Genomic DNA, 72,089 nt, shown 5'->3' with positions numbered 1-72,089 from the left:
TAGTGTATCAGGTTTTATGTTGAGACATTTGATCCACTTGAACTCGAGTTTTGTGTAGGGTGATAAATATGTATCTATTTGCCTTCTTCTAAATGTAGACATACAGTTAAGTCAGCACCCCTTGTGAAAAATTCTTTCTTTTTCTAATTGTATAGTTCTCGCAGTTTTATAAATAATCAAGTGTTATAATATGTCCACTACACTTCTGTAAATCTTCTTACCATGAACAAGAGTAAATGAAGTTAAAGCTAGGTCAAGAGGAGGAAAATCCACCAGGTTACAGGAAATGGATATAGAAAAATTCCCGAGAGAATGTCACAAAGAGCACACAAGAGAGCACACAATGTAGAGAGGCACACAAGAAGTTTTAGGAGAGACATTAAATTTGATTGAGTTTTGATACATCTTGGAGAGGGAGAACATCTTTCTGGGAAGTCATGTGAGGAGTAGGAAATTTATTCTAAAACAAATCTAGATCCCACTGGGAGAAAGATGGTCTTCCAGAAGTGTTGATACTCCTGAGAGCACAGGTGAGACCTTCATTTCTACTCACATTCCTGGTCCAAGGGGAACCCACCTGGAGGCCTCAGGACACAGGAACTGAGGAGCATTCTTGAACAGTTCCCTTCCAGTTTCTGCCTGTGCCCAGTGCTGACCTGGTCCCACAGTTTTTTGTACCCAGCTCCCGATGGGAGAAAGCCAGTCTTCAGGAGTGCTGACACACAGGTTTAAAGGAGGGGGAGCCACTTTCAGAGACAGCAAGACAAGTTAACTCCAGAGACAAGTAAACCAGATGGTGAGACTCAAGTGCAGGAACCTAAGCAACAGAAATCAAGGACACTTGACACCATCAGAACCTAGTCCCTCCACGACAACAAGCCGTGGATACCTCAACATACGAGAAAAGCAAGGTTTTCATTTGAGGTCACAACTCATGATGATGTTAGAGGCCTTTAAGACAGACATAAATAACTCCCTTAAAGAAATATAGGACAACTACTAAAGCTGATAAACAACTTCAGCAAAGTGGCTGGGTATAAAATTAACTCAAATAAATCAGTAGCCTTCCTCTACACAAAGAGAAACAAGCTGAGAAAGAAATTAGGGAAATGACACCCTTCATAATAGTCCCAAATAATATAAAGTACCTCGGTGTGACTTTAACCAAGCAAGTAAAAAGATCTGTAGAATAAGAACTTCAAGCCTCTGAAGACAGAAACTGAAGAAGACCTCAGAAGATGGAAAGATCTCCCATGCTCATGAATTGGCAGGATTAATATAGTAAAAATGGCCATTTTACCAAAAGCGATCTACAGATTCAATGCAATCCCTATCAAAATACCAATCCAATTCTTCAAAGAGTTAGACAGAACAATTTGCAAATTCATCTGGAATAACAAAAAACCCAGGATAGCTAAAACTATTGAAATGTAAATAAGAAATACTCAAGTTATTAAAAAAAAGAAATATAGGACAACACAGGGAAACGGGTAGAAACCCTTAAGGAAGAAACACAAAAATCAATCAAACAGGTGAAGGAATTGAATAAAACCATCCATGATCTAAAAATGGAACTAGAAACAATAAAGAAATCACAAAGGGAGACAAACCTGGAGACTGAAAACCAAGGAAAGAGATCAGGAGTTATAGATGCAAGCAAGCATTACCAACAAAATATAAGTGATAGAAGAGAGAATCTCCGGGGCAGAAGATGTCATAGAAACCAGTGACACAACCATCAGAGTAAATGTAAAATGAAAAAACTTCTATCCCAAAACATCCAGAAAATCTAGGACACAATGAGAAGATAAAATGTAAGGATAATGGTATAGAAGAGAGCTATATGAACAACAATGCCAACCAACCAGAGCTTCCAGGGACAAAGCCACTACCCAAAGACTATACATGGACTGACCCTTGACTCCAATTGCATAGATAGCAATGAATGGCCTTGTAAGGGCACCAGTGGAAGGGGAAACCCTTGGTCCTGCCAAGACTGAACCCCTACTGAACATGATTGTTGTGGGGAGGGCGATAGGGGGGAGGATGGGGAGGGGAACACCCATATAGAAGGGGAGGGGGAGGGGGAAGGGAAGGGGGATGTTGGCCTGGAAACTGGGAAGGGGAATCACATTTGAAATGTAAATAAGAAATACCCAATTTAATAAAGATGGAAAAAAATAAAAAATGTACATAGATACAAGTGGCAAACATAATTGCCATTTACCTGTGGATTGTGACATATTTAGTTTAATGTAGGGCACAAAGGGTTGCATGATTAGCTTTCATTTTGTAAAGTGTTAAAAGTATTGTTAATTATAATTGTAAAGTAATAAAAAGGATAAATGACTTTCTACTCTTAGAGAGGCTAAAATGTGAATGAAAAAGGAAGGTAACCACAACAGATGAGATAGGGGGATTATCAAGTTCAGGATATGGTTAATGAAGAGAGTTCGTTTCTTTAAAAAAGTCCAATAAAAAAGTACATGTTCCCCCATTAAAAAAAAAAGAGGAGAGAAAAGATTCCAAGTTCAAAGGCAAATAAATATCTTCAACAAAATTATGGAAGAAAATGTCCTTAATCTAAAGAAAGAGATGCCCGCAAAAATACAAGAAGCCTACAGAACTCCAAATAGATTGGATCAGAAAAGAAATACCTCCTGTCACATAAGAGTCAAAACACCAAATGAACAAAACAAAGAGTATTACAAACAGTAAGGTTAAAAGGGCAAGTAACTTTTAAAGGCAGACCTATCAGAATTACACTAGACTTTTCAACAGAGACTATGAAAGCCAGAAGATCCTGGACAGATATCATGGAAACCCTAAAAGAACACAAATGCCAGCCCAGGCTAGTGTATCCACCAAAACTCTCAATTAACAAACATAGAGAAATGAAGATAGACAAAACCAAATTTACACAATATCTTTCCACAAATCCAGCTCAACAAATGATAACAGGTGGAAAATCCCAATACAAGGAGGGAAACTGCACACCAGTAAAAGCGTGAACGTTATCTTTTTTTCATTAACCCAAAAGAAGATATCCAAAAACATCAAAAATAATAGGAAATAGCGCTCATTGGTCCCTAATATCTATAAACATCAATGGACTCAGTTCCCCAATAAAAGACATAGAATATCAGACTGGATACACAAAGAGGACACAGCATTTTGCTGCATACAGGAAACACACCTTGGTGACAGACACTACCTCAGATGAAAAGGAAAGAAAACAAATTTCCAAGCAAGTTGTCCCAAGAAAAAAGGTGGAGTAGCCATTCTAACAAGGAATAAAATCAACCTTCAACCAAAAGTTATCAAAAAATATAAAGAAGAACACTTCATCAAAGGAAAAATGCACCAAGATGAACTCTCAATTCTGAATATATATGCCCCAAATGCAATGACACCTCCATTCATAAAAGAAACCTTACAAAAGCTCAAAGCATACATTGCACCTTACACAATTAGAGTGGGAGACTTCAACAGCCCACTTTCATCAATGAACAATTCATGGAAACAGAAACTAAACAGATATACAGAAAAACTAAGAAGTCCTGAAACAAATGGATATAACATCTGTATAGAACTTTTCATCCTAAAACAAAAGAATATTCCTTTTTCTCAGCACTCCATGGTATTTTCTCCAGAATTGACCATAAAATCGGTAAATAAACAGACCTCAACAGAAACAAGAAGGTTGAAATACTACCATGCTTTTTATCAGATCACCATGGACTAAGATAAGTCTCCAATAACAACAAAACAACAGAAAGCCCACATACACATGAAAGATGAACAATGCACTCACTACTCAATGATAACTTGGTCAAGAAAGAAATAAAGAAAGAAATTAATGTTTTACAATTTAATGAAAATGAAGGCACAACATACCCAAACTATAATAATTTCTTCTATAATGTTGATGAAGATATTTAAGTTGGGAGTTTTCACTCTCTTCCATACTTATTATCCTTAGGTTTGATCTTATTATGGATTTCTTGGATGTTTTGTGTTAGGAGCTTTTTGCCTTTTACAATATCTTTGATGGTTGTGTTGATGTTTTCTATGGTATATTCTGCCCCCGAGATTCTCTCCTCTATCTCTTGTATTCTGTTGGTGATGCTTGCATCTATGATTCCTGATCTCTTCCCTAGGTTTTCTATCTGCAGAGTTGTCTCCCTTTGTGCTTTTTTTATTGTTTCTATTTCCATTTTTGAATCCTGGATGGTTTTGTCCATATCCTTCATCTGTTTGGTTGTGTTTTCCTGTAATTCTTTAAGGGATTTTTAAAGGGATTTTTGTGTTTCGTCTTTAAGGGCTTCTACTTGTTTACTTGTGTTGTCCTGTATTTCTTTAAGGGAGTTATTTATGTCCTTATTAAAGTCCTCCATTATCATCATAAAACATAATTTTAAATCTGAATATTGCTTTTCTGATGTGTTTGGATATCCAGTTTTTGCTTTGGTGGGAGAACTGGGCTATGATTATGTGAGGTAGCCTTGGTTTCCGTTGCTTATGTTCCTGTGCTTCCCTCTTGCCATGTGGTTGTCTCTGGTGTTGATTTGTCTTGCTGATTCTGAAAGTGTCTTGGCCCTCCTGTTGGCCTGTGTCCCAGCACTTTTGTAGATCTGTTTTCTTTAAGCCAGATCTGGGAACAGAGAGCTCTTCTCTCAAGTGTGTAGGCACTCCTGGTGACTGGCTTTCAGCTCTCAGGACAGGTAGAAACAGGAAGTGTCCTGACCCTTACTGCTCCTCAGTCCCTGTGACCATTGGTCACAGATGGAACTAGGCTATTTCCTCTTGGGTCAGGAATGTGGGCATAAAGTATTTGTCAACTCTGGGTTCTCAGGAGTGTCTGCGCTTCTGAGTGTCCAGCTTTCTCCTCCACGGGATTTGGGTGCAGGGAGTTGTGGTACTGGTTCAGTTCATTTCCAGATGCAGCCAGAAACCAGTCGTTTCCTGCTGCTGGATGCTCCTATCTTCCTGTATCCGGAGGCACTATGAAGTTCCCTCTTGGGCTGGGAATGTGTGAAGAATTGGGCAGAAGTGGGCAGAAGTGTCAGACTCTCCTGAGGTCTCAGGATTGTCTGCACTCTGGGAGTTCATCTCCCTCTCCCTCATGGGACTTGGGTACAGGGGGCGGTAGGATCACTTCAATTCAGTTCTTGGCACAGGCAGAAACCAGAAGGGTCCTGTCCCTGACTGCTCCTAGATCCCTGTGACCACAGGGCACAGATGGCACCAGGCAATTTCCTCTTGGGTCAGGAATGTGGGCAGAAACGTTTTATTGACTCTTGGTTCTCAGGAGTGTCCACACTTCTGAGTGTCCAGCTCTCTCCTCCACAGGATTTGGGTGCAGGGAGCTGTGGTACCACTTAAGTTCAGTTCCTTGCGCAGCCAGAAACCAGCTGGTTCCCGCTGCTGATTGCTTCTATCTTCCTGAATCCAGAGGCACTATGCAGTTTCCTCTTGGGCCGGGAATGTGGGAAGAAGTGGGCAGAAGTGGGCAGAAGTGGGCAGATGTGGACAGAAGTGGTGGTCTCTCCCGAGGTGTCAGGATTGTTTGCACTTCTGGGAATTCAGTTCTCTCCCCCATGGGATTTGGGAACTGGGAGCTGTGGGATGGTTCAGTTCCCTCTCTGTCTCTTAGAAGTGATAACAGTGAGTACTTTCCATGATATAGCCTGAACTCTACCTGATCTAAATATTTATACATTAAATAACATAGCCATTACCATTGAATTCAGCCTAATTGAAGTTCTATGTACAATACAGAAAGCACTGCCTCATTGACAGAAGATAAATGAATGACCAAACACCTCTTTCCCGATACACTCATTACTGCCCTCTGAAAACCAATGGGTGTGACCCCCACTATTTCTTTGCCTTGGCATTCTCATATGCCAAACTCTAATCAAACGGCCAGTTAATCTCTCCTGATAACATTTCAGGGCTTCTGTATCTTGAAACTCCAAACTCTTCAATAGTCTTCTCAGAGCACAGTTGCAAAGGTATAGCAGACTCTAGTGCAAGCTATGCCTACTAAGTCCTCATAACTCGAAGCCACTCTTTTGATGATTTTCTGAAATGTGCACTGTGAGTAAATACATGACAAAAGGTATTCCAGGAAAACTTTTGCTATTTAATAACTAATTGATGTGCATTTCACTCAAGACTATATCTTCCTCCATAGGATTTTTCCAGTTGCTCGTGGTTACTTGTGTATGTGGGAGGCATCCTGAACATCACCACATGGCATATCTATAGCTGTGCTTCTTCAGCTCTAGTTTAAGCTGTTGTGTTGGTGAGAATTTGATTGTGTAGCTCTGACTTTACTAAGAGACCTGACCTTACAACAAAATTTCCAATCCTCTGGCTCTCCTGAATTTCCCTCACCATTTTCAGAATGTTTCCTGAACTTTAGGTGGAAAAATAGCTTTGTAGGTATATCTGCTGGAACTGGGCTTGAAAACTCTCCATTTTCACTGGTTCTGCTTTTTTGTAATGATATCATACATTCAAGTAACCTTATGTAGACTGACCATGTAACAGGAATATATATATAAATGTTGGTGTGCTACAACAAATAATGGGAATAGAGGCCATGTGCTATAAATATGACAAACTTTAAAATATAAAACAATTATAGGGGGTAGAGAGATGGCTCAGTGGTTAAGAGCACTGACTGCTCTTTCAGAGGCCCTGAGTTCCCAGCAACCACATGGTAGCTCACAACCATCTGTAATGGGATCCGATGATCTCTTCTGTTATGTCTGAAGTCAGCAACAGTGTACCCACATACATGAAATAAATAAATAAATAAATAAATCGTAAAAACAATTATAATATACCATTTAACATTAAATACATAATTTTATTAGTAGGGCTATTCCAAATCACAATATAGGGAGCAGTATGTCACAGCTGAAAATTCATGTCTGCAAGAGTCTGAAGAAGATGGCTAAGTTGCATCTAATTTAGAAAAGAGATTCCTGAATATTGATGCTTAGGTTACTTTCCCTTTACAGTCACCACTGAAATCTTGTCCATGGGATGTAGTTCCAAGCATTGAGATAGATCCTTCTTATTAGGTTAGTATTCTCTGTCAATACTATCATACATATACCAGAAATGTGATTTTATTGTGATGTTATGTTCTAGTAAATTTAACAATGTGATGTAGTCATGACTTCTGATGTTGTAATTCATATGGCTGGAATTAAAAATGTATTTAGCATTGCAAATAATCAATATATCAAAGTCACAAATAATCAAACATACAAAGAAAATTTTACCTCAAATGTTGTAAGGAAAACTTTATACTAGCAACAAATACCAGTGACCATAGCCTGAGAATATAGATTACCCCAAATACTGTGTTGATGGTGCCTTTATGCTGTTCTTTCACAGTAACAGAATGAATTAACATACAAATCAATACTGTTTAAAATTATATTACAGGAATAATTATGTGGTCAAGTTACAATAAGCCTAGTAAATATATTTATGGTAAATTGTAAGACGATATCCTATATTATCTTGACCTTTGGTTTGGTAGATGTTGCAAACACATTTGGACATTGTGCAAGTATTCATCTGGCAGTCATGACTGCATCACATTGTTAATTTTACTAGGACTGAATATAAAGAGATGAGTTATAGTTGCCTGATTAAATGGCTAAAACAGCTCAAGATAATTTAGTACTTAACATAAAACACTCTACTATTACAAAACATACACTGTGTAACCACTCTCTCAGGCTTCCAGCGTGTATCACAGATGCACAAGATTTAAAACTGATAAACTTTGTTTACAGTACTCAAAATTCTAAAAGAAATATGAGGTATTCAAAAAACCTCTTATTTCCACTGAACTCTATTTCATCTGCATTTCAATGAGTTCATGTCAGGTTTGCAAGAATAATATAACATTTGGGGATAAAGATACAACCTAGAAGACCTGTGCTCGAGGCCAAGATGGAGAAGACTTCCACAGCCACCATGATCTTTCCTTTAGTACTGTGGTAGACAGGGAGAAATGTGACCCAAACACTGAGGAATACCAGCATGCTGATTTTTTAATAGGGTTATTTGTCTCCCTGCGGTCTAACTTCTTGAGTTCTTTGTATATTTTGGATATAAGGCCTCTATCTGTTGTAGGATTGGTAAAGATCTTTTCCCAATCTGTTGGTTGCCGTTTTGTCCTAACCACAGTGTCCTTTGCCTTACAGAAGCTTTGCAGTTTTATGAGATCTCATTTGTCGATTCTTGATCTTAGAGCATAAGCCATTGGTGTTTTCCAGTGCCCATGTGTTCCAGATGCTTCCCTAGTTTTTCTTCTATTAGTTTGAGTGTATCTAGTTTGATGTGGGGGTCCTTGATCCACTTGGACTTAAGCTTTGTACAGGGTGATAAGCATGGATCTATCTGCATTCTTCTACATGTTGACCTCCAGTTGAACCAGCACCATTTGCTGAAAATGCTATCTTTTTTCCATTTGATGGTTTTGGCTCCTTTGTTAAAAATCAGGTGCCCATAGGTGTGTGGGTTCATTTCTGGGTCTTCAATTCTGTTCCATTGGTCTATCTGTCTGTCTCTGTACCAGTACCATGCAGTTTTTATCACTATTGCTCTGTAATACTGCTTGAGTTCAGGGATAGTGATTCCCCCTGAAGTCCTTTTATTGTTGAGGATAGTTTTAGCTCTCCTGGGTTTTTTGTTATTCCAGATGAATTTGCAAATTGTTCTGTTTAACTCTTTGAAGAATTGGATTGGTATTTTGATGGGGATTGCATTGAATCTGTAGATCACTTTTGGTAAAATGGCCATTTTTACTATATTAATCCTGCCAATTCATGAGCATGGGAGATCTTTCCATCTTCTGAGGTCTTCTTCAATTTCTTCAGAGTCTTGAAGTTCTTATTGTACAAATCTTTTACTTGCTTGGTTAAAGTCACAGTGAGGTACTTTATATTATTTTGGTCTATTATGAAGGGTGTCGTTTCCCTAATTTCTTTCTCGGCTTGTTTCTCTTTTGTGTAGAGGAAGGCTACTGATTTATTTGAGTTAATTTTATACCCAGCCACTTTGCTGAAGTTGTTTGTCAGGTTTAGTAGTTCTCTGGTGGAACTTTTGGGATCACTTAAATATACTATCATATCATCTGCAAATAGTGATATTTTGACTTCTTCTTTTCTGATTTGTATCCCCTTGACCTCCTTTTGTTGTTTAATTGCTCTGGCTAGAACTTCAAGAACTATATTAAGTAAGTAGGGAGAGAGTGGGCAGTCTTGTCTAGTCCCTGATTTTAGTGGGATTGCTTCAATTTTCTCTCCATTTAGTTTAATGTTAGCAACTGGTTTGCTGTATATGGCTTTTACTATGTTTAGGTATGGGCCTTGAATTCCTATTCTTTCCAGGACTTTTATCATGAAGGGGTGTTGAATTTTGTCAAATGCTTTCTCAGCATCTAATGAAATGATCATGTGGTTTTGTTCTTTCAGTTTGTTTATATAATGGATCACGTTGATGGTTTTCTGTATATTAAACCATCCCTGCATGCCTGGGATGAAGCCTACTTGATCATGGTGGATGATTGTTTTGATGTGCTCTTGGATTCGGTTTGCCAGAATTTTATTGAGTATTTTTGCGTCGATATTCGTATGGGAAATTGGTCTGAAGTTCTCTTTCTTTGTTGGGTCTTTGTGTCGTTTAGGTATAAGAGTAATTATAGCTTCACAGAAAGAATTCGGTAGTGCTCCATCTGTTTCAATTTTGTGGAAAAGTTTGGATAATATTGGTATGAGGTCTTCTATGAAGGTCTGATAGAATTCTGCACTAAACCCATCTGGACCTGGGCTCTTTTTGGTTGGGAGACCTTTAATGACTGCTTCTATTTCCTTAGGAGTTATGGGGTTGTTTAACTGGTTTATCTGTTCCTGATTTAACTTCGGTACCTGGTATCTGTCTAGGAAATTGTACATTTCCTGCAGATGTTCAAGTTTTGTTGAGTATTGGCCTTTATAATAAGATTGATGATTTTTTGAATTTCCTCTGAATCTGTAGTTATGTCTCCCTTTCATTTCTGATTTTGTTAATTTGGACACACTCTCCGTTTCCTCTTGTTAGTCTGGCTAAGGGTTTATCTATCTTGTTGATTTTCTTAAAGAACCAACTTTTGGTTCTGTTGATTCTTTCTATGGTCCTTTTTATTTCTACATGGTTGATTTCAGCTCTGAGTTTGATTATTTCCTGCCTTCTACTCCTCCTGGGTGTATTTGCTTCTTTTTGTTCTAGAGCTTTTAGGTGTGCTCTCAAGCTGCTGACATATGCTCTTTCCTGTTTCTTTCTGCAGGCACTCAGCGTTATGAGTTTTCCTCTTAGCACAGCTTTCATTGTTTCCCATAAGTTTGGGTATGTTGTACCTTCATTTTCATTAAATTCTAGAAAGTCTTTAATTTCTTTATTTCTTCCTTGACCAGGTTATCATTGAGTAGAGCATTGTTCAATTTCCACGTATATGTGGGCATTCTTCCCTTATTGTTATTGGAGACCAGTTTTAGGCCGTGGTGGTCCGATAGCACGAATGGGATTATTTCTATCTTTCTGTACCTGTTGAGGCCCGTTTTTTGACCAATTATATGGTCCATTTTGGAGAAAGTACCATGAGGAGCTCAGAAGAAGGTGTATCCTTTTGCTTTAGGATAGAATGTTCTATAAATATCTGTTAAGTCCATTTGGCTCATGACTTCTCTTAGTCTGTCTACGTCTCTGTTTTATTTTTGTTTCCATGATCTGTCCATTGATGAGAGTGGGGTGTTGAAATCTACTATTATTGTGTGAGGTGCAATGTGTGTTTTGAGCTTTAGTAAGGTTTCTTTTACGTATGTAGGTGCCCTTGTATTTGGGGCATAGATATTGAGGATTGAGAGTTCATCTCGGTGGATTTTTCCTTTGATGAATATGAAGTGTCCATCTTTTTTGATGACTTTTAGTTGAAAATTGATTTTATTTGATATTAGAATGGCTACTCCAGCTTTCTTCTTCCAACCATTTGCTTGGAAAGTTGTTTTCCAGCCTTTCACTCTGAAGTAGTGTCTTTTTTTGTCTCTGAGGTGTGTTTCCTGTAGGCAGCAGAATGCAGGGTTCTCGTTGTGTATCCAGTTTGTTAATCTATGTCTTTTTATTGGGGAGTTGAGGCCATTGATGTTGAGAGATATTAAGGAATAGTGATTATTGCTTCCTGTTATATTCATATTTGGATATGAAGTTATGTTTGTGTGCTTTTCTTCTCTTTGTTTTGTTGCCAAGATGCTTAGTTTCTTGCTTCTTCTAGGGTATAGCTTGCCTCCTTATGTTGGGCTTTACCATTTATTATCCTTTGTAGTGCTGGATTTGTAGAAAGATATTGTGTAAATTTGGTTTTGTCATGGAATATCTTGGTTTCTCCATCTATGTTAATTGAGAGTTTTGCAGGATACAGTAACCTGGGCTGGCATTTGTGTTCTCTTAGGGTCTGTATGACATCAGTCCAGGATCTTGTGGCCTTCATAGTTTCTGGCGAAAAGTCTGGTGTGATTCTGATAGGTCTGCCTTTATATGTTACTTGACCTTTTTCCCTTACTGCTTTTAATATTCTTTCTTTATTTTGTGTGTTTAGTGTTTTGACTATTATGTGACAGGAGGTGTTTCTTTTCTGGTCCAATCTATTTGGAGTTCTGTAGGCTTCTTGTATGTTCATGGGAGTCTCTTAATTTAGGTTAGGGAAGTTTTCTTCTCTGATTTTGTTGAAGATATTTACTGGTCCTTTGAGCTGGGAGTCTTCACTCTCTTCTATACCTATTATCCTTAGGTTTCATCTCATTGAGTCCTGGATTTCCTGTATGTTTTGGGTCAGTAGCTTTTTCCGCTTTACATTATCTTTGACAGTTGAGCCAATGATTTCTATGGAATCTTCTGCTCCTGAGATTCTCTTCCATCTCTTGTATTCTGTTGGTGAAGCTCGTATCTACAGTTCCTTGTCTCTTCTTTTGGTTTTCTATATCCAGGGTTGTTTCCATGTGTTCTTTCTTGATTGCTTCTATTTCCATTTTTAATTCCTTCAACAGTTTGATTGTGTTTTCCTGGAATTCTTTCAGGGATTTTTGTGACTCCTCTCTATGGGCTTCTACTTGTTTATTTATGTTTTCCTGGTATTCTTTCAGGCATTTTTGTGATTCCTCTCTGTAGGCTTCTACCTGTTCTCTAAGGGAGTTCTTCACGTCTTTCTTGAAGTCCTCCAGCATCATGATCAAATATGATTTTGAAACTAGATCTTGCTTTTCTGGTGTGTTTGGATATTCCGTGTTTGCTTTGGTGGGAGAATTGGGCTTCGATGATGCCATGTAGTCTTGGTTTCTGTTGCTTGGGTTCCTGCGCTTGCCTCTCGCCATCAGATTATCTCTAGTGTTACTTTGTTCTGCTATTTCTGACAGTGGCTAGACTGTCCTATAAGCCTGTGTGTCAGGAGTGCTGTAAACCTGTTTTCCTGTTTTCTTTCAGCCAGTTATGGGGACAGAGTGTTCTGCTTTCGGGCGTGTAGTTTTCCTATCTACAGGTCTTCAGCTGTTCCTGTGGGCCTGTGTCTTGAGTTCACCAGGCAGGTCACTTGCAGCAGAAAAGTTGGTCTTACCTGTGGTTCTTAGGCTCAAGTTTGCTCATGGGGTGTTGTTTATGAGCTCTCCATGGCGGCAGCAACCAGGAAGATCTGTGCCGCCCTTTCCAGGAGCTTCAGTGCACCAGGGTTCCAGATGGCATTTGGTGTTTTCCTCTGTCATCAGAGATGTGTGCAGAGTGCAGTCTCTTCTGGTTTCCCAGGCCTGTCTGCCTCTCTGAAGGTGTAGCTCTCTCTCCCACGGGATTTGGGTGCAGAGAACTGTTTATCCGGTAGGTCCCTTCAGGTTCTGGTGGTGTCTCAGATGCAGCGGACCTGCTGCTCCTGGGCCCTCCCCCATGGGAACCCAGAGGCCATATACAGTTTCCTCTTGGGCCAGGGATGTGAGCAGGGGTGGGCAGTGTTGGTGGTCTCTTCTGCTCTGCAGCCTTACGAGTGCCCACCTAACCAGGCGGTGAGGTCTCTCTCCCATGGGGTTTGGGAGCAGAGAGTTGCTGCGGGCAGGGATCCTCGGGTTTGGGACTCCCCCCCTTGAATACCCATCCTTAATTGAAGCAGGTTCATTTCATAATCTGTGCCTGAACTGAATATACTGAAGGGAGCCAGCTGTGCAATACCATACTCATAGCTTATTGCTCTTCATTATGGAAATGTATGTGGCAAGCTTCATTAAAATACTGTCAAATTGAGCCCATCCTGATGCTGGTCTATAATATTTTAATTGAAGTAAAAGAAATAATTTCTAATATATGGCCTTTGTTCCCATATTTTATGAGAACAAATGAAATGAATTTAAGAAATAATCTATAGTTGATTAGTTGATACAGTTTCATGAGATATTTTAAGAATATTTCACTTGGTGGTACTGTACAATTTTTAGGACCTTAAATATGATGCCACTCCTTTTCAAGAACAAGGTGGGAAAAGATTCAGATTTTACTGTTGAGAACCTTAGTAGGGTATGAGACTGACAGCACCTTTAACAGAAACATTTTTTTATCTTGGTTTTTATTTCTATATGATTGGGGTGTTGACTGTCAATTTCACCCAGGTATAGATTTTTTTCTTCCAGTCAGTTAAATAGTCTAGAAAACTTGTCTTCTAAAAAGATTCCCATGGTATTTGTTTAGGGTATGTGTGGGCCAATTTTAAAAAGTTACATCAGGGGACTGGAGAGATGACTCAGCACTTAAGAGCATGGCTCCTCTTCTAGAGGTCTAGAGTTCAATTCCCAGCAACCACATGGTGGCTCACAACCATCTGTAAATGAGATCTGATCCCTCTTCTGACATGTCTGATGACAGCTACAGTGTACTCATACACATAAAATTAACAAATGAATCTTAAAAAAGGTAACATTGGTGACAGTCTACAGAATCAAAAGAAAAACCATTACCTTCAAGGGAGGAAAATCCATGCTTCCTCCATTTTTCATTCCTCGTATGTCTACTTCTTGAATAAGCATCTTGTGTATGGTGTGGGCCACAGCATATACAGCATTGTATACATGGTAACTACTAGTACTTATAGCTATGTCAAAGTGGTACCAAGGTAACAATCCCAAGTTACCTCTAGATGAACAATTTTTTAATGATTTACAGGTAGCATAAGATATTGCACAATCAAAGTAAATCTCCCACAGTCTGGCAAGAAAAATGTCATCTGGGTATTTGGAAGGTCTCACTGTCTTTACAAACTCTTTAAAAGTAGAAATATCACCCTGGCGTTGTGAAAAGATGAGAGTCCCATGGAATGAGTCAAGAATTAAATGTCTCATAGAAGTGATGACTTCCCACTGTGAAGTGGTCACCCAGATTCTCCATGGAAGTATATATTCCCATCTTCTAAACAGCACACCTAAGGAAGAGTCAGTGTTAGCATAAATGATAACAACTTTGGCTGGGTTTCTCATAATCCGAATAGGATATTCATAAGCGTTATGTGAGTCCATCATGTGAGTAACAGGATAAATTCCATGAAGGCTACACAGATTGTGTTTCTTTCCATTTGTGGAATCAAGTCTGTGACAAAGTTAACACCATTCTCATCCTCTGAGATGACCAGGCCCACCCAATTCCATCTGAAATGAACAAACAATGAGACCATGCCTAAGGCCAAAGAAGATTCTTTGGCAGCCATCTGATACAAAAAAGGAAACTTCTCAGAGTTATTCATACTTGGTTCAAAAGGTCCAATGCTCAGCTGTAAAAATGAAAGCATGGATAGCCATTAATGAGGAGATTCAGGAAATAATCGCATATGAAACAGTGACTTAAAGTTTAGAAATCCAAATTTTTATTTAAAGTCAACTCTAGTACTCGGATATGAAACTGGAAAATGAGTTGAAACACTCCCTTTTGTTGTAGACAATGTGTATATCTTATGGCCTGTATGTACATTTCAAGCAGAAGGAATGCGAATATTATAATATCTCAAAGTATGTAGCTGTGAAGCTATGTATTTTAAAGGAATGTTTGGACAGTTGATTCATTGACACTGTGTATGTGTGTGTGTGTGTGTGTGTGTGTGTGTGTGTGTGTGTGTGTGTGTGTGTTTGTGTTTGTTTGTGTGCATAAAAGTGTTTGTGCCCAGCTTTCTACAGTGCATACAGTATTTGTATGCATGTGAAGGCTAAAAGAGGGCAGTAGGTGTTCTCTACTTTTCTTCACATATTCTTCTGAGGTAGAGTCTCTCTTCATCCCTGGGCTTCATGTCTTTTGCCGTGTGGAGAAGATAAGATGGACACAAGGATTTTCTTGTATCCGGTTTGCTGTCGTGAAGGTAAGTGTGAAGCTGACCTCCGAACTTTTACCCTCCTGATTGCACTGAAACCATTCTTGACTTTTGTGCTGTATTCCAGCCCAATAGTATTATTTTGAATCATGCAAAAACGAATCATTCCCTAATGATTTTTCATAGTACACAAATTATCAAATTATGGAATCAAACGATAATATTTTGCTTTTTTTCTCATGCATCTAATCTCACCTGTGGATATTATAAAGACCCAAAAATAGGAAGAAATTAGGGAAGAAATTTCCCATGTTTTTCCTGTGATTGCAGCCACAGATTTTTCCTTGGTTTTGCATGTATAGTTCAGGATGAATATGTCTTGCCCTGTGAGCCATTTGAGGAAACTTAATACTGTCTCACTTTCAATAGACCCAGCATTGTGAATATTATATCCAAGTGTCACGTTAGGTAAAATAATGGGGTTTCTGTTTATCTCCTCTATGGGAAAAATCAAGGCCATCACATATTGGTAGTTGTATGGCATGATCCTGTGTAGAAGACATAGGGATCATTAGAGCATAATCTCACATCACTATTGGGGTGTTCAACTGAGCATATTCACTATTATGCATTGAATGAACACACCCCCTCAGAGCTTCAATGTTTGAACTGCATCTTCTTTCCCAAGATTGCTCATGTGTCATCAGCACCGGCTGTTGTCATGTTTAGCAGCTCCTATGGGGACTAATGCCTTTGTAAATATTTGAGCATAGATGAAGAAGCCTATATTTCATTCAGGAACAACCAGCAACTACATGTTTATCTTTAACATGGGATGTCTACTTGTTATAAAACTGAAAAATATATTTTATGTGGTTTGAGGGATTGGGAGTGTATACGTTGTGAAAGGCCAGACCTAAGCAACACATGCTAAGAGTTCCTGATGAAAGCTGAAATGAAAAAAAAATTCTATGCCCTTGTCCAAGGTTACACTTGTCAAGGCCTGTCGAGGGTTGGAGACAGTATTATGAATTAGTGAAATTTGAGGTGTTTGGTGATATTTTCTACCCCTTATACTTCTTGTCTACATCAAAGTTTCTGTATTCAGATCATATATTTGTATAACCTTTAAGATCTAAATGGTTAGTTTTGTGCTTTGTTTTTTAGTAAGTTGGTCATTTGGTTCATAATTATGAAATTTTGTATATTCCAAACTCTACATATTCTTTCATCTATACGCATTTCTCTGCTATCTACAATGTATTCTCATTTATCTTTTTCTCTATCTATGTATACCTACATGCATACATTTAATCTACACAGTTGTACAGTGTTAGTTGTATGCAAGATTCCGAACAGGACAAGAAACAGACATGCTATCATCTACAGGTAAAAAACCATGACACCTTTGGAAGATAAAATATTGGAAGGTGAGAGAGAAATTCTGAGTCCAGGAGGCATAGTCTACCCCAGGAAGTGAAATATTGGTTGGGCTTCCAATATCAAATGGTTGGATCTGAAAATGTTAATATGTAAGAGCCTATACGTTTTTAAATCTTTTTCTATCTCAACAGTCCTGATACAGTTCTGTGACTCCATGAGAAAATGTTCTGTTTGCTAATTCATTATCTTGTGCATTGTTAATATTTTGTATATGAAGCTAAGCACTCCAGCTCATTAGTATTTAAAATTTACTTTTAATACATGGTTAAATTTTATGTATACTAAAAATTTCTTTACAACATATTTATGATTTGTTATTAGTACCTGTTTAATTACATCATTAATATTTTGTATGAGCAAACATTCAAAGTTATATAAAAATTTCTCACCAAAAATGAGGAGCCATGAAAAGAAAATATTGAATTCCTGGTTTATTATATATCACCTGATATATAATTGGATGCAGGAATAAAAGGAAACAGTGTCTTTCATGATAAGGTAATTTTTTAAGCATAAGTAACATAATAACTGTGATTCTCTGTGCTATGTATTATCCATTGATTCGGAATGGAATGATGTCCTCATTGTATTTGAAGAATGAATTCCTCTCTGGACTAAATTCCACAATTAGGAAAGAAAGAGCTGGTTTATCATTTTCTCAACAGACTAACTGCAGTGCCTTGTGAATCCCTTTCCAATTTGATGATGCCAGGTTCAATAATTTCATAGCTTTCTTTCTCAGTACATATATGAACCCACAAGTATTTGAAATGTTTGATAATCAAGTTACAAATCACTGGTTGTTAGAACACTGTTGGACCTTTATACTGATTTATGTCCTGGTTTTTACTTGAATTTATTCACTTGTTTATCTCTTGCAGAATTTTCTTTATTAAATTTATAAAATAATTTAAAATAATAAAATACAATCTTTCTAAGGATTTATGAACACTTACTTTTAACAATTGAGAGATATATGGCATATGGGTTAATTGAATCCTTTGAAATTGAAGTTCATCAAGTATACTGTGTGTATATATCAGGATTAAACACATTTCTCTGGACAATTAATTACCACTGCCAATAAAGTGCATGAGAAAAGAAATTATTCTTTTCTTTTAATGATTAACTTTTTTAACTTCTTTAATTTGACAAATAGGTAGGTACCAGTGATGTTACAACACAGGTTCTACTGATATAGAAATTCTGAGTGCAGGATTCCCAATGATCCTGCCCTTTCCCAACATGTCTGTGTCTATAGCACACTTCCCAGTTTTGGAGGTCCACATATTGGAGCAGTGAAATAAATATGAATATTGTAAACCTCTAGCAATAGAATGCATACTCTTTTCCTCTATCATATCTTACAGGGAAAGCAAACATTTGAAATGCTAGAAAGTAAAAATTCATATTGTAGTCGGACAAATGGTGTGGCAGCAAACCACATGAAACTCAAGAAGAAGGATGACCAAAGTGTGGATGCTTCAGTCATTTTTAAAAGGGGGAACAAAATATTCACAGGAAAGAATATGGAGACAAAGTTTGAAGCAGAGACTGGAGGAATGGCCATTCAAAGTCTGCCCCACCTGAGGATCCAGCCCATATATATACACCCAACAAAACTAAACAATATTGATGAAGCCAAAAGTGCATGCTGACAGGAGCCTAAAGTAGCTATCTCATGAGAGGCACAGCCAGAACATGACAAATACAGAGGCCAATGCCAGCAACCAACAATTGTGCTGATAACTGGGTCCCCCCTTGGAGAAGCTAAAAAAGTACTGAAGGAACTGAAGGGGTTTGCAACCCCATAAGAACAACAATACCAACCAACCAGAGCTCCTAAGGAGTAATCTTCTGCTCCAAGACTAAAATGGACATACCCATAGCTCCAACTGCATATGTAGCAGAGGATGGCCTTCTTGGGCACCAATGGGAGGAGAAGCCCTTGGTCATGCCAAGAGTTGATCACCCAGTGTAGGGGAATGCCATAGAGGTGGGAAGGGGGACTGGTTTGGGAGGGAGAACACCCTCATAGTAGCAGGGGAGGTGGATGGGATAGGGGGATTATGGATGGGAATCCTGGAAAGGGAAAAACATTTGAAATGTAAATAAACAATATCCCCCCAAAAAAAAGGAAGAAGGGAAGGAAGGATGAAAGAAAGAAAGAAAGAAGGAAGGAAAAAAGAAAGGTATGGTGTGTCAATTCAGAGAACAGGTTCCTTTTTCAGATGACCTGGATCAAAATTGCTGTATAGTAATCCCAACGTCATAAATACAAAAAATTTCCTGAACTCTACATACAGCCTGATATTACACCACCCACAGATAGGCAAACACACACACACACACACACACACACACACACACACACTGTCACACTTTTTTACATTCTTAAGCATACACGGGTTAACAACTAACACTCATGAAATTCTCATATTCAGATTCACACCCACCCCATACACCTTCACATACAATAACATGCCACAAACACAGGCAATCACACTATACATTCACACATATACACACATTCTCCTAAATACATTCCCAAACACAATTATTTGCATACAAACATTCATATATGCACTCAGACACCAATAAAGATTTTTAAAGAAGCGACAATAAATTACTGAAAATGATGAAATACTTTAAAAAAAGAATAGTAATGAATTAAGTTCTTTAAAAAACATTAAAATTCAATTCCTAAGAAAAGAATGAAGAAATTTATTTTATGAAACCAGCATTTAAAGATAGTATGTACAAAAAACAGACACATTTAATGTTTTGTCAAGATAATTGATATTTTCTCCCTTGATATTATTGGTAAATTTCTTTTACAATAAAAATACAATTATCTAATGCAAATGAAGTGGAAAATTAGAAAAATATTGCAATGGATTTTTCACAGAGTTCTTAAGGGAAAAAACTCAAATTTCAAACAGAACTGAAGGAATTTTACAATAGCTGACTTATGAAGATTAAGAAAATTTATTCAGGTTAGTCAAACTGTAATGAGCATATTCAGGGAAGCATTTGAGAAGATGAAAAAGGTGGGAATAATATAAGGAATGAAAGGGGATGAACCTGGCTGAACAAGGGTGTGGCAGTGTGATGAGAGGGGAACGATATTGGAAGATGCAGTGGTGGGGCTGGTAGATGAGAGTATACAGGGGATGAATGTGATCATAGTGGATTGTAAAAATTGTAGTGTTCCACAAATTAAATATAAAGAAGTATTATATATGTTTTGTGGAGCTAAAATATACTTGTGAGCAATATGATAAAGACATTTTGGACTGGAAAATGGCTCCGTTTGTATAGTGCTAGCCTCAGAACAAAACACAAACCTCCTGTCTGCCTAAACATTACCTAAGGTATGATGAAACTGATAGACATGCTAATGTGATAGGGGAAAGTTCATGAGCTCTGAACACAAGACTAATAACTACAGTCAAATAAAAATGTTGAGGGTGAGAGAAATATTCTCAGGAGACAGCATACCAATTGATTATGTAATAAATACCACAAGGTCAGCATTGGAAATATAAATATAATCACATAAAGAATTAATGGGTTGAAATTATATACTTACAAATATATAGAATATATTTCAATGTATATGTAGTATGGGTAAATGGGAAAGTATAGATATGAATTAAAATTAATACAGGGTTCAATCAGCTTGACACAGCTCAATAGGTAAATGGTTGCAGCGAAAGTTAAAGGATAGGAATTTTAATTTTGTGGTCATTTAAACGTGCTTTTGTATCCTAGCATTTCTACAGGCAGATGGAATGGGGATGCAGGCATATTTCATTTCTCAACTATCTAGGAAACACTGAATAGACAAATAAACAATGTTTCAGAGATTGTGGCAATCAGGGAATCATATGTTTATCCTTATGTGAGATGTGTCATACATGTGTCCTCACTAACACACACAGATACACAGACTCTTTAACTCTTTCTCTTTTTCTTACTCTCTCCATGTCTCTGTCTGTCTCTCATACACACACACAACACCCACAACACACACAAAGAAAGAGAAAGGGAGGGAGGGAAGGAGAGAGAGAGAGAGAGAGAGAGAGAGAGAGAGAGAGAGAGAGAATATTTAAACAAGCTCACATAAGGCTAAAATGAATGATTAATCACTTTCTTAGTCAGAGAAGCATAACAGCACAATGACAATAGCAAGCATATACCACTGGTAGAAACACACATGAGAGAAAGTAAAGAGAATGCAAATACATCAGCAAAAAGTTAGGAGTTGTGGGGGAATATCAGAGATCCTAAGCATGTAAGTTGTATTTTGTTTTAGATATCTAGAATGGCAACACCTGACACTTCTGTGTCTGACAGGAGGAACAATTACTGCTCTCTGTGGCACCTTCTCTATTCACAGCACCAGAAGTCACCTGTTCAAATTCAGTGCAAGTCTGTTTCACTCTTTAGTAAACAGTTCTCTGATTGCTGTGGTGACATTCCTTAGAGTCAAATGAATGTTCCTGTACAGGTATACTTCAGACACTAAAGATCACTGCTTTCTGCTCATAGTGCCTAGACTATCTGTCCTGTAATACCAAAGTGTGGGAAGACAGCTGTAAGGAAATAATTGTCTTCAAAGAGTTTGAAATAACCAAATAGAATAGGTAGTCTCCTGAGAAATATGGCACAGTCAGCAAGTCCCACCCAACTGTACCAACATTAGGAAGTGCACCAAAGGAATATTCAGTGGAAAGTCTTTGTAGAATGGACATTGTTCTGTCACCCTAAGCACTGAACTGTACCTATCGCACAAGACAGGATTCTAAGTTGCATCACTTGTCCTCCTGTGTGACAGAAGTGTTGAACCTGGCTCGAGATTGATTTTCTTCTCAGACTACACCCATAAAAATAGAAGATAATGGATGGAAAGAAAAAGTTATTGCAGTGGAAGAAGTGCTGTTGGGAATAAAAAATGAGATGGGTTAAGGCAGCACACTGGAGAATGTGGTTAGGTAGATCAGGCAGGAGACACTTACCGTGAACTGACATCTCTGCTCTCTGCTCCTTCAGTGTGTTGGGAGGTTTGATAGGTACGAAGGGGTAAGAACGCACCGATCACCAAATCCCCATCCTGGTATACATTGTCTGTGGAAGAAACAAAACATTTGTGGGTGAGCAATTTGCACAGGAGCATAGGAAACATGAGTGTAAAAGAGAAAAAAATTAAAGTGGGCATTGTCAGGGTTTCTTTGAGCAGAAACGTAATCTGTTGTGAAGCCAGGTGCTCACTTTCAGCAGCTGAATGTGTGGGTCCTTCTGTGGGTTTATAAGAGTTAAAGACATAGGAGTCCTTTGAACTACGTAGTCATTGCAAGACAGTTTTTTCCAGTTCCCTGGAGGAAATTTCAACAATTTGTACCTTCAGGCTTCACAGAGGAGGTCTTCTGTAAAAATGACAAACAGAACTGGAGCCTGAACCTTGCTGATCCGGCCCCACAGCACCCTGCTCCCAAACACCATGGGAGAGAGAGGTCATCGCAGAGACAGGTGGGCACTCCTGAGACTGCAGGGCAGGAGAGACCACAAGTACTGCCCACCCTTGTCCACATCCCTGGCCCAAGAGGAAATTGTATAGGGCCTCTGGTAACAGGAAGATAGGGGCACTCAAGCTGCAGGTACCCTGTGGCCCAGACTGCACCCAGATCTGAAGGGACCCGGTCAAAGAATTCCCTGCACCCAAATCTTGTGGGAGTGAGAGCTAGACCTTCAGAGGGGCAGACATGCCTGGGAAGCCAGAAGAGACTACTCTCTGACCATATTTCTGACTCTAGAGGAAAATGACTAGTGCCATCATGTCCCCCTGTGCACAGGGACCAGAGAGAAGGCAGGGCAGGCCCTTCTGGTTGCTGCCCTCATGGAGAGCTGAAAGTCAGCCACAAGGAGGGACTTCAGGCCTGAGACCAGATGTAAGACCAACTTTTCTGCTCCAATTAACCGACCTGGTGGACTCAGGACAGATGCGCACAGGAGCAGCTGAAGACCAGTAGACAGGAAAGACTACATGCTTAAAAACAGAACACTCTGTTCCCATAACTGGCTGAAAGAAAACAGGAAAACAGGTCTACAGCACTCCTGAAACATAGGCCTATGGGATGGTCTAGTCACTGTCAAAAATAGCAGAAAAAGACAACACCAGAGACAACCTGATGGCGAGAGGGAAGCACAGGAACCCAAGCAACAGAAACCAAAATTACTTGGCATCATTGGAGCCCAATTCTTCCCCCAAGGCAAATACTGAATATCTAAACACACCAGAAGAATAAGATCTATATTTTAAATCACATTTGATCATGATGATGGAGGACTTCAAGAGAGACATAAAGAACTCCCTTAGAGAAATACAGGAAAACACAAATAAATAAGTAGACGACTATAGAGAGGAACAAAAAAAATCCCTGGAAAAATTACAGAAAAACACAATCAAACAGGTGGTGGAATTGAAAATGGAAATAGAAGCAATAAAGAAAGCACAAAGGGAGGCAACCCTAGATATAGAAAACCAAAGGAAGAGACAAGGAACCATAGATACAAGCATCACCAATAGAATACAAGAGATAGAAGAGAGAATCTCAGGAGCAGAAGATTCCACAGAAATCATTGACACAGCTGTCAAAGATAATGTAAAATGGACAAAGCTACTGGCCCAAAACGTACAGGAAATCCAGGACACAGTGAGAAGACCAAACCGAAGGATAATAGGTATAGAAGAGAGTGAAGACTCCCAACACAAGGAACAGTAAATATCTTCAACAAAATCATAGAAAAAAACTTCCCTGACCTACAGAAAGAGATGCCCATAAACATTACAAGAAGCCTACAGAACTTCAAAAAGATTAAACTAGAGATTTAAAAGAAAGTCCTCCCATCACATAATAGTCAAAACACCAAATGCACAAAACAAAGAGAGAGTATTAAAAGCAGTAAGGGAAAAAGGTCAAGTAACATACAAAGACAGACCTATCAGAATCACACCAAACTTCTCACCAGAGACTATGAAAGTCAGAAGATCCTGGACAGATGTCATAAGATGTCATAAGAGAAGACAAATGCCAGCCCAGGTTACTGTATCCAGAAAAACTCTCAATTAACATAGATGGAGAAACCAAGATATTCTGTGACAGAACCAAATTTACACAATATCTCTCTACAAATCCAGGCCTAAAAAGGATAATAAATGGTAAAGCCCAACACAAGGAGGCAAGCTATACCATAGTAAAAGCAGGAAAATAATGGTTTTGCAACAAAACAAAGAGAAGACAAGTACAGAAATGTAATGTCAAATCTAAATACAAATATATCAGGAAGCAACTATCACTATTCCTTAATATATCTCAACATCAATGGACTCAATTCTCCAATAAAAAGACACAGATTGACAAACTGAATATGCAATGAGGACCCAGCATTTTGCTGCCTACAGGAAACACACCTCAGAGACAAAGACAGATACTACATCAGAGTGAAAGGCTGGAAAACAACTTTCCAAGCAAATGGTCTGTAGAAGCAAGTGGGAGTAGCCATTCTAATATCGAATAAAATCAATGTTCAACCAAAAGTTATCAAAAATGATAAGGAAGGACACTTCATATTCATCAAAGGAAAAATCCACCAAGATGAACTCTCAATCCTACATAACTATGCTCCAAATATAAGGGCACCTACATACATGAAAGAAACCTTAGTAAAGCTCAAAGCACACATTGCACCTCTCACAATAATAGTAGGAGATTTCAACACCCCACTCTCATTAATGGATAGATCATAGAAACCAAAATTAAACAGAGCCATAAACAGACTAACAGAAGTCATCAACCAAATGGACTTAACAGATATTTATAGAACATTCTATCCTAAAACAAAAGGATATACCTTCTTCTCACCACCTCATGGTACGCTCTCCAAAATTGACCATAGAATTGGTCATAAAACAGGCCTCAACAGATACAGAAAGATAGAAATAATCCGATGCATCCTATCCTACCAGCACCGGCTAAAGCTGGACTTCAATAACAATAAGGAAAGAATGCCTACATGTACATGGAAGTGGAACAATGCTCTACTCAATGATAATCTGGTCAGGGAAGAAATAAAGAAAGTAATTAAGGACTTCTTAGAATTTAATGAAAATGAAGGTACAACATACCCAAACTTATGGGAAACAATGAAAGCTGTGCTAAGAAGACAACTCATAATTCTGAGTGCCTGCAGAAAGAAACAGGAGAGAGCATATGTCAGCAGCTTGACAGCACACCTAAAAGCTCTAGAACAAAAAGAAGCAAATACACCCAGGAGGAGTAGAAGTCAGGAAATTATCAAGCTCAGAGCTGAAATCAATCATGTAGAAAGAAAAAGGAGTATACAAAGAAAAAATAGAACCAAAAGTTGGTTTTTTGAGAAAATCAACAAGATAGATAAACCCTTAGCCAGACTAAGCAGAGGACATAGAGAGTGAATCCAAATTAATAAAATCAGAAATGAAATGTGAGACATAACTACCAAATTAGAGGAAATTCAAAAAAATCATCAGATCCTTCCACAAAACCATATATTCAACAAAACTTGAAAATCTGCAGGAAATGGACAATTTCTTAGACGAATACCAGATACCAAAGTTAAATCAGGAACAGATAAACCATTTAAACAACCCCATAACTCCAAAAGGAATAGAAGCAGTCATTAAAGGTCTCCCAACCAAAAAGAACCCAGGCCAGATGGGTTCAGTGCAGAATTCTATCAGACCTTCATAGAAGACCAATAGTATCGAAATTATTCCACAGAATTGAAACAGATGGAGTGCTACTGAATTCTTTCTATGAAGCCACAATTACTCTTATACCTAAACCACACAAAGACCTAACAAAGAAAAGAGAACTTCAGACCAATTTCCCTTATGAATATCGACGCAAAAATACTCAATAAAATTCTGGCAAATCGAGTCCAAGAGCACATCAAAACAATCATTCACCATGATCAAGTAGGCTTCATCCCAGGCATGCAGGGATGGTTTAATATACGGAAAACAATCAACGTGATCCATTATATAAACAAACTGAAAGAACAAAACCACATGATCATTTTATTAGATGCTGAGAAAGCATTTGACAAAATTCAACACCCCTTCATGATAAAAGTCCTGGAAAGAATAGGAATTCAAGGCCCATACCTAAGCATAGTAAAAGCATATACAGCAAACCAGTAGCTAACATTAAACTGAATGGAGAGAAACTTGAAGCAATCCCACTAAAATCAGGGACTAGACAAGGCTGTCTACCCTCTCCCTACTTATTCAATATAGTTCTTGAAGTTCTAGCCAGAGCAATCAGAGAAGAAAAGGAGATCAAGGGGATACAGATTGGAAAAGAAGAAGTCAAAATATTACTATTTGCAGATGTTATGATAGTATATTTAAGTGATCCCAAAAGTTCCACCAGAGAACTAATAAACCAGATAAGTAATTCAGCAAAGTGGCTGGGTATAAAATTAACTCAAATAAATCTGTAGCCTTCTTCTACACAAAGGAGAAACAAGCCAAGAAAGAAATTAGGGAAACGACACCCTTCATAATAGACCCAAATAATATAAAGTACCTCGGTGTGACTTTAACCAAGCAAGCAAAATATCTGTACAATAAGAACTTCAAGCCTCTGAAGAAAGAAATTGAAGAAGACCTCAGAAGATGGAAAGATCTCCCATGCTCCTGGATTGGCGGGATTAATATAGTAAAAATGGCCATTTTACTAAAAGCGATGTACAGATTCAATGCAATTCCCATCAAAATACCAATCCAATTCTTCAAAGAGTTAGACAGAACAATTTGCAAATTCATCTGGAATAACAAAAAACCCAGGATTTCCTCAATAATAAAAGGACTCCTGGGGAAATCACTATCCCTGAACTCAGCATTATTATAGAGCAATTGTGATAAAAAACTGCATGGTATTGGTACAGAGACAGACAGAGAGACCAATGGAATAGAATTGAGGACCCAGAAATGAACCCATACACCTATGGTCACTTGATTTTTGACAAAGGAGCCAAAACCATTCAAAGATAGCCTTTTCAGCAAATGTTGCTGGTTCAACTGGAGGTCAGCATGTAGAAGAATGCAGATCGATCCATGCTTATCACCCTGTAAAAAGCTCAAGTTCAAGTGGATCAAGGACCTCCACGTCAAACCAGATACACTCAAACTAATAGAAGAAAAAGTGGGGAAGCATCTCAAACACATGGGCACTGGAGAAAATTTCCTGAACAAAACACCAATGGCTTATGCTCTAAGATCAAGAATGGATAAATGGGATCTCATAAAACTGCAAAGCTTTTGTAAGGCAAAGGACACTGTGGTTAGGACAAAATGGCAATCAACAGATGGGAAAAGATCTTTACCAATCCTGCAAGTGATAGAGTGCTTTTATTTAAAATATACAAAGAACTCAAGAAGTTAGACCTCAGGGAGACAAATAACCGTATTAAAAAAGGGGTTCAGAGCTAAACAAAGAATTCACAACTGAGGAATGAAGAATGGCTGAGAAACACCTAAAGAAATGTTCAACCTCTTTAGGCATAAGGGAAATGCAAATCAAAACAACCCTGAGATTTCACCTCACACCAGTGAGATTGGCTAAGATCAAAAACTCAGGTGACAGCAGATGCTGGCGAGGATGTGGAGAAAGAGGAACACTCCTCCATTGTTGGTGGGATTGCAGAGTGGTACAACCATTCTGGAAATCAGTCTGGAGGTTCCTCAGAATATTGGACATTGAACTACCTGAGGACCCAGCTTTACCTCTCTTGGGCATATACCCAAAAGATGCCCCAACATATAACAAAGACACATGCCCCACTATGTTCATAGCAGCCTTTTTTATAAGAGCCAGAAGGTGGAAAGAACCCAGATGCCCTTCAACAGAGGAATGGATACAGAAAATGTGGTACATCTACACAATGGAACATTACTCAGCTATCAAAAACAACGACTTTATGAAATTCATAGGCAAATGGTTGGAACTGGATAATATCATCCTGAGTGAGGTAACCCTATCACATAAAAACAAACATGGTATGCACTCATGGATAAGTGGCTATTAGCCCAAATGCTTGAATTACCCTAGAGGCATAGAACACCCAAAAATGAAGAAGGATGACCAAAATGCGAATGCTTCACTCCTTCTTTAAAAGGGGAACAAGAATACCCTTGGTAGGGAATAGGAAGTCAAAGTTTAGAACAGTGGCAGAAGGAACACCCATTCAGAGCCTGCCCCACATGTGGCCCATACATATACAGCCACCAAACTAGATAAGATGGATGAAGCAAAGAAGTGCAGGCCAACAGGAACCAGATGTAGATATCACCTGAGAGACACAGCCAGAATATTTCAAATACATAGACGAATGCCAGCAGCAAACCACTGAACTGAGAAATGGACCCCCGTTGAAGGAATCAGAGAAAGGACTGAAAGAGCTTGAAGGGGCTTGAGACCTCATATGAACAACAACGCCAACCAACTGGAGCTTCCCGGGACTAAGCCATTACCCTAAGACTGTACATGGACTGTCCCTGGGCTCCAACCTCATAGGTAGCAATGAATAGCCTAGTAAGAGCACCAGTGGAAGGGGAAGCCCTTGGTCCTGCCAAAACTGAATCCCCACTGAATGTGTTTGTTGGGGGGAGCATTGTAATGGGGTTATGATGAGGAGGGGAAGCCCATGTAGAAGGGGAATGGGAGGGATTAGGGGGATGTTCGCCGGGAAACCGGGAAAGTTAATAACAATCGAAATGTGAATAAGAAATACTCAAGTTAGAAATATAAAAAAATAAAATAAAAAGAGAAATAAAAAATAAAATAAAAAATAAATATGGTCTTCACTAGTTCTGTCCACTCACCTGTAAAGTTTATGATTTCATTTGTCTTTTGTCGGTTCAAGAAATAGCTATAAAACGTGCTGTTTTTGCTTAGTATTAATAACATGCATACCTTTTAGTACTGAGAAGTAGGCCTTCAATAATAACTTAGGAATCTCATGTCTGTGGACGATGTATTCCCCCTCCCAATAGGACTTATTTGCCTTTATCTATTCATGTAGGGTTGGGGATTTTGAGATTTGTCCTTTTTGCTTTGTGCTACCCATTAATGATGTCATTGTGAATGTCATCTTTTAGGCAGCCATATTGTTGAAATTTCATATATCATTTCAACACAGGGAAATAAAGCCTTAGATACTGAGACAGAGAGACAGTTGTCTAGGCATGCCTTTCTCACAGTGAACTTGAGCTCAGGTCCTAGCACAAGTATCAGACACTCAGGAGCCACATCAAACTCCAGGGCCAGGGATGAAATACTTCTGGCCTCTGAATATATGTACATTCATGCAATCTCCCCTTACATACACCCACAAACCGACACACACACCTACACAAGCACACACCCTTACTACATGTAATAATATAATAATAAGGCATAGATTCATAATGTGGAAGAAATAAAAAGTCATGATTGGTTAAGCATTCATTGTCCTAAGAAATTTCATGTATTATCTATAACTCCTGCTCAGAAACTTTCATTTTAGAGCAGATAGATTTCAGGTATTCAGTACTAACACAGGACATGTGGTTACATGACGAACATAAAAAGCATCTGGAAGTAGAGGAGCAACATTTCCAATCATCTCACTCAGATTAATGTGAGGGAAAACACTGTTGTTTGCTTGTGTCCATATGAGCACTCCTTTCCTTCACAGATTCCTGCACATTGACACCTCACATTTTGGGGACATATGGAACACTTAAAGAACAAACATTTGTTTTCCATCTGATGTATGGTATTGTCTAAACAGTGACTGACATAGTATGTTACCTCACTTTGATACTAATAAATTATTTTTAAAAATTCCTCCATGGTTCCTGTATAGTACATAGCAATTTCCTCTGATATTGTCCTCTGAGCTAGGAACCAAATGTTCAACTTTTTCCCACATAACATTTTAATAGATTCTCATGGAGTTTTCCGTGATCAACTCCTATCATAATCCCTTTTTAGTCCTTCCATTTTTTCTCTTCCCTGTGATTCACCCTCCCCAAAACAAGCAGGTCTACTGATGTTATCGATATCCTCACTGGAGCATGATCAAATACTCAGTGACCTGACTGTCTAAATAGGACTGTGTCCTTCCCCTTCCAGACCTCTACCAGAAGCCATCAATTGAACAGAGCCACTTCTCATTAGTTCCATCACCATCACACTTTTAACAATTATCTTCTGTAGATTCTTGCCTAGTCTACTATATCTTACAATTTTAATTTAATTTATTTTACTTTAAAAATTCATTTTACATCATCATCACAACTCCTCTCCTTCCTCTCTTCTCAGTCCCACCCTTACAAAAATGTCCCCCATTGCCCCTTCTCTAGTTCTCAGAGTACCACCCCATTTTATGCCATATGGTTTCACCAGAAGTAGCCACATTCATTCCCAATGAGCCACAATTAAGCTGTTCAAGTTAGGGAAAGGAGATCCAATGGCAGAGAAGAGAGACAGAGACAGCCCATGCACTATTTGTTATGGGACCCACATGACTACCAAGCTTCACATTTGCTACTAATGTGTAGCGGGTATAGGTCCAAGTACTGTATGCCCCCCAGTGGGTGGCCAAGGCACTGTGGGTCCCCATGGCCCCAGGCTAGTTGACTAGGTGAACATTGTTGGACTCTCTGACATATTGACTTCTAGCCCCCAATCTTAGCAAAGAGTCTCTGGACTCTGTCTGTCCTTTGATTTTGGCTTCCTGTATCTGCCTCCTTGGATATATTGTGGGTGGTGGATTGATGTTCTCCTCCCTCCTCTAATAATCCTTCCTAACTACAGGAGGTGCCCAGTTCAGTCTCTATATCTCTTTCTGGTAACAATCTAAGATAAAGTCATCCACATAGATTCCCAATATCCTGTCCCATCTGAGGCCTTCATAAAGTCACTAGATATCACCCCAGTTTCTCTTCTTGGACTGAGGCTTTGAGTTGTAGGGATCATGACTGATGTCTTCCATATTTCTTCCTTTTAACTCATCTGTGTCTCATCAATATCACTTCAAAAGTATCCTCCTTGTTACTCAAAATCAGCAACAGCTCTAACCATGCATCTCCATAGGGATTCTCATGGGAGTAGAGATCATGAACATGACACCTGCTGCAACAGGGTCCCAGACACAGACAAGACCCAGACCCTAGAAATCAATAAGTTCTTAGAAAGCAGTGAAGTCTGCCCACATCAATATGGCACAATGTAGCAGAACTGATTTTGGTGCAGCTTCAGGAATCATTTTCCACACATACATGCCAATTCCCAGCAGAGTTTGACTGATTGAGTTCTAGGCAGGGTCTGGCCTGGCTGTTTGGCCCAACTTTCTTTGCTTTTACCAGGTCTCTCAGCGTTTTCTTGGTAGGAGCAAAGAGACACAGAAAGGCTAACAGATTCAGTGGGAAAACTGCAGATTTTAATGTTTGCCCATGTTCCATAGCATCAAAGAATGATTTTTCTCCTGGAAGGATGACCCAAAACACAAGTATAAATTCAAGGTTACTTACATTGACCAAAGCATAGGGCAATGATGAAAAAAGAAACAGTAACATTGATTCTATCTGGGCTTGATCTTCGGATATACATCTCTACCTGCAATCTCAGATCTATGTTCTACTCTCCAGGCCATAGCTCAGCCTGCGTCCTGGGAGGCCTGCTGTCAAGAGTTCAACCAGAGGAGATACCAACTGCAATCCCACGCTACATGGTACCAAGGCAAGCCCAGCAGGCTGTAAGAATGCTCCCTCTGCTCTGTGCTCCATCTTCTTGTCCACACCTCTACTTGCTATTGAGGATCTCCATTTCCTATCCAAGAATGACCTTGAAGTCCTACATATCCCCTTCAGTTCTTTGCATGCCAGGCAAGTGAGCATTCAAGAACAGGAACCACATCTTTAGCATCAGTGATATCCACAAGGATACTCTACTCCAGATTTTCTTTACTGTCTGCCATCTCTAGGTAGAGGTCATCTGCTTGTTAACCGACCCAAGAAGGAGGTGGGACTGACAATATTGTCATTGTCAGATGCTGGATCTAAGCATTTTTACACAATAGGCTCTGGTGAATTCTCCAGGATCCTACCTGTCCCTTGTGGCCTTCCACACTTCTGCTACCTGCTGGCTAATTAATCCCAATTCATGGTCTCTGTCATAGTGCCTGGACTCAGTAGAATCTTCTTGGGACCCTGCTCTTGGGTATGATTCTGTCCAATGTGGTTTAATCAGTCTCCTGGACTGCCATCCTGTTTTTCCAATAGCAGTGACTCTGCCATGTAGCCATGTTGCTTTCTCAGGGGCAGGGCACTTTCTGTGGAAGCACAGCCTGTGGTTTTGCATGCACACAGGGAGCTTTTGTGAACCATGTGACCATGGGGTATGTCCAACTGGACAGTGGGAACCCAAAGTCCAGTGGCACATGTGTGTCCTGCCATGCACAGAATAAATATTAAATGAAAGGTAAACAATTAAACATATAGTGGTCTAGGAATGTTATTGCATGCCTTCAATAGTCATATATGGGAGACAGAGACAAAGGAAAATAGATCCTTCTAAGTTTGATGATAGCCTTGTCTGCAAGGGCTATACAGTGAGATCTTTTTCCCAAAAACCAAAATAAAATCGAAAAGCAAAACAAGTAAACAGAAAAACCCAACCAAACAACAAAACCTACGAACAAAAACCCCAAGATGTCTATTCATGTTGGATGGTGTCCTCAGTAGTAATGCCTGAGGTTGCCCTCTGTCCTCCATATACATGAACACACTCTTGCACATACATGCATCTTCATGCTGACAAGAATCATGTAAGGACCCTTTCACAGCTCTTATGCCACCAAATGTCTACCAGTTTCCATCCTGAGTAACTACGGCCCCTCCCAGCCCAAGGTCGGTGATTGTTCAGACTCCAGTGTCCACAGCATTCAGACTCTCTGATTTTATACCCAACTTGGTTGTACAATAGTAGCAGTGTGATAGAGAAGACTGAACACTTCCTTTTTGTCTGTGACCCTTCCATTCCGAGACATCCCTCAAATACCACATACTACAGTCTCTATGTTTCCTGATCCATCAGATAACCTCATTAAGCACCCCAACCATTCTCTGTTCTTGTCATTACCTCCTTACCCACATGATCAATGATCTTCCTTGTTTAGTGACAACACATAGACACAAAGTGGGTCTCCAAACTAAGCCACCCAGACTGGGGCATGGGGAAAGTAGTGAAGATGCTAGAGAGGGTGGTGGAAGGAGTTGGCAGGTGGTCCAGACAGGAGGCTCAGGCTGAAACTGAAGCTTTACAATTGCATAGTTGCCCTGCTGCCATCTGACCTCATGTTTCTCCCCTAGGATGGCATCATCATCTTCATCTTTCTTATCTGCTGCCCACCTCAGCATAAATACCTGCCTGCACCTCCCAAGGTGCAGTTGGCTAGTTCCCAAGAAGGGACTCTATACTGTGTCATAAATTCCCAGTGAGTGCAACTGGGTCCAGCTCAGTCTCTTCTGGAATGAGGTTTCCTAACTTCTGCTGATTGCCAGGACAGAAGCATTTATTTACATGAATCTTTGAGTTTGTGGTCAGAGAAACAAAGAAACTCCCCCTCTCTCCTCAGTGTTATGCATGTAGTTTAAAGAGCCAAACCAAAACCAAAGAAATGAACAAAAACAAAAGAGTATTTTTAAGAGGAATGGCTGTCAGGACTTCATCCCATTCTGTCAGATGCAGCAGCAGGAGATTCTCTGAATTCCAGGGCCACCTTAGAGACCCCATTATCAAAAACAAAACCAAACCAAACAACCAAAGAAAAACTAAGATATTGACAGTCACCAACAATCTTTATGTAAATCTGGAGAGATAACTGGTAAGATCCCCAGGGTCTCCACCTCCAACCAAGAGGGAACTAACTGATGACCTTACTCCATAACTTTTTGATGATTTACAGATTTGGTTTACTTTGCTATTGGTTTCATGATGAAGTTTCATGTAATGGAGGCTGGCCTCAAAGAGGTGCTAAGAATAGCCTTCAATTCAGTGATTCTCAGCCTTCCCAATGTAGTGACAACTTTTCCCCATTTGGTTGACTCCAATCATAAAATTAATTCATTGTTATTATATCACTGTTATCCATCTACTGTTGTGATCATAATTCAAACATATTATATGCAGGGTATCTGACATGCCACTCCTGTAAAAGGGAAGTTCTACCCTGTAAGAGGTTGTGACCCACAGGTTGAGAAGCAGTGCTTCAATTGGTAATCTCCCATCAATATATGTCAATAATTGGGACGACAGGCATGTTTTATGCCTAATTTCCTACAGTACCTATTTCTACTGACTACCCCAAGCTAGGGAACACATGTTATAAACATTGTTAGCCAGGATATAAGCCAATGGTTTTTCCCAGTTGGACCATAATGTTCACTTGTGGCAGATCAGAGATCCAGTCTCCCCAAGTGCCTTCAACAGGGGATGAGGTATATATGTGATTGCAGAATGTTGGCTCTGTGCTAAGTCTTCATTGTGAACATTTCTGTGTTTTTAACTTTGAGCAATGGGAAAGAACCTGGGAATTGATAAGACCATTTCAACAACTTCCTTTAAGCACCTTGTTGGTGTGTGCAGATGCCTGTGACATGAACCTAAAATGTGGACTCCTCTAGATGTCTTGACAGACCACCATCATGGCATCCTGCCTGTAAACACTTCAAGAATGTTCGGAGGAAACATAACTCCAGGGCCCATATCTCAGTGAAAGAATAATATGGTAGGTTCACTGGACCTCTTCGAGATTGGGTCCTATGAAGAAATAGGCTTCTCTGAGATGTTTTCAGTGAAACAGCTGTCTTTCACTGGGGGTTAGGAGGCAGTGTTACAGGGCTGTATGAACCCTCCTGAGTGATTATTAGTTACAGAGGGGAGTATACAGTATTGGCTGGTGCTGAGGTTCTGGTAAAACTTCATTTGCATAAAGAGAAATTCCAGGTGCTTGCTTGGCATGTCCTAATGGGAAGAAAGGAAGTTAAACCTATAATTTGGCCATTTTGCTATGACTACTTCAAGGCTAGTGGTGGTGGGGTCATACAGTCTCCTTGCTCCTAAGCATGCTGACCAGAGCAAAAAAAATATCCCTAACTCTGCTGTTCTCAGAATGTTATTTTCAGGGTTTGGACACAATTCGATTTTCTCCTTGCCCTGAAATGTCTCCCTGAGTTGCACAATGTTCTCTCCCACACTTATTAAAAAGTATCATTAACTCCAAGACCAAACAGGGAACAGCACAGTCAGGCTCTCAGGACCAGAGACACACAGGAAGACATGGGTTCTGAGGACTGGACATCAGAGCCCACATGGCAGAAGAGGGGTTATCTTCCTATCCCTGCCAGAGAACAGGGACATTTCACAGAACAATCCTGCAGCCAGGCATGTTGTGATTCCCAGAATAACAGAAGAAGAATTTGTAAATTGAGATCCTGATGTGTGGTCACCAATCACTACACTGATATAAACTCTCTCTCCTGGTGAGAGAACCAGGCACCTGGTGGTCTGTTAGCTTGGAAGAAACAAAGTCTGTATCACCAGGAGCCTGTGGGTGACCCTGAGAGACAGAGGACAATTGTCCAGAGTCAGTTTTCCCTGTAATCCATTTGGGTACCCAGGAGTTACACCCAGATCATTGAGCTGAGATATCTCACTGTCATATACTATTGTTTTTCCAATAGTACATTATTTGAAATACTTCCCTTCAAATAAATTTAGACGATGTTATGACCTTGATTTATCACCTTGAAAAATCCCCCTTGGTTTTTTTTCATTTTCTTGTTTATTTTTTTATGTTATTGGATTCCTTTTATTTATATTTCAAATCTTTCCTGGTTTCCTGTCCATAACCCCCCTAGCCAATGCCCCTACACTTCTTGTATAAGATTGTTGCCCCTACCCAAACACCTCCCATTCCTTCCTCACTGTCCTGACATTTTCCTACACTGGGGTCTACCCTTGGCAGGAACAAGTGCTTCCCATGTCATTCATGACCCAAAACATCAATGTTACACATGCAGCTGGAGCCATGTGTCTGTTCATGTGTAATCTTTGGGTAGTGGTTGAGTCCCTGGGAGCTCCTGTTGCGTGGTATTACAGTTCTTATTGTGTTACAAGTACTTTTGGCTCTTTCAATCCTTTCTCTAATTTCTCCAATGGGAACTCGATCCTCAGTTCAATGCTTTGCTGCTAGCATTTTCCTCTGTATTTGTCATGTTATGGCTGAGCCTCTCAGGAGACAGGTGTATCAGGCTCCTGTCAGCACGTATTTCTTGGCTTCATCAATATTGTCTAAATTTGGTATCTGTATCTATCTATCTATCTATCTATCTATCTATCTATATATATATATATATATATATATATATATATATATATATAGGCTGGATCCCCCAGGTGGGGAAGGCTCTGATGGCCATTCCTTTAGTGTCTGTTCTAAACCTTGTCTCCATATTCTCTCCTATGAATATTTTTTCCCAGTCTGGACATTCCTCAGAAAATTGGATGTTGTACTACCTGAGGACCTAACTATACCTCTTCTGGGCATATACCCAAAAGATGCTCCAACATACAACAAAGACACATGCTCCACTATGATCATAGAAGCCTTATCTATAATAGCCAGAAGCTGGAAAGAACCCAGATGCCCTTCATCAGAGGAATGGATGCAGAAGATGTGGTACATCTACACAGTGGAATACTACTCAGCTATCAAAAACAACTTTATGAAATTCATAGGCAAATGGATGGAACTAGAAAATATCATCCTGAGTGAGTTAACCCAATCACGGAAAAGACACATGATATGCACTCATTGATAAGTGGATATTAGCCCAAATGCACAAATACGCTAGATGCACAGACCACATGAAACTCAAGAAAGATCACAAATATGTGGATGATTCACTCCTTCTTTAAAAGGGGAACAAAAATATATCCCATAGCAGTGGATAGGTAAGCAAAGTTTAGGACAGAGACTGAAGGAACAGCTATTCAGAGCCTGATCCACATGTGGCACATACATATACAACCAACAAAACTAGATAAGATGGATGAAGCTAAGAAGTCCAGGCTGACAGGAACCAGATGTAGTTCTCTCCTGAGAGACACAGCCAGAATATGTCAAATACAGAGGTGACCACCAGCAGTTAACTACTGAACCAAGAACATAACCTCTCTTGGAGGAATCAGAGAAAGGACTGAAAGAGCTGAAGGGGCTTGAGACCCCATAATAGAAACAATACCAACTAAGTAGAGCTTCCAGGGACTAAGCAACTGCCCAAAGATGATACATGGACTGACACTGGGCTCCAAATTAATAGGTATCAATGAATAGCCTTGTAGGGGCACCAGTGAAAGGGAAGCCCTTGGTCCTTCCGAGGCTGGACCCCCACTCTCTGGGATTGTTAGGAGGGGCGGTAATGGGGAGTGGATTGGAAGGGGAACACCCATATAGAAGGGAGGGGACACCCACATAGAAGGGGAGGGGAAGGGATTAGGGGGCTGATGGCCTGGAAACCAGGAAAGAGAATAACATTTGAAATGTAAATAAGAAATACCCAATTTAATAAAAATGGAAGGAAAGAAAAGGTTATTGTTTTTATTAGTTGAGTAGTACTCCATTGTTTAGATGTACTACATTTTCTGTATCCATTCCTCTGTTGAAGGGCATCTGGGTTCTTTCCAGCTTCTGGCTATTATAAATAAGGCTGCTAGAAACACAGTGGAAACTGTGTCTGTTATATGTTGGAGCATCTCTTAGGTATATGCTCAGGATTGGTATAGCTGGGTCCTCAGGTAGTGTTATATTCAAATTTCTGAAGAATCTCTAGACTGATTTCCAGAATGGTTGTCCCAGCTTGCAATACCACCAACAATGGAGGAGTGTTCGTCTTTCTCTATATCCTTGCCAGCATTTGTTATCACCGGAGTTTTTAATCTTAGCCATTCTGGCTAGAGTGAGGTGGAATCTCAGGGTTGTTTAGATTTGCATTTCAAAGATGACTAAGGATTGTGAAAATTTCTTTAGGTACTTCTCAGCCATTCGATATCCATCAGTTGAAAATTCTTTGTTTAGCTCTGTATCCAATTTTTAATAGGGTTATTTCACTCTCTGGAGTCTAACTTCTTGAGTTCTTTGTACATATTGGATATTAACTCCTTACCAGATACAGGATTGATAAAGATCTTTTCCCAATCTGTTGGTTGCCATTTTGTCCTAATTATAGTGCTCATTGCCTTACAGAAGCTTGGCAGTTTTATGAGGCCCATTTGTCAATTCTTATTCTTGGAGTATAAGCCATTGGTGTTTTGTCAAGAAAACTTCCTCAGTGCCCTTGTGTTTGAGGGTGTTCTCCACTTTTCTTCCTAGTAGTTTGAGTGTATATGGTTTTATGTGGAGATCTTTGATCCACTTGGATAGGGCGACAATAATGTGCCAGTTTGCATTCTTCTACATGCTGACCTCCAGTTGAACCAGCACCATTTTTTAAAAAATGCTACCTAGTTTTCACTGGATGGTTTTAACTCCTTTGGTAAATATCAAGTGATGACAGGTGTGTGGGTTCATTTCTGGGTCTTCAGTTTTATTCCCTTGATCTACCTGCCTATCTCTGTACTAATACCATACAGGTTTTATCACTTTTGCTATGTAATAGTGCTTGAGGTCAGGAATGGTGATTCCCCCAGAAGTTCTTTTGTTATTGAGAATAGGTTTTGCTATCTGGAATTTTTATTTGAAATGAATTTGTAAATTTCTCTTTCTAACTCTATGAAGAAGTGAGTTGAAATTTTGATGGGGATTGCAATGAATCTGTAGATTGCTTTTGACAAGATGGCCACTTTTACTATAAAACTATTATATTGCTTAACATTAAGCACATAATTTTATTAGTTGGGTTATTCCAAATCTTGATATAGGGAGCAGTATGTTACAATAGAAAATTCCTGTCTCCAAGAGTCTGAAGAAGATGGTTAAGTTACAACTAATTTAGAAAAGAGATTCCTGAATATTGGTGCTTAAGTTACTATCTCTTTATAGTCACCACTGAAATCTTGTCCATGGCATATAGTTCCAAGCATTGAGATGGATCCTTCCTATTAGGTTAGTATTCTCTGTCAATACTATCATACATATACCAGAAACATGGTTGTATTGTGATATTATATTCTAGTAAATTTAACATGTCATGTAGTCATGACTTCTGATATTGTAATTCATCTGACTGGAAAGGAACATGCTCTTTAGTATTGCAAAGTTGCTGAAGTTACAAATAATCAGACATACAAAAAATTTTACCTCAAATATTGTATGGAAAACTTTATGTTTGCAACAAATACCAGTGACCATTGCCTGAGAATACAGGTTACTTCAAATACTGTGTTCAGATATAATGGTACCTTTCTCCTGTCCTTTTATATAATAGAATGCATTAATATACAAATAAAGACTGTTTAAAATTACATGACAGGAACAAGTTTGTGGTCAAGTTACAATAAAACTTGTAAATCTATTTATGGTAAATTGTACAATATTTTCCTTTATTATCTAGGCCTCTGGTTTGGTACATAACTATAACATGTTGTTAATTTTATGAGAACTTAACATAGAGAGATGAGTTGTAGCTGTCTGATTAAATGTCTAAAAGAGCTCAAGATAATGTAGCCTTTGACATAAAACACTCTAATGTTACCACAGAATAGCTAATCACTCACTAAATCTTCTGGCAGGTGTCAAAGATATACAAGTTTTTAACCTGATAAACTTTATTTTGAGGACTCCAAACTCTAAAAGAAATATGAGGTATTCAAAAACCCTCTTATTTCCACTGAACTCTATTTCGTCTGCATTTCAATGAGTTCATGTCAGGTCTTGCAAGAATAATATAACATTTGAGGATAAAGATACAACCTAGAAGACCTGTGCTGGAGGCCAAAATGGAGAAGACTTCCACAACCACCATGATCTTTCCTTTAGTACTGTGGTAGACAGGGAGAAAGGTGATCCAAACACTGAGGAATACCAGCATGCTGAAGGTCAAGAACTTGGCTTCATTGAAGGCGTCAGGCAGGTTTCTGGCCATAAAAGCTACTGTGAAGCTCACTAGGGACAGAGCTCCAAGGTATCCCAGCACACAGTAGAAGGCTGTTACTGAGCCCTTGTTGCACATAATAATGATATGACCATGTTCAGAGTGTGCATCTGTGTCCACAAATGGAGGAGATATTCCCAGCCAGACTCCACAGAAGACAGTTTGTATTAGTGTACAGATGGGAATGATGAATTTCGGTGCTCCTGATATAAGCAAACACCTCAACCTTCGTCCTGGAGCTGTGCTCTTGAAGGCCAGGATGACTGTAATGGTTTTTGCCAAGACAGTAGAAACAGCCACTGTGAAAACAACTCCAAACGTGGTCTGCTGCAGGATGCAGGTGACTGCGTTGGGCTGACCAATGAATAGAAATGAGCAAAGAAAGCAGAAGGTGAGGGAGATGAGCAAGATGTAGCTGAGAGTACTGTTATTTGCCTTCACCACAGGAGTGTTTTGGTACTTTACAAAAATCCCCAGGACAAATGAGGTGAGGATAGAAAAGCATAGGGCCATGCTGGCGAGTGTCATCCCCAAGGGGTTTTCAAAAGCAAGAAATGTTACAGCTTTTTGGATGCAGAGAGTCCGATCTGTGTTAGCATACTGGTCCTCTGTACTTTTCACACACTGATCAATATCTGGCAAGAAATGCAATGTGACATGATACTACAAACTCGACATCTTCCTATTTGTACATTACCACGCGTGAATGTTGCTCATTCTGAAATGTAAGGCAAGTACTTTTCTGTGCACAGATGGAAATTGGTAACAACATGTTTCTTCTTTCAAGAGTATATCCAATAAATAAAAATCATGTAAATAAGCAAATGCGTTTTCTTTTTCATTTCTAATATGTATTCATGGCACTTTTTTCTTATCTCCAGATTAAAGCACTATTTTTATTCCTATAATATTTATGGTATGCTATGGTAATTTATACTGAGGAATCCATGAAGGGAATGTTATTTACTGTTACATATAGAATATTGAATATTATGTTCTCTGCAGCACGAAGACACTTGTTGGACACTATTACTATTTTTGTCTCATGTGAGAGAAAGTTAAAGACCCAAAAACATGCTGAAGTCTTTGGGAATCCTATTTATTGATATGAAGGCATAATGAACTAGCAACCATCCAAATTTATTTTTCCAAAATATCATCTCTGATGCTGGTTATTGTTTTCTTAACTTAGAACAAAATGAAGGCACATTTGAAATGGGAATATCAAATGAGAAAATGCTTCCATCTGGTTGGCCATAGGGAAGTCTGTGAGGTATTGTCTTAATGATTGTAGTTGGTGGTTCTCCCCATTTGTGGCCTTTGCCAACCTTGGAGATTCATCCTCAGTTATTTTAACAAATACATTAAATGGGCTATGGGGAGCAAGGCAGTAAGCAGCTCCATGGTCTCTCCTTTAGTTTCTGCCTCCAGATTCCTGCCTTGACTTTATTCCATAACTTCCCTTCATGATAAACTGTGAACTGGAAGGTGAAGTAATTTTTTTATTTTTGAAGTGAAGTAAATTCTTTACTTTGATGTTAATTTGGTGAAAGACATAACCAAATGTGAATATTGGAACAGTACACACATTTTTCTTGCACTAAGTTAGATTCCTAAAACCTAGACCCTGTTGGTTTAACTGAGGTACTAGGTAGTCATCTAAGTACGCTTAGGAAGATGACTTGCAAACTACCTAGAAAATGAAAGGAAGATACACTATGTTAAAATGGGGAACATAACTTTCTTTATATAATTTTTAGTTTCTACCACATAATGTTAACTTATTTTTAATTACATAGAAATTGTTGATGGATTGTGTTCATTTTTCCAGCTTTCCCATTCCCATTTTTCAAGTTGCCAACTTCTCAACACTATTTTGTGCAATACTGAGGCCCATGTGCTGTCTTCTGTCTACTTTAAAATATCTATTTTACATGTAAACTATTTCAGTTTACCTTTGGGTACACATATTGATTAGCCTTTATGTACAATTTTGGATATATATTGTATTAAGCTTGGTACTATGGCTGTTAAAATATTTCTTCCTCCTCTTTCACAATGTTTTAGAAACCTTATATGTATGATTTCTTGTGTGTTTTGAAGATATCTCTACTACTGGGACTATGTCTACAACTCTATATTCTGAGCGGTTGTGGTATTCTGTGATGAACTCTATGGGTTGGAAAGTGATCTTCTTGATAATAGGTGGAGAGTAAACTTAGCAGTGGGTAATACTATAACTCAATTTCAAATAAAGATATACTATCTGCTTCACAAGCCCATGTTATGTCCAGTTATGGAGATGATGGGCTCCTTCAAGCTATGTGTAGTGACACTGAACTGATAGGATCATCATGGCTAGTTGTTACAGTGGCTCATAGGTATCATAGGTAGGTAGGTCTGGTTGTTGCTTCTCCTCTTCAGAAGCTTGCACGATGCCTTCTGTTTCCATGAAAGCTACTAGTTAGGAGAGGTCATTTATGTCAGTCCTAACTCAGGAATCTCTGGATCAGTTTATGAAGTGCTGAGTATATTTGGCAATAGGCACTTACACCTCTTGGCCAGAACCTGGGTCAACAGAAGAGGCTATAAACTTTTGTAGATTCTTGGATATCCCTGAGCAACAAGTCCAAGAAGGCTTTTGGGACCTATCATTGGGGTATTGATTAGGTGGTCTTTGACTCAATCATGGACCATGGAGCAATATGTGGAATGTTACATACACTACAGGTCATTCCATTAAAAATTGACTTTGCTTTATTAGTTGCTTGGAAAGATTAATAGCTTCTCAGATAATGGGGACTGTATATATTAACCATAGCATTGACTTCATTTCTGCTCTTGGTGTTCTGCTATGTGTCTCTGTGTGCCTGTGTTTCTACCATTCTCCTCTCTCACTCTTTCTTTTTCTTCATCTTTCCTGTGATGCCTCTGGATCAGAAGTAAGTTTTGAATGATAGCTAGAACATTGTACTTTCCAATTGATTTCCTCGCTCACCATGATTTCTTGAAGGGAATCTACTATGCTATGAAACCATGAGCCCCAAATTATTTTCTTTGTTTTGTAGAAAACATTTTTTGCCCCACTACTACACAAGCGATTGAGACATGATTCAAAACCCTCCAGTATCACAAGTTCACCTCAAAAGAGGTGATAGAAAAAACCTAGAAACTTGGAGTTCATAGTACAGCTTCCTGACAACATCAGAGGATGCATAGTGTCTCCAGAAACCTCACATGTTTCTTGTCGTCTCAGGGATCTGGGCTTACCTCTTCTTGCTTCAGTGAGCTTTTACTTTCAAAACGTTCTAAATTTAATCTTTCCTGCTTCTATACATGTTCTGAGCGAGTGTTCTAATGTATTTGGATATTTTCAGAGTCTCTCTGAAGGCGTTAAAAGTGTTACATATTGAGATTAAATATATTCTCTGTGACATTTGTTACTTAAGCTGCTTTAGAGTTTTCTGTGTCTTAATGAGCTTCCATCCATATTAGATGTTTTCTTTCTGAAATACCCTCTATATCACAGTAATATTCTTGGTATGTTTTATGCAAAGTCTTGTGCTTAGAGACTGTCTAATCCTCTGTCTACTAATCAGCAGTGAGAAAGCCTCTAGGTCGGTTTTGCATGTTTTCTCCTTGTTTATGTCTCAGATATGTGGTTTCTACAATAGCAATAGGAACTTAAGATTAAGTAGTGAGGAATTACCAATTATTTGGGGTTGTCTCTATTAGTTCATTGACTAACCCATTGAAAGATTGTAGCACATATGTGTCACGTGGCTATTTACTTGATAGCCAGTGGTGAATCTGCCATGCATTGTCTCTCCATATAGGATTGCTCCAGTGAAATTCTGTGTCTGTAAAGTACAGGTTCTGAAGCTTCAGCAGGTGTGGGTTTATTTATGACATTGTGAAAAGATTTTAGTATTAATTATGTTCCCCCATTCTTCCTCTTCTACTCTTCTAATCAATTGTGGACCACACTCCGCAAATGATTTCATTATTATATTTCTTTTAATCATATGTTTTCAGCATTATGAACCATTTCTAGCTTCCTGACTTCCATACATACTCAATTTGAAACTCTACCTAAAGTTTTAAAGACTATATATAAATATATAGATATAGATATAGATATATAGATATACACGCACATATATGATTGTCGGTGGCAGTATTACTTCTTTGTTTGCATTACCTCACTCAATTTTATTTGAATTAACATTCATTTTCCTGGGAGTGTGATCATTTCATATTCATAGATAAATTATTCTTTTATGTGTATTTGTATACAGTTTAATTAACCATTCATTAGTTGATTAATATGGAGGATATTTCATTGTCTTGACTCTTGTAAGTAAAAGAGCTATTGTCATGAATGAGCATGTGTGCATAGCTGTAGATCATGTGTATTGGGTTGCTTTTGGAGATGATGCATGTGATTGTTGGTTTCTGACAACGTGACACATGTATAAACATGTGGAAAAAATAGTCTTACAAAAAGGAAAGCATCCATAAGGTTGACCTGTGGACAAGGTTTTGGTGTATTTTCTTTTCTTTTTTTTCATTCTGATTGACTTGGGTATTTCTTATTTACATTTTGATTGTTATTCCCTTTTCCAGTTTCCAGGCCAACATCCCCCTAAACCCTACCCCTCCCCTTCTCTATAGGTGTTCCCCTCCCCATGCTCCCCCCATTTCTGCTCTCCCCCCAACAATCACGTTCACTGTGGGTTCACCCTTGGTAGGACAAAGGACGTCCCCTTCCACTGGTGCTCTTACTAGCCTATTCATTGCTACCTATGAGGTTGGAGCCCAGGGTTGGAGTCCATGCATAGACTTGGGTAGTGCCTTAGTCCGTGGAAGCTCTGGTTGGTTGGAATTGTTGTTCATATGGGGTTTCAAGCTCCTTCAAGTTCTTTCAGTCCTTTCTATTATACCTTCAACGGGGGTCCCGTTCCCAGTTCAGTGGTTTAGTGATGGCATTCGCCTGTGTATTTGCTGTATTCTGGTTGTGTCTCTCAGGAGAGATTTACATCCAGTTCCTGCCAGCCTGCACTTCTTGCTTCATCCATCTTGTCAATTGGGTGGCTGTATATGTATGGGCCACATGTGGGGCAGGCTCTGAATGGTTGTTCCATCTGCCTCTGTTCTAAATTTTGCCTCCCTATTTCCTCCCAAGTGTACTCTTGTTCCCCTTTTAAAGAAGGAGTGAAGCATTCACATTTTGATCATCTGTCTTGAGTTTCATGTGTTCTGTACATCTAGGGTAATTCAAGCATTTGGGCTAATATCCATTTATCAATGAGGGCATACCATGTGTGTTTTTCTGTGATTCAGTTACCTCACTCAGGATGATATTTTCCAGTAGCATCAATTTGCCTATGAATTTCATAAAGTCATTGTTTTTGATAGCTGAGAAATATTCCATTATGTAGATATTCCACATTTTCTGTATCCATTCCTCTGTTGAAGGGCATCTTGGGTCTTTCCAGCTTCTGGCTATTATAAATAAGGCTGGTATGAACATATTGGGCATGTGTCTTTGTTATATGTTGGGGCATATTTTGGGTATATGTCCAAGAGAGGTATAGTTGGGTCCTCAGGTAGTTCAATGTCCAATTTTCTGAGGAACCTCCAGACTGATTTCCAGAATGGTTGTACCAGTCTGCAATCCCAACAACAATGGAGGAGTGTTCCTCTTTCTCCACATCTTTGCCAGCATTTTCTGTCACCTGAGTTTTTGATCTTAGCCATTCTGAGTGGTGTGAGTTGAAATCTCAGGGTTGTTTTGATTTGCGTTTATCTTATGACTAAAGAGGTTGAACATTTCTTCAGGTGTTTCTCAACCATTTGACATTCCTCAGCCATGAATTCTTTGTTTATCTCTGAACCCCATCTTTTAATAGGGTTATTTGTCTCCCTGCAGTCTAACTTCTTGAGTTCTTTGTATATTTTGGATATAAGCCCTCTATCGGTTGTAGGATTGGTAAAGATCTTTTACCAATCTTTGCCATTTTGTCCTAACAAGTGTCCTTTGTCCTACAGAATCTTTGCAGTTTTATGAGATCCCATTTGTCCATTCTTGATCTTAGAGCATAAGCCATTGGTGTTTTGTTCAGGAAATTTTCTCCAGTGCCCATGTGTTCAAGATGCTTCCCCACTTTTTTTTCTATTAGTTTGAGTGTATCTGGTTTGATGTGGAGGTCCTTGATCCACTTGGACTTAAGCTTTGTACAGGGTGATAAGCATGGATCGATCTGCATTCTTCTACATGCTGACTTCCAGTTGAACCAGCACCATTTGCTGAAAATGCTATCTTTTTTCCATTGGATGGTTTTGGCTCCTTTGTCAATAATCAAGTGACCATAGGTGTGTGGGTTCATTTCTGGGTCTTCAATTCTGTTCCACTGGTCTATCTGTCTGTCTCTGCACCAATACCATGCAGTTTTTATCACTATTGCTCTGTAATACTGCTTGAGTTCAGGGATAGTGATTCCCCCAGAAGTCCTTTTATTGTTGAGGATAATTTTAGCTCTCCTGGGCTTTTTGTTATTCCAGATGAATTTGCAAATTGTTCTGTCTAACTCTCTGAAGAATTGGATTAGTATTTTGATGGGGATTGCATTGAATCTGTAGATCGCTTTTGGTAAAATGGCCATTTTTAATATATCAATTCTGCCAATCCATAAGCATGGGAGATCTTTCCATCTTCTGAGATCTTCAATTTCTTTCTTTAGAGGCTTGAAGTTCTTATCATACAGATATTTCATTTGCTTGGTTACAGTCACACCATGGTATTTTACATTATTTGTGACTATTATGAAGGGTGTCGTTTCCCTGATTTCTTTCTCAGCTTTGTTCTCTTTTGTGTAGAAGAAGGCTACTGATTTATTTGAGTTAATTTTATACCCAGCCACTTGCAGAAGTGTTTATCAGGTTTAGTAGTTCTCTGGTGGAACTTTTGGTGTCACTTAACGATACTATCATATCATCTGCAAATAGTGATATTTTGACTTTTTTTTCCCCAATCTGTATCCTTTGCTCTTCCCTTGTTGTCTGATTGCTCTGTCTAGGACTTCAAGAACCATTTTGAGTAAGTAGGGAGAGAGTGGGCAGCCTTGTCTAGACCCTGATTTTAGTGGGATTGCTTCAAGTTTCTCTCCATTTAGTTTAATATTAGCTACTTGCTTGCTGTATATGGTTTTTACTATGTTTAAGTATGGGCCTTGAATTCCTATTCTTTCCAGGACTTTTATCATGAAGGGGTGTTGAATTGTGTCAAATGCTTTCTCAGCATCTGATGAAATGATCGTGTGGTTTTTATCTTTCAGTTTCTTTGTATAGTGGATTATGTTGATGGTTTTCCATATATTAAACCATCCCTGCATGCCTTGAATGAAGCCTACTTGATCAAGGTGGATGATTTTTTTAATGTGCTCTTGGATTCAGTTTGTAAGAATTTTATTGAGTATCTCTGCGTCAATATTCATAAGGGAAATTGGTCTCAAGTTCTCTTTTTTGTTGGGTCTTTGTGTGGTTTAGGTATAAGTGTATTGTGGCTTCAAAGAAGGGATTCGGTAGCACTCCATCTGTTTCAATTGTGGAATAATTTCGATAGTATTGGTATGAGCTCTTCTATGAAGGTCTGATAAAATTCTGCACTGAATCCATTTAGACGTGAGCTCTTTTTTGGTTGGTAGACTTTTAATGACTGCTTCTATTTCTTTAGGAGTTATGGTGTTGTTTAAATGGTTTATTTATTCCTGATTTAAATTTGGTACCTGGTATCTGTCTAGGAAATTGTACATTTCCTCCAGATTTTCAAATTTTGTTGAATATAGGCTTTTGTAGTAGAAACTGATGATTTTTTGAATTTCCCCTGATTCTGTAGTTATGTCTCCCTTTTCATTTCTGATTTTGTTAATTTGAACACACTCTCTGTGTTTGGTTAGTCTGGCTAAGGGTTTATCTATCTTGTTGATTTTCTCAAAGAACCAGCTTTTGGTTCTGTTGATTGTTTGTATAGTCCTTTTTGTTTCTACTTGGTTGATTTCAGCTCTGAGTTTTATTATTTCCTGCCTTCTACTCCTCCTGGGTGTGTTTGCTTCTTTATGTTATAGAGCTTTTAGGTGTGCTGTCAAGCTACTGATATATGCTCTCTCCTGTTTCTTTCTGCAGGCACTCAGAGCTATGAGTTTTCCTCTTAGCACAACTCTCATCGTGTCCCATAAGTTTGGGTATGATGTACCTTCATTTTCACTAAGTTCTAAGAAGTTTTTAATTTCCTTCTTTATTTCTTACTTGACAAGGTTATCATTGAGTAGAGGATTGTTCAACTTCCACGTACATGTGGGCGTTCTTCCTTTATTGTTATTGAAAACCAGCTTTAGCCAGTGGTGGTCTGATAGGACTCATGGGATAATTTCTATCTTTCTGTATCAGTTGAGGCCCGCTTTATGCCCGATTATATGGTCAATTTTGCAGAAAGTACCATGAGCTGGTATGAAGAATGTATGTCCTTTTGTTTTAGGATAGAATGTTCTATAAGTATCTGTTAAAACCATTTGATTCATGACTTCTCTTAGTCTGTCTATGTCTCTGTTTAGTTTCTGTTTTCATAATCTGTCCATTGATTAGAGTGCGGTGTTGAAATGTCCTACTATTATTGTGTGAGGTACAATGTGTGCTTTGAGCTTTAGTAAGGATTCTTTTATGTATGTAGGTGCCCTTGTATTTGGAGCATAGATATTTAGGATTGAGAGTTCATTTTGGTGGATTTTTCCTTTGATGAATATGAAATGTCTTTCCTTATCTTTTTTGATGACTTTTGGTTGAAAATTGATTTTATTTGATATTAGAATGACTACTCCCACTTGCTCCTTCAGACCATTTGCTTGGAAAGTTGATTTCCAGCCTTTCACTCTGAGGCAGTGACTGTCTTTGTCTCTGAGGTGTGTTTCTTGTAGGCAGCAGAATGCAGGGTCTTCATTCTGTATCCAGTTTGTTAATCTATGCCTTTTTATTGGGGAATTGAGTCCATTGATGTTGAGAGATATTAAGGAATAGTGATTGTTGCTTCCTGTTATAGTGGTATTTGGATGTGAGTTTATGTTTGTGTGCTTTTCTTCTCTTTGTTTTGGTGCCAAGACGATTATTTTCTTGCTTTCTGTAGGGTGTAGCTTGACTCCTTGTGTTGGGCTTTACTATTTATTATTCTTTGTAGTGCTGAATTTGTAGAAAGATATTGTGTAAATTTGGTTGTCATGGAATAACTTGGTTTCTCCATCTATTTTAATTGTGAGTTTTGCTGGATGCAGTAACCTGGGCTGGCATTTGTGTTCTGTTAGGATCTGTATGACATCTGTCCAGGATCTTCTGTCTTTCATAGTCTCTGGTGAGATGTCTGGTGTGATTCTGATAGGTCTGCCTTTATATGTTACTTGATCTTTTCCCCTTACGGCTTTTAATATTCTGTCTTTGTTTTGTGCATTTGGTGTTTTGACTATTATGTGATGGGAGGAGTTTCTTTTCTGGTCCAATCTATTTGGAGTTCTGTAGGCTTTTTGTATGTTTGTGGGCATCTCTTTCTTTAGGTTAGGGAAGTTTTGTTCTCTGATTTTGTTGAAGATATTTACTGGTCCTTTGAGCTGGGAATCTTCACTCTCTTCTATGCCTATTATACTTAGGTTTGATCTTCTCATGGAGTCCTGGATTTCCTGTATGTTTTTGACCAGTACCTTTTTCCATTTCACATTATCTTTGACCATTGTGTTGATGATTTCTATGGAATCTTCTGCTCCTGAGATTCTCTCTTCTATCACTTGTATTCTGTTGGTGATGCTTGAATCTATGGCTCCTTGTCTCTTCCTTTGGTTTTCTATATCCAGGGTTGTCTCCCTTTGTGCTTTCTTGATTGCTTCTATTTCAATTTTTAATTCCTTCACCTGTTTGATTGTGTTTTCCTGGAATTCTTTCAGGGATTTTTGTGATTCCTCCATATAGGCTTCTACGTGTTTACTTATGTTTTCCTGCGTTTCTCTAACTGAGTTCTTTATGTCTTTCTTGAAGTCCTCCATCATCATAATCAAATGTAATTTAAAATCAAGATCTTGGTTTTCTGGTGTGTTTGTATATTCAGTGTTTGCTTTGGTGGGAGAATTCGGCTCCGATGAGGCCATGTAGTCTTGGTTTCTATTGCTTGGGTTCCTGCGCTTGCCTTTCGCCATCAGGTTGTCTCTGGTGTTACCTTGTTCTGCTATTTCTGACAGTAGCTAGACTGTCCTATAGGCCTGTTTTGTCAGGGGTGTTGTAGACCTGTTTTTCTGTTTTCTTTCAGCCAGTTATGGGTACAGAGTGTTCTGCTTTCAGGCGTGTAGTCTTTCCTGTCTACTGGTCTTTAGCTGTTCCTGTGGGCGTGTGTCATGAGTCCACCAGGCAGGTCACTTGCAGCAGAAAAGTTGGTCTTACCTCTGATCCTGGGCCTGAAGTCACTCCTGGAGGGCTGTGTTTCAGCTCTCCTTGAGGGCGGCAACCAGAAATGCCTGCCCCACCTTTTTCAGGCTACTTTGCACATGGGTCCCAGATGGCATTAGGCGTTTTCTTCTGGAGTGAGAAATGTGGGGACAGTGTAGTCTCTTCTGACTTCCCAGGCATATCTGCCCCTCTGAAGGTTTTACTCTCCCTCCCACAGGATTTGTGTGCAGGGAACTCTTGACCAGGTTCCTTCAGATCAGGGCAGTGTCCCTGGTGTATTTTCTCGATTGATGATTGATGTGGGATGGGATAGTTCAGTGTGGGTGTGGCTACTACTGGACAATTGATACTACATTGCTTCAGGAAGCATCCTGGCCAAACACTGAAGCAATAATGTAAGTTCCATTATCCCATGTCTTCTTTGTAATTTTCTGCCCCCAACTTTCTGCTTTCTATTTTTAGCCTGATTTCCTTACGTAGTGGTAAGCTCAGGGCTAAAACATGAAAGAAAGGATTTCTTCCCTTAACTATAATTTTAACGTTTTATGAGAGCAATACAGTCCCAACAAAGACACTATTCATTTACACAAAGTGGAAGGGAGTTATTTTTACCTTCCGGTAGGTTTTTCAATTTCTTTTCAGTGTTTAAATCTTTCAGTGTACTGATGTTTCCACCCCATTGTTTTAATTATTATCAGGTATATTTAGTTCCCATTGTTTACTTCCTGATTGGTTTGTTTTTTTTAAGAAGCCATTTTCTGAGTTAATATTGTGTCTTGTTACTTTGCTGAATGTGTGCATCAACTGTAGGATATTTCTTGTAATGTGTTTAGGGCCTATTAGGCATATATCCTGTTTGTTAAAGTACAGATATTTTGAGTTTCTCTTTTGTATTCTGCACTTCCTTTGTCTATTTCATTACGCTACTTCTCAAGATAAGATATAAAAAATTTATATAAAATGTATGTATTAGTTAATATTTTCTTGCCCCTGATTTAATAGAACTAGTTAAAGTGAATTTTATATTAGCAGTAGGATATATTTGCCTTTATCATGTCTATAAATACATACATCTAAAGGATGGAACCAAGATTGCATGATTTTCATCACATGTCCATTGCATATAATGCACCATTATATTATGTGCACCATTGCATGCATGTATTGCATGTGTGATTTATAATATATATATATATACATATATATAATTATCATATATACATGGTTGAATTAGTCATGGTTTCTATTCTTGCACAAACATCAGCAAAAAGAATCAAGTGTGGGGTGGGGGAGGGTTTGTTGAGCTTACACTTCCACGCTGTTCATCACCAAAGGATGTCAGGTCTAAAACTCTAAAAGGTCAGGAAGTAGGAGTTGATGCAGAGGCCATGGAGGGATGTTTCTTGTTTTTCATATTTAAAATAATTTTTATTAGTGGCATTTTCCCTTTAAGACAAAAACTTTCCTTAGTGACTTTACATATTTATCTTGGTAAGTAACAGTGATAATGCATAAATAAGTAAAAAGTATATGGTAATCCACATTGTGGCTTATTGACATGGTTTTAAAGGGGATTCCTCATTATTATAGCTATAGGTAGGTGCACAATTATATTATCCATGCTTGGCATTTGGGTTTTTTTCTCTTTTTTTCCCCATCTTTATTAACTTGAGTATTTCTTATTTACATTTCAATTTTTATTACCCTTCCCGGTTTCCAGGCCAACATCCCCCTAATCCCTCCCTTTGTCCTTCTATATGGATGTTCCCCTCCCCATCCTCTCCCCATTACCACTGGAGGGATGTATCTTACTGGCTTGCTTAACCTGGATTCCTCAGTTTACTTTCTTGTAGAACCCAAGACTTCCAGCCCAGGGATGCTACCACCCACAAGGGGCCCTCCCTCCTTGATTACTAATTAAGAAAATACCTTACAACTGGATCTCTGGAGGCATTTCTCCAACTGAGACTCCTTTTTCTGTGACAACTCCAGCTTGTGTCAAGTTGATACACAAAACTGGCCAGTACAATGATATTCAGGAAGATTGATTAATTTTTGGGGGTGGATTTTACTCACCTAATTCAATATTTACTGATTATTACATGATGTATTTTTCCATGCTCAGCCATACCTGACAATACTAAGAAACATTTATGATGTCCTTTAGTCATCTTATGTCTTGGTTCAAACATTTTTAAAAAGCCATGATGAACTCTCACATGTGTGTAGCATCGCTTTCTTCATTCAGCAGGAATTTGCACATAACCCTAATTGTGCACCTACACAGATTTTATTACCTACTTATTTGAGCTACAGATAATCGGAAACAGGATATTACATTGGCAGAATATTATGCCATATATTGTTATGTATGAGACCTATGAATCTTTTACTACCCATGCTATTTGGATTGAGTTTTTTTACTATATGTTGTTCTGTGCCAGAAATGAGTATGCTATCAAGGTTGGTCATAATGTGGTGTCAGATCCTTGGGCCTTGAATTACAAAGAGTTTCAAGCCATCATAGTACTAGTGGAGGTCACACCCATTTCCACTAAAAGGGAAGCCGCTTCTATTAACTACTAAGCCATCTCTTGAATGCCTGTATTAATTAAAAAGAAATCTACTGTCTATTAAGATCATATCCATTTTAGGATTTGTTCTGGGAATTTTTAAGATGACCTTGTGACAGATTAAAAGTTTTAATATGGTACAAATATAGGTAAAAATTCTGGACAAGATTAGACATAATTATGTGTATCTAGAAGACACTTGTTACATTCTCTAGAAAAACTATTGTTAGCATCCTTTCACATTCTCAACAAGTATTAACCAAATTAAATATAGCTTGTAATCATATAAAGCTCTAAATGTAGACTAGAATAAGGAGCTATGTTGTTGAATATTACTATTAATTATGAGGACAAAATCTTAAGCATGATTAAAAACAGTGGTGAGAACCTCATCTTTAATGCACGCACTTGCCTGTTCCATTGGAAATTTCATTTTCTGGACATAGGACACAATCAAAACAGCAAGCAGCTTTCCCTTCCTGAAGAGATATTCTGAATCCAGGACCACAACTTTCACTGCATACAGAGACAGGAATCTGAGGATATTAAAGAAATTGGGATATAAAGAATTAGCCTGGTAACTAAAGTATATTACAGGATTGGGTAATAATGAATTTAATATTATGCATGCTCATTCTATTTATTTATGATAATTTATATTGCTAAAATACACATTATCTATAATATATCTATATCTATCTATCTATCTACTTATCACAGAATGAAGAGATTCAAATTGTGTACACACAAAAAAATTACACATTATCAAATAGGTATATATACGCACACATATATGTATATGTAAAATTAGAATTATGCATAACATTGGTAAGAATTTGCTAATCTTTGCAAAGGTAAACACATTAAGAAACACTTGAACATGGAAAGTAAGTTTGGCACTTTATCATTAGATTCATCTTTTAATTTATGTGGAGGCATCAGTCTCACCAAGGCATGTTACATGGTTTTTACCTGTGTTCTCTACAGAATAGTGTAGGATTCCACCCACCTGTTGCTCCACTCCTATACTCCACTCTATTCTGTCCTCAGAAATCTACAATTGTTGACCAGGTGGAAAATATGGAGAAAATGTTCCTACTTTCACTTTATATGTAAGACCTTGTGGAAAATCCCAGAAGTTCAGAATGTCATAATCTATGTGCAAGCTCTCTGAAGGATTCAAAGATATCGGCTCCCCACCAGGATTCATGAATTTAATGTTCTTCAGCAGGGAGTTCAGCTAAGGAAGATTTATGATTCATGATGGTAATTTTATAGGAGTCTGAATTATGTCATATTCACATATTCATTGATCCCAATAAAAAATGAAATAACATTAGGCATATATGATTGGGAAATATGTATACATACATTGAAGTGGCATCATAAGTACCATAATAGTATTTTAACAGGATAGTGAGATAAATCTACTGTTTTTTTTGCACCCTAATGATTTTCAGCACTGGTGAGCAAAGTTTATGTTACATGGACATTTTGCATATGAGACTGATAGTCTACAGGCATCTGGTTTTGTGTTATCAGTGTAAAATTGTCTGTGATATTTTGCACTCTGATTATGTCTAAGTGAGTTTTTGTCATTTGGGTTAATTGAGGTGTGAATACCCATCCTTAACTGAAGTAGGTTCATTTCATAATCTGAGCCTGAACTGAATATACTGAATGGAGTCAGTAAACAATAGCATACTCATAGCTAATTGCTTTGATTATGGAAATGTATGTGGCAAGCTTCGTTAAAATACTGTCAAATTGAATTCATACTGATGCTGGTCTATACTGTCTTATTGGCGTAAAAATTCATTTCTAATATATGGCATTTGTCCACATATTTTATGAGATCAAATAAAATGGATTTAAGAAAGTATCTATAATGTCATACAGACCCTAAGAAACACATATGCCAGCCCAGGTTACTGTATCCTGCAAAACTCTCAATTAACATAGATGGAGAAACCAAGATATTCCATGACAAAACCAAATTTACACAATATCTTTCTACAAATCCAGCACTACAAAGGATAATAAATGGTAAAGCCCAACATAAGGAGGCAAGCTATACCCTAGAAGAAGCAAGAAACTAATCATCTTGGCAACAAAACAAAGAGAAGAAAAGCACACAAACATAACTTGATATCCAAATATGAATATAACAGGAAGCAATAATCACTATACCTTAATATCTCTCAACATCAATGGCCTCAACTCCCCAATAAAAAGACATAGATTAGCAAACTGAAGATGCAACGAGGACCCTGCATTCTGCTGCCTACAGGAAACACACCTCAGAGACAAAGACAGACACTACCTCAGAGTGAAAGGCTGGAAAACAACTTTCCAAGCAAATGGTCGGATGAAGCAAGCTGGAATAGCCATTCTATTATCAAGTAAAATCAATTTTCAACTAAAATTCATCAAAAAAGATAAGGAAGGACACTTCATATTCATCAAAGGAAAAATCCACCAAGATGAACTCTCAATCCTAAATATCTATGCCCCAAATACAAGGGCACCTATGTACGTAAAAGAAACCTTACTAAAGTTCAAAACACACATTGCACCTCACACAATAATAGTAGGAGATTTCAACACCCCACTCTCATCAATGGGCAGATCATGGAAACAGAAATTAAACAGAGACGTAGACAGACTAAGAGAAGTCATGAATCAAATGGACTTAACAGATATTTATAGAACATTCTATCCTAAATCAAAAGGATACACCTTCTTCTCAGCTCCTCATGGTACTTTCTCCAAAATTGACCATATAATTGGTCAAAGAACGGGCCTCAACAGAAAGATAGAAATAATCCCACGCGTGTTATCCGAGCACCACGGCCTAAAACTGGTCTTCAATAACAATAAGGGAAGAATGCCCACATATACGTGGAAATTGAACAATGCTCAACTCAATGATAACCTGGTCAAGGAAGAAATAAAGAAATTAAAGACATTTTAGAATTTAATGAAAATGAAGGTACAATAGTACAATATACCCAAATTTATGGGACACAATGAAAGCTGTGCTAAGAGGAAAACTCATAGCGCTGAGTGCCTGCAGAAAGAAACAGGAGAGAGCATATGTCAGCAGCTTGACCGCACACCCAAAAGCTCTAGAACAAAAAGAAGCAAATACACCCAGGAGGAGTAGAAGGCAGGAAATAATCAAACTCAGAGCTGAAATCAACGAAGTAGAAACAAAAAGGACCATAGAAAGAATCAACAGAACCGAAAGTTGGTTCTTTGAGAAAATCAACAAGATAGATAAACCCTTAGCCAGACTAACGAGAGGACACAGCGAGTGTATCCAAATTAACAAAATCAGAAATGAAAAGGGAGACATAACTACAGATTCAGAGGAAATTCAAAAAATCATCAGATCTTAATATAAAAGCCTATATTCAACAAAACTTGAAAATCTACAGGAAATGGACAATTTCCTAGACAGATACCAGGTACCGAAGTTAAATCAGGAACAGATAAACCAGTTAAAGAACCCCATAATTCCTAAGGAAATAGAAGCAGTCATTAAAGTTCTCCCAACCAAAAAGAGCCCAGGTCCAGACAGGTTTAGTGCAGAATTCTATCAAACCTTCATAGAAGACCTCATACCAATATTATGCAAACTATTCCACAAAATTGAAACAGATGGATCACTACCGAATTCCTTCTATGAAGCCACAATTACTCTTATACCTAAACCACACAAAGACCCAACAAAGAAAGAGAACTTCAGACCAATTTCCCATACAAATATCGACGCAAAAATACTCAATAAAATTCTGGCAAACCAAATCCAAGAGCACATCAAAACAATCATTCACCATGATCAAGTAGGCTTCATCCCAGGCATGCAGGGATGGTTTAATATACGCAAAACCATCCACGTGATCCATTATATAAAGAAACTGAAAGAACAAAACCACATGATCATTTCATTAGATGCTTAGAAAACATTTGACAAGATTCAACACCCCTTAATGATAAAAGTCCTGGAAAGATCAGGAATTCAAGGCCCATCCCTAAACATAGTAAAAAGCCAAATACAGCAAACCAGTTGCTAACATTAAACTAAATGGAGAGAAACTTGAAGCAATCCCACTAAAATCAGGGACTAGACAAGGCTGCCCACTCTCTCCCTACTTATTTAAAAAGTTCTTGAAGTTCTAGCCAGAGCAATCAGACAACAAAAGGAGGTCAAGGGGATGCAGATTGGAAAAGAAGAAGTCAAAATATCACTATTTGCAGATGATATGATAGTATATTTAAGTGATTCCAAAAGTTCCACCAGAGAACTACTAAAGGTGATAAACAACTTCAGCAAAGTGGGTGGGTATAAAATTAACTCAGATAAATCAGTAGCCTTCCTCTACACAAAAGAGAAACAAGCCGAGAAAGAAATTAGGGAAACGACACCCTTCATAATAGACCCAAATAATACAAAGTACCTCGGTGTGACTTTAACCAAGCAAGTAAAAGATCTGTACAATAAGAACTTCAAGACTCTGAAGAAAGAAATTGAAGAAGACCTCAGAAGATAGAAAGATCTCCCATGCTCATGGATCGGCAGGATTAATATAGTAAAAATGGCCATTTTACCAAAAGCGATCTACAGATTCAATGCAATCCCCATCAAAATACCAATCCAATCTTTCAAAGAGTTAGACAGAAAAATTTGCAAATTCATCTGGAATAACAAAAAACCCAGGATAGCTAAAACTATCCTCAACAATAAAAGGACTTCAGGGGGAATCACTATCCCTGAACTCAAGCAGTATTACAGAGCAATAGTGATAAAAACTGCATGGTATTGGTACAGAGACAGACAGATAGACCAATGGAACAGAAATGAAGACCCAGAAATGAACCCATACACCTATGGGCACCTGATTTTGCAAAGGAGCCAAAGCCATCAAATGGAAAAAAGATAGAATTTTCAGCAAATGGTGGTGGTCCAACTGGAGGTCAACATGTAGAAGAATGCAGATTGATCCATGCTCATCACCCTGTTCAAAGCTTAATTCCAAGTGGATCAAGGACCTCCATATCAAACCAGATACACTCAAACTAGTAGAAGAAAAACTAGGGAAGCATCTGGAACACATGGGCACTGGAAAAAAATTCCTGAACAAAACACCAATGGCTTATGCTCTAAGATCAAGAATCGACAAATGGGATCTCATAAAACTGCAAAGCTTCTGTAAGGCAAAAGACACTGTGGTTAGGACAAAATGGCAAACAACAGATTGGGAAAAGATCTTTACCAATCCTACAACAGATAGAGGCCTTATATCCAAAATATACAAAGAACTCAAGAAGTTAGACCGCAGGGAGACAAAGAACCCTATAACAAATGGGGTTCAAAGGGGGAGGGGGGAGGGTGATGTTTGCCCGGAAACCGGGAAAGGGAATAACACTCGAAATGTATATAAGAAATACTCAAGTTAATAAAAAATGGGGTTCAGAGCTAAACAAAGAATTCACAGTTGAGGAATGCTGAATGGCTGAGAAACACCTGAATAAATTTTCAACATCTTTAGTCATAAGGGAAATGCAAATCAAAACAACCCTGAGATTTCACCTCACACCAGTGAGAATGGCTAAGACCAAAAACACATTTGACAGCAGATGCTGGCGAGGATGGGGAGAAAGAGGAACACTCCTCCATTGTTGGTGAGATTGCAGACTGGTACAACCATTCTGGAAATCAGTGTGGAGGTTCTTCAGAAAATTGGACATTGAACTGCCTGAGAACCCAGCTATACCTCTCTTGGCCATATACCCAAAAGATGCCCCAACATATAAAAAAGACACGTCCTCCACTACATTCATCGCAGCTTTATTTATAATACCCAGAAGCTGGAAAGAACCCAGATGCCCTTCAACAGAGGAATGGATACAGAAAATGTGGTACATCTACACAATGGAATATTACTCAGCTATCAAAAACAATGACTTTATGAAATTCGTAGGCAAATGGTTGGAACTGGAAAATATCATCTTGAGTGAGGTAACCCAATCGCAGAAAAACACACATGGTATGCACTCATTGATAAGTGGCTATTAGCCCAAATGCTTGAATTACTCTAGATGCCTAGAACAAATGAAACTCAAGGCGGATGATCAAAATGTGACTGCTTCATTCCTTCTTTAAAAGGTGAACAAGAATACCCTTTTGAGGGAATAGAGAGGCAAAGATTAAAACAGACACAGAAGGAACACCCATTCAGAGCCTGCCCCACATGTGGCCCATACATATACAGCCATCCAATTAGACAAGATGGATGAAGCAAAGAAGTGCAGGCCAAGAGGAGCTGGATATAGATCGCTCCTGAGAGACACAGCCAGAATACAGCAAACACAGAGGCGAATGCCAGCAGCAAACCACTGAACTGAGAATAGGATCCCAGTTGAAGGAATCAGAGAAAGAACTGGAAGAGCTTGAAGGGGCTCGAGACCCCATATGTACAACAATGCCAAGCAACCAGAGGTTCCAGGGACTAAGCCACTACCTAAAGCCTATACATGGACTGACCCTGGACTCTGACCTCATAGGTAGCAGTGAATATCCTAGTAAGAGCACCAGTGGAAGGGGAAGCCCTGGCTCCTGCTAAGACTGAACCCCCAGTGAACTAGATTGTTGGAGGGAGGGCGGCAATGGGGGGAGGGTGGGGAGGGGAACACCCATAAAGAAGGTGAGGGGGGAGGGGATGTTTGCCCGGAAACCGGGAAAGGGAATAACACTCAAAATGTATATAAGAAATACTCAAGTTAATAAAAAAAAAAGAAAGTATCTATAGTTGATACAGTTTCATGAGATATTTTAAGAATATATATCTTGCTGGTACTCTACAATTTTTAGGATCATAAACCTGTTGTCACTCCTTTTCATATATAAGAATAAGGTGGGGGAAAGATTGAGTTTTTACTGTTAAGAAAGTTAGAAGGTAATGAGATTGCCAGTGCCTTTAGCAGAAACATTTTGTTCCTTGGTTTTCATTTCTATATGATTGGGAAGTTGACTCTCAATTTCACTCAGGGATAGATTTTTCTTCCAGTCAGTAAAATAGTCTAGAAAACTTGTTTTCTAAAAGGACCCCCATTGAATTTGTTTAGAGTACATATGGGCCAATTTTAAAAAGTTACATTGGTGACACTGGCTAGAATCCAAAGAAAAACCATTACCTTCAAGGGGGGAAAATCCATGCTGCCTCCATTTTTCATTCCTTCTATGTCTATTTCTTGAATAAGCATCTTGTGCATGGTGTGGGCCACAGCATATACAGCATTGTATACATGGTAATTGCCAGTACTTACAGCTATGTCAAAGAGGTACCAAGGTAACAACCCCAAGTTACCTCTAGATGAACAATTTTTTAATGATTTACAGGTAGCATTAGATATTGCACAACCAAAGTAAATCTCCCACAGTCTTGCAAGAAAAATGTCATCTGGGTATTTGGAAGGTCTCACTGACTTTACAAACTCTTTAAAAGTAGAAATATCACCCTGGCATTTTGAAAAGATGAGAGTCCCATGGAATGAGTCAAGAATTAAATGTCTCATAGAAGTGACGACTCCCCATTGTGAAGTGGTCACCCAGATTCTCCACAGAAGTATATATTCCCATCTTCTAAACAGCACACCTAAGGAAGAGTCAGTGTTAGCATAAATGATAACAACTTTGGCTGGGTTTCTCATAATCCAAATAGGGTATTCATAAGTGTTTTCCAGGTCCATCATGTGAGTAACTGGGATAAATTCCATGAAGGCTACACAGACTGTGTTTCTTTCCATTTGTGGAATCAAGTCTGTGACAAAGTTAACACCATTCTCATCCTCTGAGATGACCAGCCGCACCCAATTCCATTTGAAATGGACAAACAATGAGACCATGCCTAAGGCCAAAGAAGATTCTTTGGCAGCCATCTGATACAAAAAAGGAAACTCCTCAGAGTTATTCATACTTTGTTCAAAAAGTCGAATGCTCAGCTGTAAAAATGAAAGCAGGGATAGACATTAATGAGGAGGTTCTGGAAATCACAGAAAAATTGCATATGAAACAGTCACTTAAAGTTTAGAGATCCAAATTTTTACTTAAAGTCAAGTCTAGTACTGATATATGATTCTGGAAAATGAGTTGAAATACTCTCTTTTATTGTAGACCTGTGTGTATATTTTAAGGCCTGTATGTACATTTCAATCAGAAGAAATGTGAATATAGTAACATCTCAAAGTATGTAGCTTTAAAGTTATGTATTTTAAAGGAGTATTTGGACAGCTGGTTCATTGACTCTCTCTCTCTCTCTGTGTGTGTGTGTGTGTGTGTGTGTAAAAGTGTGTGTGACCAGCCTTCTACAGTGAATACAGAGTATGTATTAACGTGAAGGCTAAAAGAAGGCAGCAGGTGTTCTCTACTTTTTTCCACATATTCTTCTGAGGTAGGGTCTCTCTTCATCCCTGGGCTCCATGTGTTTTGCCCTGTGGAGAAGATAACATGGACACAGGGATTATCTTGTATCTGGTTTGTTGTCATGAGTGTAAGTGTGAAGATGGCATTCGAACTTTTATCCTCCTGATTGCACTGAAACTGTTCTTGACATTTGTGCTGTATTCCAGTCCACTACTATTATTTTGAATCATGCATAATGAAACATTTCCTTATGATTTTTCATGGTATACAAATTATGGAACCAAATGAGAATAGTTTCCTTTCTTCTCATGCATCTAATCTCACCTGTGGATATTTATAAAGACTCAAAAATATGCCAATTAAGGAAGAAATTTCCCATGTTGTTCCTGTGATTGCAGCCACAGATTTTCCCTTGGTTTTGCATGTATAGTTAGGAATGAGTCTGTCCTGCTCTGTGAGCCACTTGAGGAAACTTACTACAGTCTCATTACCAATGGCCCCAGCACTGTGAATATTATATCCAAGTGTCATGTTAGGTAAAAGTATGGGGTTTCTGTTGATCTCCTCTATGGCAAAAATTAAGGCCATCACAAATTGGTAGTTTTGTGGAGCAATCCTGTGTAGAAAACATAGGAATCATTAGAGCATAATCTCAAATCACATTGAGTCATTCAATTGAGTACATTCACTATTATATATTGAATGAACACACCCCCTCAGAGCTTCAATGTTCAAACTGCATCTTCTTTCCCAAGATTGCTCATGTGTCATTGTCACAGGTTTTTGTCATGTTTAGCAGCTCCTATGGGGACTAATTCCTTTGTAAATATTTGAGCATAGATGAAGAAGCCTATATTTCATTCAGGAAACAACCAGAAACTACATGTTTTTCTTTAACATGGATGTCTACCTGTTATAAAACTGAAAAAATATATTTAATGTGATTTGAGGGATTGGAAGTGTGTAGGTTGTGAAAGGCCAGACTGAACCAATACATACTAAGAGTTCCTGATGAAAGATGAAATGAAAAATGTTCTATGCCCTTGTCCAAGGTTATACTTGTCAAAGCCTGTATAGAGCTGGAGACAGGAATTATGAATTAGTGAAATTTGAGGTGTTTGATGATATTTTCTACCTCTTATACTTCTTGTCTACCTCAATGCTTCTGTTTTCAGATTATGTAATTTAATATACTTTAAGATCTAAATAGTTTTTCGCTCTCTTTTTTAAGCAAGTTGGCCATTTGGTTCATAAGTATGAAATTTTATATATTCCAAATTCTACATACTTTTTCATCTACATGCATTCCTTTGGTAGCTACTAAGTGTTCTCATTTATCTTTTTATATCTCTCTATGTATGCATACACCTATATGCATAAATGTAAAAAAATTAATCTGCATATTTGTATAATGTTTCTTGTATGTATTATTCAGAACATAATAAGAAATAGACATGCTAACATGTACAGGTGAAAAGCTGTGACACCTTAGCAAGATAAAATACAGCAATGGTGATTGAGGAATGCTGAGTGCAGGAGGCATAGTCTTCCCCAGGAAGTGGAATATCGGTTGGGCTTCCAATATTAAATGCTTGGTTCTGAAAATGCTAATATGTAAGAGCCTATACAGTTTTTAATGTTTTTCTACCTCAACAGTCCTTATACAGTTTTGTGACTCCATGAGAAAACGTTTTGTTTGCTCATTCTGTATCTTGTGTATTGTCCATTACACAAGTGGGGGCTTAGAAGTTAATGCTGTCCTTTTATATAAAGTGTGTTTTCCTTTGTTGCAGTGAACAGCACTGCATTTCCTTGTGAGTCTGAAGAGTTGTTTTGTCACCCAGAGCTGATCATAGAAAGCTAGTATTTTACAATTTTACATATGTTTATAAATTTGAATAAAGAAAATTCTGTAAGACATAAACAAATGAATGAAATTAAGGGAAAACCAGGATGCTAATCAGTATAAAGTTCCAAAAGTGTTCCAAGAACTAGTTATTTGTAACTTGGTTATGAAGAAATTTGAACACTTTGGGGTTCATGTATTTACTGAGAAAGAAAGAAATAAAAACATTGAACCTAGCAAAATCAAATTGGAAAGGGATTCACAAGGCAATGCAGTTAGTCTGTAGAGGAAATAAGGATAAACCAAAACTTTAAGTTTCATATTGAGTAAATCTAATAGGGAAAACATTGAAGTAAATATAATCAAGAACATATTGTTCACTGCAAAGAAGGAAAACACACTACATAGGATAATAGAAAGGTCCAAAAGAAGGAGGATAACTACACTCTAGAAAGTTATCTTCTTGCAACAAACCAAGAAGAATATAGCCACACAAATGTAAATCCTCTTCTAAGAAGAAATATAACGTGTTACACTATTCATTGGGCATAACTTGCCAATAAAAACACATGGACTAACAGACTGACTACATAAATAGGACCCAGTGTTTTGCCGCATAAGAAAAAAATCTTCTAAGATGAACTCTCAATTCTGAACATTAATGTTCCAAAAGCAAGGGCACCAACATCTATAAAAAAATTTATTAAGCACAAACACAGTGCACCACAGAAAGGGAGATTTCAACACACCACTCTCATCAATGGACAAATCATGGAAACAGAAATTAAATGGAGAGAAAATGAAGCTAACAGAAATTATGAAACAAATGGATTTAACAGACATCTATAGAACATTTCATCCTAAAACAAAAGAATATACCATCTTCTCAGCACAGCATGGTACTTTATCAAAAATTGACCAAATAATTGGTCACAAACAGGATTGAAATAAACCTATGCATTCTGTCAGAACACTATGGACTAAGACTGCTCTTCAATAACAAGAAAAACACCAGAAATTCAACATACACATGGAAACTGAGGAATCCTCAACTCAATGACAAGTTGGTCAAAGAAGAAAGAAAGAAATTAAAGACTTTTTAGAATTTATTGAAAATGCAGGCACAATATAGCCGAACTTATGGGATACAATGAAAGCAGTGTTAAGCTTTGAGTGCCTCAAAAATGGAAAAAGCATAGACTAACAGTTTGACAGCACACTTGAAAGCTCCAGAAGAAAAAGAGGCTAATTCACCCAAGAGTAGACAGCAGGAAATAATCAAACTCAAAGCTGAGATCAACCAAATTGAGACAAAAAGAACTATTTACTGGGTCAACAAATCCAGGAGATGGTTCTTTGAGATAAACCCTTAGCAAACCACACCAGAAAGCAGAGAGACAGTATCCAAATCAACAAAGTCATAAATGAAAAGGGAGACAAAATTCAAGAAAGTGAGAGAGTTCAGAAAATTAGCAGATCCTACTTCAAAAGCCTATACTCAACAAAACTGGAAAATCTGGAAGAAATGGACAACTTTCTGGACAGATACCAGATAACAAAGTAATAAGAGGCTCAGATAAACCATCTAAACAGTCCCAAAACCCTTAAAGAAATAAAAGCAGCCATTAAAAGTCTTCCAACCAAAAAAGTCCATGGTCAGATGGGCCTAGTGCATAATTCTATCAGACATTCATAGAAGACCTAATATCAATAGTGTCCAAACAGTTCCACAAAATCGAAACAGAAAAAACACTACCCAATTCATTCTTTGAAGCCATAATTATGCTTATGCCTAAACCGCCCAAAAACCCAACAAAGAAAGAGAAGTTCAGACAAATTCCCCTTATGAATATTGATGCAAAAGTACAATCATATACTTGCAAACCAAGTCCAAGAACACATCAAATCTTTCCTCCATGATGACCAAGTCTGCTTCATCCCAGGGAGGCAAATATGTTTCAACATACAGAAATTCATCAACATACTCCTCTACTTAAAAAAACTCAAAGAACAAAACCACATAATCATCTCATTGGAATTTGAGAAAGCATTTGACAAAATTCAACACCCCTTCATGTTAGAAGTCCTTGAAAGATCAAGAATTCAAGACCCACATAAACAGTAAAATCAATATACAGCAAACCAGAAGCCAACATCAAACAAAATAGAGCAAAGCTTGAAGCAATCCACTTAAAACAGGTGCTGGACAAGGCTGCCTACTGTCTGTTCACCTATTAAATATAGTACTTGAAGTTCTATCGAGAGCAATCAGACAACAAAAGCAGATCAAAGGGATAAATTTGAAAGGAAGAAGTCAAAATATCACTATTTGCAGATGATATGATAGTACACTTAAGGGACCCCAAAAATTCCATGATAGAACTACTACAGCTGAAAAACAACATTAATAAAGTGGCTGGTTATAAAATTAACTCAAACAAATCGGGAGCCATCTTCTACTCAAAGGATAAACAAGCTAAGAGAGAAATTAGGGAAATGACATATTTCACAATAGCCACAAATGGTATAACTATTTGACTCTAACAAAGCAAGTGAAAATCTGTATGAAAAGAACTTCAAGTCTCTGAAAAAAGAAATCAAAGGTCTCAGGAGATGGAACAATCTCCTATGCTCATGGATTGGCAGGTTAATACAGTAAAAATGCCCATTTAGCCAAAAGTAAACTACAAATTCAATGAAATCCCCATCAAAATTCCAATGCAATTCTTCATAGAATTAGGAAGAGCAATTTGGAGATTCATTTGGAAAAGATAACACACCAGGATAATGAAAACTCTTCTCAACAATAAAAGCAGTTATGGGGGAATCACCATCCCTGACCTCAAGCTGTATTACACAGCAATAGTGATAAAAACTGCATGGTATGGGTACAGAGACAGGCAGGTAGATCAATGGAACTGAAATGAAGACCCAGAAATAAACCCACACAACTATGGTCACTTGATCTTTGATAAAGAAATTAAAAATACCCAGTGGAAAAAGACAACCTTTTCAACAAATAGTGCTGGTTGAATTGAAGGTCAGCATGTAGAAGAATGCAAATTGACCCATTCTTTTCACCTTGTATAAAGCTCAAGTCCAAGTGGATCAAAGACCCCATATCAAACCAGATACACTGAAACCAATAGAAGAGAATGTGAGGAAGAGCTTCAAACAAATAGGCACAGGGGAAAATTTCCTGAACAGAACACCAACGATGCATGTTCTAATATCAATAATTGACAAATGGGTCCTCATAAAATTGCAAAGCTTCTGTAAGTCAAAGGACACTTTCAATAGGACAAAATGGCAACTAACAGACTTGGAAAATTCTTTACCAATTCTATATCTGATAGAGAGCTAATATCCAATATATACAAACAACTCAAGACAGACACCAAAGAATCAAATAATCCTATGAAAAATGAGGTACAGACCTAAACAAATAGTTCTCAACTGAGGAATATTGAGTGGCTGAGAACTGTCTAAATAAATGTTCAACATCCTTAGTCATGAGGTAAGTGCAAATCAAAACAATCCTGAGATTCCACTTCACACCTGTCAGAATGGCCAAGATCAACAACTCAGGTGAAAACAGATGTTGGCAAGGATGTAGAGAAAGAGGAACACTCCTCCATTTTTCATGGGATTTCAAGCTGGTACTACCACTCTGGAAATCAGTCTGGAAATTCCTCAGAATATTGGACGTAGTACTCACTGAGGACCCAAATATACCACTGAAGAGCATATACCCAAAACATGCTCCAACGTATAACAAAGACACATGTCCAACTATGTTCAGAGCAGCCTTATTTAAAATACCCAGAAGTTGCATGACCTTCAACAGGAGAATGGATACAGAACATGTGGTACATTTACACAATGGAGTACTACTCAGCTATCAAAAACAATGACTCCATGGATTTCATAGGCAAGTGGATGAAACTAGAAAATAACATCCTGAGTTAGGTAAATCATTCACAAAAGATCATACATGGCATACACTCACTGCTAGGTGGTTATTAGCTCAAAAGCCTTGAATACCTGAGAAAAATTCACAGATCATATGAAGTTCAAGAAGAAGGAAGGCCAAAAAGCAGATGATTCATTCCTTTTCATAATGGAGCACAAAATACTTTCAGGAAGAAATACACGGACAAAGAGTGGATCAGGGGATGAAGCAAAGGTCATCCAGATACTCCATATTTTGGGATTTATCCCATATGCTGCCAGCAAACTCAGTCACTATTGCTGATGCCAAGAACTGTTTTTTGACAGGAGGCAGATGTGCCTGTCTACTGAAATGCTCTGCCAGAGTCCTACTGCTACAGATGAATATGGTTGCAGCTAACCATTGAACTTTACATGGGGACCCCAATGGAGGAGTTAGAGAAAATGCTTAAGGAGTTGAAGGGGTTTGCAACAACACAGGAAACAACAATATCAACCAACCAAACCCTACCAGACCTCACAGGGATTAGACCACCAACCAATGAATACACATGGAGGGCCCATAACTCCAGCTACATATGTGGCAGAGGATGACATTGTCCAATATCAATGGGAGGAAAAGCCCTTGATCCTGTGAAGACTTGTTTCCCCAATGTATGGTAATGCCAGTGCACTAAGGATGGAGTGGGTGTGTGGAAATGGAAGCATCCTCATAGAAGCAGGGGAAGGGGGAAGGGAATATGGGACAGGGCAGACAGGGGATAACATTTGAAATGTAAATACATAAGTGCTTGCCTAGAAAGCACAAGGCCCTGGGTTCGGTCCCCAGCTCCAAAAAAAAAAAAAAAAAAAGAAAGAAAAAGGAAAGTAAATACATAAAATATTATCCAAGAAAAATAAAATTAAAAAATATGATCTTGTGGAAAGCTGTATAATAAAGGTAAGAAGATCCCTAGAAGAAGAAAAATGAAAAATGTATCTAAATAATAATCAACACTGAAGCCATTGAAGATTTTACATCATGCAGTATTAAGTATTCAAGTTACTTTTCATATTTTGTACATGAAACTAAGCACTCCATCTTCAATAGTATTTATAACTTATTTTAATAGAATTTAAAATTTTATGTATACTAAAAATTTCTTTAAATATATTTATGATTTGTTACTAGTACCTGTTTTTTTTACATCATTAATATTTTGTATGAGTAGACATTCAAGATTATATAAAAATTTCTTTCTAAGATAAGAGCCATAAAAGGAAAATGTTGAATTCCTGGTACATTATACATCAGCTGAATATATATATAATATTACATCATTCCATGCATTGGATGTAGGACTTTCATGATAAGGTCAACTCTACAAGTATAAGTAAGATAATAACTGTGATTCTCTGTGTTATGTATTATCCAAAGTTTTGGAACGGAATGATGTTCTCATTGTATTTGAAGAATAAATTCCTCAGATGGACTAAATTCCATAATTAGGAAAAAAGAGTTTATTTACCATTTCCTCCACAGACCAACTGTATTGCCTTGTAAATTCCTTTCCAATTTGATGATGCCAGGTTCAATATTTTCATTTCTTTCTTTCTCAGTGAATTTATGAACCCCCAAGAGTTTGAAACTCTTGATAATCAAGTTACAAATCACTGGTTGTTAGAACACTGTTGGACCTTTATACTGATTTATGTCCTGGTTTCCACTTGAATTCATTCATTTGTTTATGTCTTGAGGCATTTCCTTTATTAAATTTAATCAATTAATTTAAAATTATAAAATACCAGATTTCTAAGGATCCATGAGCACTTATTTTAACAAATGAGAGATGTAAAATTTCTGGAATGTGGCTATGGCATATGGGTTCATTCAATCCTTCGTAATTGAAGTTCATCAAGTATACTGTGTATGTATATTCTGAGGATTAAACAGATTTCTCTGGACAAATAATTACCACTGCCAATAAAGTGTGTGAGAAAAGAAATCATCCTTTTCTTTTAATGATTAACTTGATTAATTTCTTTAATATGACAAATAGATAGATACCAGTGATGGTAGGAGACAGGCTCTACTGAATCAGATATTCTGAGTGCGGGATTCCCAATGATCCTGGTCTTTTCCAAGAGGTCTGTGTCTAAAGCACACTTCACAGTTCCTGGGGTCCACATATTGGAGCAATGAAATAAATATGAACATTGTAAACCTCTAGCGATGGAGAGCATACTCTTTTCCTCTATCATATCTTTTTAATGGTAATGCACCCCTTTATTTTTTAAGACTTATTTTATATATACAAGTACACTGTAGCTGTCCTCAGACACACCAGAAGAGGGCATCAGATCTCATTACAGATGGTTGTGAGCCACCATGTGGTTGCTGGGAATTGAACTCAGGACCTCTGGAAGAGCAGTCAGTGCTCTTAACCACTGAGCCATCTCTCCAGCCCCTCCTCTATCATATCTTACAGGGGAAACAAACATTTGAAATGCTAGAAAATAAAAAGTTCATATTGTGGTTGCAGAAATGGTGTGGCAGCAGACCACACGAAACTCAAGAAGAAGGACGACCAAAGTGTGGTTGCTTCAGTCCTTCTTAAAAGGGGGGACAAAATATTCATAGGAGGGGATATTGAGACAAAGTTTGGAGCAGAGACTGAAGGAATGGCCATTCAAAGCCTGTCCCACCTGGGGATCCAGCCCATATATATATATGCACCCAACAAAACTAGACAATATTGATGAAGCCAAGAAGTGCATGCTGACAGGAGCCTGAAGTAGCTGTGTCCTGAGAGGCTCAGCTAGAGCATGACAAACACAGAGGCGAATGCTAGCAGCAAACCATTGTACTGAGAACTGTGTTCCTGTTGGAGGAGTTAGAGAAAGTATTGAAGGAAATGAAGGTGCTTGCAACCCCATAAGAACAACAATACCAACCAACCAACCAGAGCTTCTGGGGACTAAGTCACAACCCCAAGACTAAACATGGTCATACCCATGGCTCCAGCTGCATATGTAACAGAAGACAGCCTTCTTTGTTATCAATGGGAGGAGAAGCCCTTGGTCATGCCAAGACCTGATCATCCAGTGTAGGGAAATGTTAGAGCAGGGAGGTGGGAAGGGGGTCTGGTTGGGGAGGGAGAACACCCTTATAGTAGCAGGGAAGGTGGACAGGATAGGGGGTTTATTGATGGGAATCCTGGAAAGGGAGAAACATTTGAAATATAAATTAAAAATATCAAACTCAAGAAAAGGAAGGAAGGAAAGGAGGGAGGGAAAGAGAGAGAGAGAGAGAGCGAGAGAGAGAGAGAGAATATTAAACAAGCTCACTTAAGTCTAAAATGAGTGACTTAATCACTCTCCTAGTCAGAGAAGAGAATAGCACAATGACAATAGCAAGCATATGCCACCGGCAGAATTACAGATAGTAAAATGGAAACAGACATGACAGAAAGTAAAGGAGAAGGCAAATATATTAGCAAAAATTAGGAGTTGTGGGGGAAGATCAGAGATCCTAAGCATGTAGGTTGAATTTCTGTCTAGATATCTAGAAAGGCAACATTTGACACATCTGTGTCTGACAGGAGGAACAATTACTGCTCTCTGTAGCACCTTCTCTACTCACAGCACCAGAAGTCACCTGTTCAAATTCTGTGCAAGTCTGTTTCATTCTTTTAGTAAAGAGTTCTCTGATTGCTGTGGTGACATTCCTTAGTGTCAAATGAATATTCCTGTACAGGTATACTTCAGATACTAGAGAAAATTTAAAGATAACTGCTGTCTGCTCACAGTGCCTAGACTATCTATCCTGTAATACCAAAGTGTGGGAAGACAGCTGCAAGAAAACAATTGTCTTCAAAGAGTTTGAAATAACCAAATAGAATAGGTAATCTCCTGAGAAATATGGCACAATCAGCAAGTCCCACCCAACTGTACCAACATTAGGAAGTGCACCGAAGGAATATTCAGTGGAAAGTCTTTGTAGAATGGACATTGTTCTGTCACCCTAAGTACTGAACTGTACCTATCCCACAAGACAAGATTCTAAGTTGCATCATTCGTCCTGTGTGACATGAGTGTTGGACCTGGCTGGAGATTGATTTTCTTCTCAGACTACACCCATAAAAATAGAAGATAATGGATGGAAAGAGAAACTTATTTGATGGAAGAAGTGCTGTTGGGAATAAATAATGAGATGGTTAAAGGTGCACACTGGAGAATGTGGTTAGGTAGATCAGGCAGCAGACACTTACCGTGCACTGACGTCTTTGTTCTCTGCCCCTTCAGTGTGTTGGGAGGTTTGATAGGTATAAAGTGGTAAGAATGCACTGATCACCATATCCCCATCCTGGTATACATTGTCTATGAAAGAAACAAAACACTCATGGGTGAACAATTTGCACAGAAGCATAGGAAGCTTCAGGGTAAAAAAAGAAAAAAATCCAAGTGGGCATTGTCAGGGTTCCTTTGAGCACAAACGTAATCTGCCGTTAAGCCAGGTGCTCACATTCAGTAGCTGAATGTGTGGGCCCTTCTGTGGGTTTATAAGAGTTACAGACATAGGAGTCCTTTGAACTAGTCATTGCAAGGCAGCTTTTTCCAGTCCCCTGGAGAAAATTCCAACACTTTGTACCTTGAGGCTTCACAGCTGAGGTCTTCTCTAAAAGTGACAAACACTTGTTGAAAAAACATGGCTGAGATTCAGATCATGCCCTCATAGTATTTTGTATTATTAT

General features: G+C 38.4%; 2 pseudogenes; both read right to left on the bottom strand.

Moving 5' to 3' along the window:
* Vom2r-ps100 (vomeronasal 2 receptor, pseudogene 100) lies at positions 7,923-22,055 on the bottom strand (annotated as a pseudogene).
* On the bottom strand, positions 39,807-71,807 carry LOC148002247 (vomeronasal type-2 receptor 116-like; annotated as a pseudogene).
* Positions 71,808-72,089: the final 282 nt, after the last annotated feature.

This window comes from Rattus norvegicus, chromosome 12 (assembly GCF_021556685.1).
Source record: "Rattus norvegicus strain SHRSP/BbbUtx chromosome 12, alternate assembly SHRSP_T2T, whole genome shotgun sequence".
Classification (NCBI taxonomy): Eukaryota; Metazoa; Chordata; class Mammalia; order Rodentia; family Muridae; genus Rattus; species Rattus norvegicus.
Note: the sequence above shows the minus strand (reverse complement) of the source record. Positions and strands in the feature narration are given on the sequence as shown.